Source organism: Gobio gobio, assembly GCF_949357685.1.
Source record: "Gobio gobio genome assembly, chromosome: 11".
In the NCBI taxonomy this organism is placed as follows: domain Eukaryota; kingdom Metazoa; phylum Chordata; class Actinopteri; order Cypriniformes; family Gobionidae; genus Gobio; species Gobio gobio.
The window spans coordinates 45,920,705-45,992,793 of NC_137104.1; the positions used below are offsets into that span (position 1 = coordinate 45,920,705).

General features: G+C 41.2%; 1 protein-coding gene across 1 annotated transcript; it reads left to right on the forward strand.

Moving 5' to 3' along the window:
* Positions 1-16,568: 16,568 nt before the first annotated feature.
* Positions 16,569-44,493, forward strand: LOC307133491 (CMP-N-acetylneuraminate-beta-galactosamide-alpha-2,3-sialyltransferase 1-like; the record flags this gene model as incomplete). Its single annotated transcript, XM_079828573.1, has 7 exons — positions 16,569-16,677; positions 41,343-41,650; positions 42,249-42,442; positions 42,746-42,925; positions 43,019-43,064; positions 43,150-43,269; positions 44,329-44,493. 7 exons carry the CDS (start codon positions 16,569-16,571, stop codon positions 44,491-44,493), a joined length of 1,122 nt encoding a protein of 373 aa, XP_079684699.1.
* Between the last annotated feature and the right edge of the window lie 27,596 nt (positions 44,494-72,089).

Genomic DNA, 72,089 nt, shown 5'->3' on the forward strand with positions numbered 1-72,089 from the left:
AGGTGAATAGTTAAGTTAACATTTAGTGAACTACTAATTGTGACCTGACTTATTTCCTAAGTTGACTTAATGTTGTTATGTTGAAATGAAAGCGGTGTAGTTTGAATAAGGAGGGAGGAGATGTAATGTATTTGAGTTAATGTTATAATACCTGATGGCCGCTAGAGGGCACTCCCGTGCTGTAGTATGTTGATCATGCAAGCATGCCGAGTAAAAACAGTTCATACCAGTGCAGCCATGTCTCCGGTTCTTTTTATGCATGCTCTGGAACAAAACAGAATGTTATGTGTTAGTATAGCATATTGATGCAGACATAACAACTAAAACCTATTCTCGCATTTTGCGTTATTTTTTCTGGCCTGGCATTAAATCTGATGTTGCGCGGTATTGTCGCTCGTGCCACTTGTGTCAGGTCGTAGGAAAACCTAACCAGATTATACCTCCTGCACCACTTAAACCTATCCCTGTCATGGGAGAGCCTTTTGCACGAGTAATCTTGGACTGTGTTGGACCGTTACCGCGAACAAGATCTGGACATGTTTATCTGCTTACGCTTATGTGCGCGACAACTCGCTATCCGGAGGCAGTCCCGTTGCGTTCATTAAAAGCAAAGGCTGTGGTGAAAGCCCTAATCACGTTCTTCTCTACCTTTGGCTTTCCACAGGTGATCCAAACGGATCAGGGGACTAATTTTATGTCACGATTATTTAAACAGGTACTGTCCCAATTGAAAATTAAGCACATTACATCTAGTGCCTACCATCCAGAGTCTCAAGGTGCTCTCGAAAGGTTCCACCAAACCTTGAAGTCCATGCTGGGTAAATATTGTGCCGAGTCAGAGAAAGACTGGGACGAGGGGTTGCCTTTTCTTATGTTTGCTGTTCGCGAGAGTGTTCAGGAGTCATTAGGATTTAGTCCTGCAGAATTAGTTTTTGGACACACGGTAAGGGGCCCACTCAAAATGTTGAGAGAGAACTGGCTGACTGAGCAACAATCGGATTGTAATGTACTGGACTATGTCAGTTCTTTTAGAGAGCGATTGCATAATGCTTGTACAATGGCTCAGGCTACATTGGAAAGTACCCAAGTGAAAATGAAAAAGCGTTTTGACAAGAATGCTGTTTCTCGTTCGTTCTCTGAGGGGGACAAGGTCTTGGTTTTATTGCCAATCCAGGGTGCTGCATTACAGGCTAGATTCTCCGGTCCGTATGCCATTGATAAGAAGCTGAGTGAGACGAATTATGTTGTTCGGACTCCCGATCGGCAAAGAAAAACTCGCGTGTGTCATGTAAACATGCTGAAGCTGTATGTGAGTCGTGGGGAAGATATGGAGTTAAAAACCTCTGTTATCACTCCAGTTGCCTCGATCGTGATTGCTTCTGACCGTGATGTTGATGAAGATGGACTGAATCTACAGAGTACCCTGATGTTGGGTGGCAGATTGGATAATTCCATGATTTTGGAGAATTTAAACTCTCATCTGGCGCATTTATCTAACTCTCAGCGCACTGATATAGTAAAGTTGATTAATTCATCTTTGGGGTTATTTTCAGACATCCCTACCCGCACTCAAGTACTGAAGCATGATATTGACGTAGGTGATCATTCACCGATTAAGCAACGTGCTTACAAAGTGAATCCAGTTAAACGCAAAGTTATGGAGGCCGAGGTAAAATATTTAGTTGCAAACGGATTTGCAGTCCCAAGTTTTAGCGCCTGGAGTTCACCCTGTTTATTAGTCCCGAAATCGGACGGAACACAGCGGTTCTGCACGGATTATAGAAGAGTAAATGCCGTGACAAAACCAGATTCGTTTCCCCTCCCGCTTATGGAGGATTGTATTGATAACGTAGGGTCTGCGCGCTTCGTCACGAAACTCGACATGCTAAAGGGGTACTGGCAAGTTCCCTTGACGGAGCGCGCGGCCGAAATATCTGCGTTTGTGACTCCGGATGATTTCCTGAATTATAGGGTGATGGCGTTCGGACTGCGCAACGCTCCGGCTACGTTTCAGCGCTTGATGAGTCAAGTGCTGGGCGGGGTTTCAAGCTGTAAAGCTTACCTCGATGATATCGTTGTTTATTCGAATACATGGGATGAGCACTTGACAACGTTGAGTACTGTTTTTAATCGTTTACGGGATGCATCTCTCACTCTTAATTTGTCTAAGTGTGAGTTTGGCAAAGCGACAATTACCTACCTGGGGAAACAGGTGGGGCAAGGGCAGGTTCGACCTGTTGCTTTGAAAGTGCAAGCTATAACAGAATTTGCAGTGCCTCGTACTAAACGTGAACTCAGGAGATTCCTAGGAATGTCTGGCTATTATCGGGGATTTTGTAAAAATTTCTCAGATGTTGTGTTGCCTCTAACAAATCTCCTTCGCATAACACAAGTTTTTGAGTGGACTGAGGAATGCCAGACTGCATTTGATTCTGTTAAAAACCTTCTGAGTAGTGGTCCTGTCTTAACGGCTCCAAATTATTCATGTGCATTTCAGTTGGATGTTGATGCAAGTGCTACTGGTGGTGGTGCTGTCCTTCTGCAGGATGATGGAAATGGGATTGAGCATCCTGTTGGGTACTTCTCAAAGAAATTCCTGAAACATCAGTTAAATTACAGCACCATTGAGAAGGAGGCGTTAGCCTTTTTAATGGCTTTACAACACTTTGAGGTGTACATTGGCTCTAGTTCTCTTCCAGTAGTTGTATACACAGACCACAACCCATTAGTTTTTTTGTCTCGGATGAAAAATTCAAATCAACGCATTATGCGCTGGTCTCTCTTTGTCCAGGATTTTAACCTGGAAATTCGTTTCAAGAAAGGCAAGGATAACGTGTTGGCTGATGCATTATCACGGTCGTTTAATTCTGAGTAAATCTACTGTACTTTATTGTATGTAGATTCTTTGTGTGTGAGGGTGTTACGACCTGTGTTAGTTTTCTATTGCTTTGTGTTCCTTTTCTCTTTTTTCAGTTTTCTCTAACTCAAAACAGGTGCACCAATCATGAGGATGTAAGCAGCCATTGGTTGCTTAGTCGGGGCGGGGTCTTTAAAAGGACGCTGCTGACACTCATCGGGGAGCTCATTCTTGGTTCGGTCGCACGTGGGTTGAGAGCTCCGGAATCCCTCCTCCGGCCGATGATCAAATTGTGTTTAGATCATTTTGTTTTGCTCAAGCAAACGTACATTTTGTGTAACCCTCTGAATCGTTCTCTTATGAGTGAACGTGTAGGCCTATCTTGTGAAAACCACTGAACCGTTCTCCTATGTCTGAACCATAACAGTGTGGAGCGTAGGGGTGTCCTGCCTTGTTTATTTTGACCTTGTTTGATCTCTGTTTTTGGGCAGGGAGATAGGTAAGGTAAATGTATTTTTCTTTTGGTATTTGATTAGGTTATTTAGTTTCCCCTCTTTCCTTTTTATACTCGTTTTGTTTGTTATTTTGGCCTTTTGGACACCCTGAAGATTTGCTCTTTATTTCAATTGTTATCTTTAATAAATTTATTACTTTTTGCTTCAAATTTGTGCTTTTTTTTCTTTTTGATTATCGACCGGAGGGATGCGTGCTGGGATTCCATTTCCACAACCCAACTTATTATTTATTACGCCTCTTTAGTGTTGTCTTTATATTCACCTAGAGGCGGGGCGTAATAGGTGGGCAGTGTACAACTCGCTCAGGGCGGAGGCAGGGCATGAGCAATGTGACCTCACATTGCTCAGAAAATGAAAATGGATTGGAGTGGGTGTATTTTTATTATAGGGTGGTTCTGTACATTGACATTTATGTTCAAACACCATGTAAAAGTGAATTTTGCACAATAGGTCCCCTTTAAAGGCCGTTTTCTCAAAATAATTTTTTTCTACACCGAGTCAAAAATGTCCACTCCAGCAGCACTTACACCAAACTTTTGTTTTATTCCTATCTATATTCTGAAGGTTTTTACTGAGGGGTTTGTTCATTCTGTAGGTAGGCTATATAAATTGCCTGATTTTATACAACATTGATTTTGTTACTTAAAAAATTGTGGCTGTTGACAGTATTTTTATTTATTTATGGAGTGATAAAAAGAGATGGCCTATCCAAAATCCCCAAAACCATTGACTCAAATATGTCAAAAACAAAACTGTAACAAGAATTTTGAACTTGACCTAGCCAATGTTCATGTTTTTGTTCTAGAAAAGTATGCCAATTAGTGATCGATCAATTAGTGTTTCAACTGCGGAAATAATTAAATAAAACGGCTATAATAGTTAATAGTTCCCCATAAAACGAATAGGAGCTGGCTTCCACTTTCCCTGTCACTTCAAGAAAGTAAGAAAAACTACATTCTCTCAATGTATCACTAAGCTCACACTGCCCTCTAGTGGTCACAGACACACACTGTTCATTGTCAACTCAGTTCTCAGTCTTATCTTCTCAAGTTGGTTTTTCTCTTTACTTTACTGACCTCAGCGCTAGAGGTAAAAAACACTGAAGATCATGCTCCTGGAATATTTTCAGAATGATCCAAAGAGCATCTTGAGCTTCAATGCAAGAAAGAATCACTGACTGCCTGAACAGTAGTCACTTGATCATTGTATTAGTTGCTTTTGTGACCTAGATTTAATGCACAATATGAAATGTTACTTAATTTTACATAAAAATGTTTCTTTGTTTATCAGTGTTTTTGTGTGTGTGGAAAAGCAATGGCTGCATCCAAAATCGCATAGGCGATTCCTTACTATGGGGGCGAAAAACAGTAGCCTATGTGACAAAAGAAGTAGCCTATAGCCTATACGTCAGAATTCACAGTAGGCTACTCATAAAAAAGTAGGCAAAAACTATCCGCTTCCAGTGTGCATACAACGGACACTTTACTATCCCATGAGGCAACAAGAGAGGATTTATGAATGGCAGAGAACATGTCGGATGTACGTCCGGATTACATTCATACTACACACATTCATACTATATAGAACATACTTTTTAGCGGTCGTGAAGTAATTAGCCTACTAAAAAAAGGTACTCAAGAGAGTAGGCCCTATGCGATTTTGGATGCCACTCAACTTCCACATCAACAGCTGCCAGCAATCATTACTAAATTAATGTGATTGGTATAAAGGGAGAAGTGAGTCATGACCAAACATCTAGAGGTTGATCAGATGTCTAGCCACGCAAACGCTCATACTGATCCAGAATCAGGTCAGCACACATTCACAAACTCTTCTATAGGCTAAAGCACAGAAAAAGAGTAAATTAAGAGTAAATCCCCTGCATGTCAGCTGCCAGACAATAGGCCTTATAGCTAGTATAAGCTACTACATGGTCAGTCTATGGTGGATTATTTCTACCATGCTAAAGCTAATTCCATAAAATGTCATATTTTGTGCTGACATTCACATTTATCCAAATAACGCTTGCTCAGCTGGTTCAGTTTCATGCCATTTATGGCTTTTAAGGACCCTTGAAAAACAAATTGGGCACTTATAAAACATCCACAATATTATAACGAAATATGTTGCTTACAAAAACATTTAGCCTGAATACCATCTGACTTTATTCAGAGTCCTGCTAACCACCCTGTTGAAAAACCCCCAGCATGTGCTGGTTAGGTATGTTTTGAAGTATGGCAGCTGGTTCAAGCTGGTTTATGCTGGTCCTGAGCTGGAGCTGGTTGCTTGGGACCAGCACTTGACCAGCTCATGACCAGCTTGAACCAGCTGCCATGCTTCAAAACAAACCCAACCAGAATGCTGTTTTTTTCTTCTTCCAACAGGCAGCTAAACCTTGACCACTTGATTAGCCCCCAAAAAAAGGTTTAGGTGGTCAGGTACTCTTTTACTCTGTTAAGTGTAAGCAAATAACTTGTACTTTTTGTCATGATGTGACATTTAATGGAAGATGAACGGTTGTTTTTGTCTTGTTTTAACTCTTCCAACAAGATTAGTTTTACACTACAGTAGCCAATGAATCAAGTGTGAGAGTCAACTCATAATGAAGAATGATTGTTTTAAATCACAAGTTAAATGTAATGAGGTACAACAGAGGAAAACTATCAAAGATACATTTCAGTCCAAATATTTCAACATGAGTTCATAACATCAGCCAAAGAGCTTCAAAATGAAGGAACATGTGCTACTGTAAGACATTCTGTGTGTTCTGTAAAGTAATCCATGATGTTTTATTGAATGCAAACTCCAATAGCTTTTTATTATTTTTGATGAAAACTTCAATAATATGACACTTGCAGGGACAAACTTCCTCAGTTTAAGGAAGAACTCTTTGGAGAAAAACGTGATTATAATAAGAAGATCCTTCCGGTTATGTAATTTAATTTGTGAGGTGACGGTGTGTCTGAATATGTCTGAATAATTCTAAAATGTCAACAGAAACAAAACAATACCACCACAAATACTTCCCCCTTTTGTATAAAGCCAAGGTCAGAGGTGTAGACAATAGATAATTTGTGAGGATTTTGAGAAGTATTATGTCGGTACCTGTGCATCCATCATATGACGTCAGTCTTGGATAGGACAATAAGAACGGATTGTCAAAGAGCTGAAGTGAAGTGCTCGGATGTCAGGAGAAGAAATTTATATTTCTAGGTTCCTGTGTGTCCTTGAAGCAGTTGTGGTTCATCACAGTCTCTCTGTAGTTAGCTTTGAAGGCAGGGCTCAGCTGAGATTGTGACCGTAAGCAGTGGTTGTTGTTATCATTGTCCTTGTAAGTCCTGTGGTCATTCAGACACACTCCAGGTGTGTGTGTGTGTGTGTGTGTCATTTTTGGATGAGTGCAGTGGATGATGGAGGTAGAAGAAATCGTTCTTTGCACTCTTGCAAGTTTGTTTAGGTGGAGGCCATCTGATGTAAGCAGTTGTTTTTGACTCCAGAAAAGTTGTCAATAAAGTTCAGTCCTCTCATGTTGCATGTTTTCTGCAGCCATGTATTAAGCCCAAGAAACCATAAATGTGTGAAGTAGATATGTGAAAACATATTAGATCCTCTTGTTGGGAGTTGATAAACGACTGAATTTTGTGTTTCAAAAAGTTTTGAAAGGAGTAGTCACCTTGGAATTAGTTTTAGTCCAGGTGCACACTGTACGATTTCTAATAGTCCTTTGCAATTGCTGTTTGTTAAACTGTATGAACATGATCCTCACTGTAAGCCAGCTATCTCACACTGTAAGATTTCAGTTGTCTTTAATGTCAGACTGTACAATAGTCAAGACGCTTTAAAAACAGACACACACATGAAAAGTCGTCCTGAGTTTTACATCATCAATTAATGACACTTTCGTTGACAGTGAGCTGCATTTCACACAGGATTGAAATTAATGTCTACAAAGAAATCGCTAATATTAATTTTGGTCATGGCTTGTCTTGAAAAACAGAAAATTTGACTGTTTGGAAGAAGCAGCAGTTCCCTTTCGAGAGTACTCTCGTATTGCGTTTTTCTAAACGCTATGGGGGAATTTCCTTTCCTCGAGATTTTGAAGCAAATTTTTATCCTAAAAATACCATGTAAAACGCAGTGCAGCTGCACAGCTCTCAGCTGGAAGCAGCTGCGTGCTGATTGGCTGTGCCGCTACTACTGCAGGAACCTATGGCGAGACCACTGGGCGGGACTGACCAATCAGGTCCCTCTAATATTCCCGCCACAAGGGGCAGCAGAATTTACATAGCCAAGGGGATATAAGACCCTGTCTTGCACGGTCGTCAGATTATTTCTTCTTCAGCGACTCACATCGCTGAGCTCTGGATTGATTGAAGCCCGCCGTCGAAAAGCTACCAGCGGAACTCCCTGCACCCCTGAGGATGCCGGATTCAAACCTGGTCTCCGCCTTCAGCCGCCAGCTGTTCCAGCTGCGCCATCCGGCATTAAAATATCCTTTATACTGTGTATGTGTGTTTATGTGTGTGTGCGTTGCTGGCAACGCCACTTCTTATAGCTTACTAGCTCTCCACCTCTCTTCTCTCGCGTCCACCGCGTGTGTATGCGCCGCGAACAGAGAACATTAGTCTTCCGCCGCTCTAAATAAAGCCGTGGACATACGGAGCTCTGCTCTTCTCTCGCTTCCATCACGCTGAAAAGCGCTGCTGACAGAGAATGTTATAATCCCACCTCGCTAATGGCGCCGCGGACATACGGAGCTCTGCTCTTCTCTCGCTTCCGTCGCCCTGATAGCGCCGCGGACAGAGAATGTTATATCCCCGCCCGCTAATGGCACCGCGGACATACGGAGCTCTGCTCTTCTCTCGCTTCCGTCGCGCTGATAGCGCCGCGGACAGAGAATGTTCTATCCCTGCCGCACTAATGGCGCCGTGGACATACGGGGCTCTTCACTCTTCTTCCTTTCTCGCTTCCGCCGCTCTGAAAATGGCCGCGGACAGAGAATGTTATACTTCCGCCGCGCTGATAAGCGCCGCGGACAGAAGATGTGCACTCCTGCACACGAGTGAACTCAAGCCTAAGCTCTCCTCACTCTTCCTCCTTTCTACTCTTCTTTTTCTCTCGCTTCCGCCGCTCTGATAATGGCCGCGGACAGAGAATGCTAGAGTAGACAAGCGAACTCAGGCTGCTGGATATATCGAGAACGCGCTTGTGTCACAGCCGTTCTTGCTGCCTAGAGCGCGTCCTACGTCATAACACGCGCTTTCCATCTAGAGCATAACGGTGTCGTAAAATGGCTGTCGGCGCCTTTTTTCACAATATCAATTCTCCTAGTCCCCTCTTTTCAGGCGGATGGAGTGGTTCAACACTGTAGGTAATGTGTCCACTACATAGTGTGCACTCCTGCATAAGCACTGTTAAATCAGTGCCACAAAATCCCTCAATAAACCTGATACTCTCCCAGTTCCCTTGGTTCAGGTGACTGGAGATGTAAATATTGTAATCAACTAGCCTGTGGTCAAACATGCTCGGTTGCACACTAATACTGTTATGAATTTACCTCTGTGAACTCGCTCGCCGCCGCACGCCGCGAGTACTCTAATGTAAGTGGCGGCCACTATACAGTGCGCGCCACCACACATTATTTACAATGAATCAGAGCTTTCTTGTGGCTAGGCGGACCCACGCCTGCGAAGCACGCGCTATCCATGACTGCCAGAGCCCTGCCGCTAGTGTGCACGTGGACTAATCTTACAAGAATGCGTCCACTTTACAGTAACACTATCCTAACAACAGTGTTACGAGTTCATCTGTAGGCAGTGTGCCAACATCAAAGTTGTACCCCTACACTCAAGCACTTCCCTATGTTCCCCAGCTCCCTGCACCCAGGCGGCTGGAAACATTAGTCCCACAATCGACGAGCCCGTAAACAAACACGCTCGCCTGTACACAAGCACCATTTCCCCGGCGACCCAAATAAAGCATTCACCCGCTATTCTGCGTTCCCCGGCCCCCTGGACTCAGGCGGCTGGGAACATTATTCCCACAGTCTACGAGCCCGTGAGCAAACGTGCTCTCCTGTACACAAACACAATCTCCCTGGTAAGCGCCACTTCCACGGCGACCCAAATGAAGCAAGCACCGCCATTCAGTGCACGCCGCCTCTCACAGTGCCACTAGCACAATGCAACCGGGCTAACAGGTCCCTGTTACTCAGTGACCCGCCCCACAAATTAATTCAACCCCTAGCTTCGCAAGCCGAGGCCTGGCAGGCTATTTACGGCATTTCGACATGGGTGTTGAACATGATAACAAGGTTACTCGCTACAGTTCGCTCGCAGACCACCGTGCTTTCGCACTGTGGTAGAGACAGCGGTTCGAAGCGACATGAGTCACGTGCTTCGAACCGAAATATCAAAACTGTTAATAAAGGGAGCGGTGGAAACCATGCACCCCTCACAGAGCGAGTCAGACTTTTACAGTCGCTACTTCCTTGTACCAAAAGAAGGGCGGTGGTCTCAGGCCATTCTAGATCTCAGACATCTGAACAAGGCCCTTATGAAGCGCCCGTTCAAAATGTTGAAAATGAAACAAATCCTCGTGCACATTCGCCCGGGAGATTGGTTCTTCACTGTAGATCTAGAGCAGGGGTCTCCACACTCGGTCCTGGAGGGCCGCTGTCCTGCAGAGTTTAGCTCCAACCTCAAATAAACACACCTGAACCTGCTAATCAGTGTCTTACAAGGCCTTAGTTAGACATTGATAAGCTGGTTCAGGTGTGTTTAATTGGGGTTGGAGCTAAACTCTGCAGGACAGCGGCCCTCCAGGACCGAGTGTGGAGACCCCTGATCTAGAGGATGCCTATTTCCACACACAAATAGCCCCCCATCACAGGCCATTCTTGAGATTCGCCTTCGAGGGGAAAGTTCACCAATACAGGGTGCTACACTTTGGTCTATCTCTGGCTCCCTGCACGTTTACGAAGTGCATGGAAGCGGCGTTAACCCCGCTGAGGCTTCAGGGAATGAGAATTCTCAACTATCTCGACGACTGGCTCATAATAGCTCAGTCATAGATACAGTTATTGAACCACAACCATCTTGGCTTCTCAACCATTTGAAATGCTTGGGCCTCAGTATCAATGTGGCAAAGAGCTCATTGTCTCCCACACAGAACGTTTCGTTTCTGGGAACGGTGTTAGACTCACTACAGATGAACGCGCGACTGACGTCACAGCGCGCGCTCTCTGTTCAGGACCGAGCGGTTTCCCTCAGGTCCGGTGCATACTAGGGATGCCACAATTCTCAATATAATATTGAACCGTTCGGTACGGCCTTCACGGTTCAATACGCGCCTGTGAATTGCGGTTTTTCGGTTTTGCATTTAATTAAGTATTTTTCTACAAATTCTATCATTTGCCTCCATCCCAATACTGAACAACGCGACATACATTCACATCACACGTTAGTGGTAGAGTTATACTCACGGAACACTATAGTAATTCACAATCACGAAAGTTCATTATTTGCATGCGTTTTAAAGCCTTGCCGGCGTGTGCGCGGTTTTAACATGCGCTTTTCCGAGCGCGCGCACTAAACTTGTCAAACATGTGATTTTCTGGACTAAGTAGTCTTACTGCTATACTGTCAAATACACACAAGGTTTACATAAACACAGTCGGTTATGTCTAAAGTGAAAGTAAAAGCGTGTCTGTTTTAGATGCACGCAGGTCTTACATTGACAGCAGGCAGCCTAGTGAACATGCAATCCTTAAAGGGAACGTTCACCTCTAAAATTGTCATTATTTACTCACTCTAATATTGTTCCAAACCTGTATTCATTTCTCATTTTTGAGTGAACTATCCATTTAATGTTAATACAACAACAAAAGACAAAGAGAAAATCACTCACTGCTCTTGACTGAAAAACTTTAATACAGTAACTTTAATAAGAATCAATGTATATTTTATAGTCTATTTTTCTACTCTACTTCTACTCTTATAGTCTATTCTACTCTATTTTTAAATTTATTTATTCAATTTCATACTTAAATGCTGCTGTAAAGCTCTGAGCTGCCAGTGTAAATCTTTATATATATATATATATATATATATATATATATATATATATATATATATATATATATATATATATATATATTATATTATACAATACACTAGGAATGTGTACAAGGGTTTTTTTAAGTAAAGTTTTAAGTTTAAGTAAGGTTTTTCAATTCTTTTAAGTAAAATAAAGAAAGAGTATTGCAATTAAAAAATAGTCTTTTTTTCTCCTTAACCTCTTGCTGTTCCTGTTGCTTAAGAATAGAATAACAAAAACTGATGTGACCGAATCAGAACCGAAAACCGTGGGTAAAAACCGAGGTATGTATTGAACCGTGGACTAACTGTATTGTTGCATCCCTAGTGCATACACTCCTCTCAAATACTTTCAGAGGATGTTGGGTCTCATGGCCTCGGCGGCACCAGTCCTCAGACTAGGTCTGTTACACATGCGCCCCCTACAGCGCTGGCTTAATCGCTGCGTTCCAGCTCACGCATGGCTCTCGGGCCGATTACAAATCAAGGTTGACCACAGCTGTGTGTTGGCTCTGGCTCCTTGGAAAAATCCTGTCTGGTATCAGACGGGCGTGAGTTTGGGCACTGTTACGAAGTGGAAAGTTATCTCGACAGATGCATCCAACCTAGGTTGGGGAACCCTTTACGAGGGCAGGCCAGTCTCCGGTCTCTGGTCAGACTCGGAAAAGAGCCTTCACACAAACTGTCTAGAGATAAAAACGGTCACGCTTTCGCTAAGAGCTTTCTTTCCGTACATAAGCACCACCATGTCCTAATCCGTACGGACAGCAGGGTGGTGGTAGCCTATATAAATCGCCAGGGCGGTCTAAGATCTATTGGTCTACACACAATGGCGGAAAAAGTCCTAATATGGGCGGAGCGCAACCTGAGTTCGCTGAGAGCGACTCATGTGCCAGGCATTCTGAATCTGGGTCCTGACATGCTGCTCAGGGGTAAGTGTCCCCAGCAGAGTGGTCTCTTCACCCACAAACGATTCAGACAATTTGTGGTTTGTTTGGGGAGGCAAAAGTGGATCTTTTCATATATATGGATCTATTCAATACTCAATGCCTAATATATTTCTCCAAACACAAGCATGGCCCAACCTTCCTCTTTATGCTTTTCCCTCAATCTCAATGTTACCTCAGGTCACAGAGAGGATCAGGGAGAGCAAATGCGCTGTGCTTTTAATAGCCCCGCTTCGGAGAAATCAACCATGGTTCTCACTGCTAAGTCGGATGTAGGATACAGCCCCATGGCCAATACCGCTGAGGAGAGACATCCTCATGCAGGCGAAACGGCAGATCTGGCATCCCCGTCCCGATCTATGGGCACTTCATGTCTGGCCCATCAACGGGTACTTGAGAACCTCTCTGAAAGTGTATTAAACACTATTTCTGAAGTTAGAGCCCCCGCGACCAGGCGGCTCTATTCAGGCAAATGGTCAGTCTTTCTGGACTTGTGTAAAGCACAAAGCTTGACCCCACATAATTGTGAAGTGTCAGAAGTGCTCATTTTTTTTTATAAGAGCTACTGGACGCGGGTCGTTCCCCCTCCACGCTCAAGTTTATGTGGCTGCTATAGCAGCGTACCACACTCAAGTGAATGGACTGTCACTGGATAGAACGATCTTATCGTGCACTTCCTCAAAGGGGCTAGAAGGCTTCACCCACCTCGCCCCCCTTCAGTCCCTATACGGCACTGGTCCACGGTCCTGGATGCTATGAAAGGCTCAACATTCGAGCCTCTGCATTTGGTGAGTTTAAATCACTCAAGACCGCTTTTCTGCTAGCGATCGCATCAGTTAAGCGAGTGGGTGATCTGCACGCGCTCTCAGTGAGCGCCTCTTGTCTGGAATTTGGGCCAAACGACTTTAAGTCGTCCTCAAACCAAGACATGGATATGTACCTAAAGTGCTTTCAACTCCGTTCAGAGCACAGGTAATTTCACTTTCAGCACTCTCATCATCGTTAGATGAGGAAGATGCTAATTTGCTCTGTACTGTCAGAGCGCTGAGAATATACATAGAGCGTTCCGCTGCTTACAGGCAAACTGAACAGCTCTTTGTGTGCTTTAGCGGCCGCACCCGCGGGTGCGTGGTTACAAAGCAGACCTTGTCACTATGGATAGTGGATGCTATCTTGCTGGCTTGTGAGTCCAAATATCTCAGCAGCCCTATAGGCTTCAAAGTCCATTCTACTAGAGGCATGGCCTCATTGTGGGCTTGGTCTACTGGCATTTCACTGAATGATATCTTTGCGGCGGCAGGCTGGTCCTCCCCGTCCACTTTTATCAGATTGATAATTTGGATTTCCCTGCCTAACAGGCTGGGCTTCTTGCCGTATAATACATATTAACCCTTTATGACCTGATAGTCCGGTCTGGGTTAAGTATTTGTATAAGTCATAAGCACATTCCTTATTGGACTCGACTCTGTCTGGTCTACATATATACAGGTCCTTCTCAAAAAATTAGCATATTGTGAAAAAAGTTCATTATTTTCCATAATGTAATGATAAAAATTAAACTTTCATATATTTTAGATTCATTGCACACCAACTGAAATATTTCAGGTCTTTTATTGTTTTAATACTGATGATTTTGGCATACAGCTCATGAAAACCCAAAATTCCTACTAAAAATTAGCATATCATGAAAATTGAAAATAATGAACTTTTATCACAATATGCAAATTTTTTGAGAAGGACCTGTGTGTGTGTGTGTGTGTATATATATATATATATATATATATATATATATATATATATATATATATATATATATATATATATATATATATATATATTATATCAGGTCTGGCTCATATTGGGGACTTCTATGAATATCATATTACGGGCCCACTTAGGTCTGGCTGGGTATGGTTTCTCAAGGCTATCAGAGCCGTTAAGCGAGCACGGCGTTTTGCATTGGTCCCCCATAGCGTTTAGTAAAACGTATAGTTTTAGCAAAACGCAATACGAGAGTACTCTCGAAAGGGAACGCTTTGGTTACTTACGTAACCTCGGTTCCCTGAGAAGAGGGAACGAGTATTGCGTTTGCTTGCCGTGCTTCGCTTGCTCAGGGAGTCGCTTCAGTCGATTTAACCTGACGAACCTGGCAAGACAGGGTCTTATATACTCTTGGCTATGCGCATGGTATTTTTAGGATAAAAATTTGCTTCAAAATTTCGAGGAAAGGAAATTCCCCCATAGCGTTTAATAAAACGCATCGTTTTAGCAAAACGCAATACTCGTTCCCTCTTCTCAGGGAACATAAGTAACCGAAGCGTTCTGAGTAGCTCCTGTCACGCCTATTCGTTTTTCTTTTATACTTCCCAAATAAGGCACGCAAGCTCTGATTTTAGGTTATAAATCTTGTGTAGTATGTCGCTAGAGACTTCTGGCCGCAATATCTGCCGAAAATGCCAAGACCTGCAAAGAAAACGGCGACAAAAGATTTGACCGCAGATGGATCGGCCGACGAGCCGAAACAGAGCCTGGCAGATGTGGGCGGCGAGGTATGAAGGTAAATTGATGCCTTAACGAATTGCAAGCGCAAAAGTGTAGCCTACATAAGATTGCAAGCGTAGATTATATTTGCATGCGCAAGATAAGTTTTGTAAAGGTGTAAATTGCCTTTCAAGTGTAAGAAAAAAATATTTGCAGCATTTTACTGTTATTCGTAAGTGTAATTCATGTATTGTGAAACTGCAGCTTCATGTTAATGCAAAATAAATATAGTATTCTTCTGACTTCCATTTTTCCGTGCTAAGACTTTTGACATGTTTTTTTCACCAAGATACGGCAAAAAAAATAAACCGTTGCAAATGTCTAAATGTACGGAGCCCCTAAAGTCTGGGTCTTTATTGAACCAATCAGATAAGGGTAAATCGAGAGTCAGCGAGCAGCTCATTTGATTGGCTACAGAAAAAGGTGGATCCGCCTTCCTCATCGCGATTGCAAAACTCAGCGAGTGAGAGAATCGTGCCAAAACTTTAAGCGGAGCTAAAAGAAAGACGGAACTGTACAAATCGGTTTCTTTCGGGAACTTTTTTGCCCTACGTTCACAACAAGTCATTTAGACATTTGCAACGGTTTATTTTTTTTTACACAAAGGTTGGTTTTACACGGTCAATCTTATTTGCAGTTCCTGACTCTGATGTTTTCGCTTGCAAATCGATGTTCACAGTCGTGCAATGATTTTGGCCGTATCTTGGCGAAAAAAACATGTCAAAAGTCTTAGCACGGAAAAATGGAAGTCAGAAGAAAACAGATCATATTTATTTTGCGTTAACATGAAGCTGCAGTTTCACAATACATGAATTACACTTACAAATAACAGTAAAATGCTGCAAATATTTTTTTCTTACACTTGAAAAGAAATTTACACCTTAACAACTTTTCTTGCGCATGCAAATTTAATTTACGCTTGCAATCTTATGTACACTTTCACAAATCGTACCCTGCGCTTGCGATTCTTTAAGGCATCAATTTACCTTCATACGAGGCTAAACTTAGCCCAGCGCTTGCAAAGGCACTCTAAATTATGAACGCAAAAATTTATAACGTAATCGATGAGAGACTCGGCCCGCTGGCAGAAACGGTGCATATACCCAGCAGCAGGAGAGTGTTAATGGTCGCCTGGACGAGAATCATGGCTGCGGAGGCATTCTCGGAAGACGCACAATCTTGTGCTTTCACTCTTGAAAAACATGTCGCCATGCTTACCGAACATATTGATGACTTGGAAAATAGAGACCGCCGTAAGAACATCCGAATCCTGGGCCTTCGCGAAGAAGTAGAGGGTGCTAATGCGGTCACTTTTCTTGAATCATGGATCCCCGAGTTTCTCGGTCTGCATACTAAGAGTGGTCGCATTAAGATTGAAAGGGTACATCATACGCTGGCACCAAAACCGGATGCCAAGGATGGGCCACGGCCGCTGATTGTCCGGTTCCATAATTATGGTGACAAGCAGAGGATTCTCGATGCCAGCAGGAGATGATCGGCAGATAGAGATTTGCGGTATGAGGACAACGTGGTATCATTCTACCAGGATTTTTTGGCTTCAGTGGTACGGAAGCGTAAAGAATTCAACGTGGTCAAGCAGCGACTTCGCGATATGGATGCTCGCTACGCGATGCTATATCCAGCCAAGCTACGAGTCAATATTGGAAATACCGTTAAAGTCATTGAGACGGCGGCTGCAGTCTCGCAGTACCTGGATAAGAGCAACTAAAACTCCAGCAACTGATGTTTACCAAGCTCTCTGACAGGCGGGTAGTTCCGATTTGGCTTCATGTGCTGCAATTTACACAGCGACGTGAGTGCTAGTGTGCGTGCTTTATTTTCTATTCTCTCTTTTCTGAGTGACAGGGGCGGTCTTAATAACTTCCGTTTACATTCTGGTTGAGCTCTACTTTTCTGGATAGTTGCTACTGGAGACATCGATAGACTGACCTGTTTTTAAGATGAAGATCTTACCCCTTGACCTGGGGAAACAGCCCCTTTTTTCTATTTTTCTATTTTCTTGTTGTGTACTTTTTGTGTACTTTTCCTTTTCTTTCCTCGTTGCCAGTTTGGCTTGTTTTAATATGTGTTATTGTCTACTGTAATGCCTCGACACATGCCTATTTGTTTACTGGACCTAACTACAGGGTAATGTTTGTGGACATTTTCGATAGGGGGAGAGCACCACCTGATCCTTTTTTTTATTTACATTTTTTCCTTATTTTAAGTAATGGCTAGTAACTTAAGGCTTTGCACGTGGAATGTAAAGGGTTTACACGGGCAAATAAAAATGCGTAAAGTGCTCACACGACTACATAAGGAGAATATAGATATAGCTCTCTTACAAGAAACCCATTTGAGTGATAGCGAACATTTGAGTCTTACACATATTACACAAATGGGTGGGTCAGATTAAATTTTCATCCTTTACGAAAAGCAGTAGAGGAGTAGCCATTTTGATCAGTAAAAGTATACCTTTTATGGTCACGAACAGTATTAAGGACAAGTATGGTAGATATATCATTATTAAGGGGACTTTGAATGCGGAGGAAATCTCACTTTTAAATATATATTGACCCCCTAACTAATCCTCAGAATTTCTTATAAAAACTTCCTTGAGTTTAAGGAGCATGCATCTGGTCTGTGTATTATTGGAGGAGACTTTAATTGCTTATTGAATTCTATACTGTTTTCCCCCCAGGGACTCTCTACACCAAACAATCTAAAGCTCTTGCTGCACTGTGTGAGGACTTAAAATATTTGGATGTTTGGCGTACTCTTAACCTGTATCAGAAGAAATTCACCTTTTTCTCGCACCCACATGAGTCACTCTAGGATACTAAGACTATAATACATGCAATCTCACATTGCAACATAGGAGACATTGTTGTCTCTGATCATGCTGCAGTGCTAGATATTTGTGAGGGTTTTTTTTTTTTTTTTGACCTGTGAGAAGTTGGAGGTTCAATAACTTATTACTCAAAGATGACAAATTCCTCTCATACTTTAATTCAGAGTTTAAGATATTTTTATCTATTAACTCAGAGTCTACAAATAATCCCTCACTTCTCCGGGAGACGGCTAAAGCATATATTAGAGGCCTTGCATTTCATACTTTACAACTAAAAAAAAAAAACAGTCAGAGAAGCAGAAACACTTTGCGTCAGAGTTAAATATTGTCACTTGCAGCTATTTGAACGATCCCTCTCCAGTTTCATTAGAAAAAAATATGGGCTTCATTAAATTAGTTATCAACTCATCAGTCTCATTCAAATATATTATACTCAAAGCAAAAGCTGTATGACTGGGGCAATAAACCTAGTAAATGTTTAGCTAATCTGACGAAGTGTAATTCTGACTCACAATTTATTACTTCTATAGTAGACCGCAAGGGAATGTCATTTTGACTCTCTAATCATTAACAGTACTTTTAAACAATTCTGCTCTGCTCTCTATCAGTCTCATTATTCTTCTCAAAAGTATGAGTATATGGTGTCATTCTTTGATTGCATAACTCTCCCTGCTGTCTCAGAAGGACAGAGAGAACTTCTTAATGCATACATTTCTAGAGAGGATGCTATAGTCGCACTCCATAGTTTGAAGTCCAGTAAGTCTCCTGGGCGGGATGGCCTGAATTCTATAAAGAATTAGAGCGTGTGCTTCTAGACCCTCTCTTAGCTATGCTTATTCATTCATTTTTTTACTAACAGGTTGCCCCCCTTTGCTTCGTGAGGCAAATATTTCTCTTATTTTAAAAAAGGGCAAGGACCCAGAAAATTGTGGCTCTCCTATAGACCTATTGCTTTGCTTAATTCAGATTTAAAACTGTTATCTAAAATTCTAGCGCTAAGACTGGAAAAGGTTCTACCGTCTATTAGTTATGAGGACCAGACGGGGTTTATTAAAGGTAGAAGCTCCACCCATAACATTATTGAGCTTTCCCATAACTTCAGTACTAGCTCTTTAATTTTGTCCCTAGATGCGGAACAAGCTTTTGATTCCATCGAGTGGCCGTATCTGTTCTACATACTGGAAAAATTTGGCCTTGGGGAATATTTTATTATTTGGGTGCAAATACTTTATACGGATCCCCTCTCCGCGGTCATTACCAATGGTCACAGATCTGATCATTTCTCTTTATACCGGGGTACTAGGCAAGGATGTCCCCTCTCTTTTGCAATAGCAATAGAGCAGTTTGCTCAGAGGATAAGAGTGCAGCTGTGTTGGGGTTTCTCTGGGGGGTAGGCGGCACAAAATCTCCTTATACGCAGACGATGTGTTACTATTTCTCTCTGACCCTAAAAGCTCTGTGCCAGCGGTTGTTGACCTCATTCAGGAATTTGGGCAATTCTCCGGGTACAAAATTAATTTCTCTAAATCAGTCGCCCTATTTATAGGGAATAAAAGGTTCATAAATCAACCTTTCTCCTCTCCTTTTAAGTACTCAGAGGATGGTTTTATTTATTTAGGCATTAATATACTCCTTACTTTTAGGAAATTGTACAAAGCCAATTTTACTCCGGTGCTTGGAAAAATCTGTGAATTGACCAGGTGGATGACTCCCCCTCTGTCTTGGCTGGGACGGGTTGCCTTGATAAAGATGAATGTCCTACCTCGTTTACTGTATCCAATGCAGATGATTCCTATTTTACTGTCTAATAAGGTTATCATAGAGCTGAATGGCTGGTTAAGTTCATTTATCTAGAGTAAAAGAAAACCCTGGCTGAAATTATCAAAACTTCAGCTCCCTAGCGCGAAGGGCAGTTTGGATCTCCCAAATTTTAAACTGTATCAGCTGGCTTGCCAGCTTCGATTCATTGTTGAATGGTTTAATAAAGACCCTAAATCAGTTTGCTCGATCTTGAATCTTCACAGTCCAAATGCCCTTTACAAAACATATTATTTATCCGTAATTCTAAGCTGAGGAGAGATAGGTGTGATAGTCCTTTAGTACGTAATACTCTCAAGGCATGGCATATTGTTCAAAGATTGGAGGATAGGACCGATACAACCTCTCCTCTCTTGCCAATCCTGAACAATCCAGAGTTCTTGCCAAGTTCTTTGGACATTGGTTTCAACCTGTGGCCTGCTTATGGTATATGCAGAATAGCTGACCTATTTGATGATGGGTCACTATTTTCCTTTGATATTATAGCCTCAAAATATAATCTACCTTGGCAACACTTTTTTAGATTTTTGCAGATTAGAGATCATATATTCAGAAAAACTACAGTTACTTCTAAATATTCATTTTCGGTAATTGAGAAGATACTCTTAAGTCCTCCTACGCAAAAGTTGATTTCCTTTTTCTACAAAGCACTGTGCTCTTATGACACAGTTAATGCCTCGCTCCTCAGATTAACTTGGGAAAGAGAGATTGGGGTAGATATCTCGGAGGATGAATGGTAGAGGGTTTGGTCTTTAGCCAAAAGGCTCTCAGCTTGTAATAGAGCAAGAGCCATTCAGCTTAGGATCCTCCACAGAATACATATTACGCCTCACTTAAGACACAAATACAATCCATCTCACTCACCACTCTGCCCCAAATGTAAATCTAACATGGGTGATTATATTCACTGTGTATGGGATTGTCATTTTATCCAGACCTACTGGTTCAGAATCACAGCCTATTTGAACAACATTTTAGGATTGGCCTTGGATCCTGACCCTTTGTTGCTCCCTTTGGGAACAAAAAGAAAGAAAATGTACTGGTAATTTTCTGTCAGGACATTATCTATTATACAGACATTTCCATTAACCCTAAAACACAATGCAATTCTATCCAAAATTCAAAATACAGGTAAACATACCTGTAAAACATAAATTGGCCTTAATTCCTTAATATTAAGCCTACAGTATACATTGTGGCCTATTTTTGTATTCTTTAATAGTGTAATAATAAATTGAACATTAATATATATATTTTTCTCTTTTCAGCTGAAGGATTTTAAACCCTCTTCAACCAGCTGAAAATATGGTTCCCTTCACTACACAGAGATCTCTGTACATCACAGCACTCTTCACTTTTAGCATCTTTGTTCTTTTTATTTATTACCAAAACGCGGTGATCTATACTTTCCTCAAGACATCAGATGATTCCACCAAACGAGGTCTGTGCGCTTGTGATAAATGTGTCACGGATCTGAACGATGCTGACTGGTTCTTCATTTGGTTCAACCCCACAGTCCCACCTCTGCTGAACAGGAGAAACAGTGAGTTACAGACAGACGTCTACAGATGGTGTGGAGGTCTGAAAATAAAGGGACTGGGGTTGGTTTAATCACAGTTAATAAAGGTCATAATTGGGTCACATTCTTTTGCCAAAAAAATGTAAATAAATTCCCTGTTGAAGGTATTCTAAAATTAAATTTTTTCTAAATAAAATGAAATTTGTTCCAAAGTTTGTTTATTCTGTTGAACACAAAAGAAGATATTTTGAAGAATTTGTGTAACCAAATTCAAAACCCCCAAAAAGTCCCAATTGACTCTCATAGTATTTTTTTCTCCATACTATGGAATGCAATGGGGGCCATCAATGGGGATGCGTCATTGATTTTCCAGTTATAGAGCGGTTTATATAAAGGTGTCTTGTATTGGCTTTAAATCATCCTGCAATCTTTATAGCTTAAAGCAAGCTCCGAAAATGGCACGTTTGGACGTGGGATTTGTGATGTCACATGGGCAAATACATTTGCATCTGCCTGCCTCCAGATCAAGACATCGACAAATAGTTATACATCATTGCACCATAGACCCCGCCCACTGGCTTTAAGTCACTCAACAGCCGACATTTGCCTACATCAAATATGAATTGCTTCAAAAATAAATTAAACTTAACTTGTGCGTAAAATTTAAATAATGCATACAACATTTGTGAATAAAGCAGCGTTTCCATCCAGTGAGCTGAAAAAAACTAAATCGTCACTTCCTGATAAACTGTTGGTAAATATCAGAAAGATATATAAAATTGAAGTTGCTGTAGTAGGAGAAGCCACTTTATATAAAACATTTTGTATATAATAAATTACTTGCACCTCAGAGCGTGCAGAAGAAATGCAATAAACACAATCATTATCTTGCTTTCGGATGCTTATCTTGCTTACGACTCAATTGCATAAGTGCTTTATGCACTAGACACATCTCACGGTACGTTTTTTCCTCAATACACATTCACGGAATTATTAAAAAGCCTTCAGACATGCATCTTTCACATTTCATGGCAGTTATCTTAATGTAATGAATCTTTGTTTTCCTCAGCATTAGAGTGAGACCTACAGTAAATGCAGACAGAGACAAGGTGAGAGTCATATCTATCAATCGGTGTAGAACTTTTGACTTTCACATATTGATTTGAATAGTTTTTCTGAACAAATGTTATCTAAAAATGTAAAAAATAAATGTAACTGTAATCTGTTACAGTTACTGAGAAAAGGCTATTCAGGAGCTCAACCCTCGTTAATCACGCCGAGAGCAGCCTTACCTCGGCTAGTCCTTCTGATGTTTGCTGCTGGCTCTGATGTCTCTGTAGTGGTTTAACATGATATATAATTCAACTTGTGTAGATCTAACTGGCGATCTTTGGTCTCATGAATCTATCAGTTGTTCCCTGGCAAATTGTATTGGCTGAGGAATTCATAACTGAGAAATTTGGCTGAGAAATTTTCATAACTTTATATTGTTAGGCTTTTTAACTAAGCCTACTAGCGCTGACTTTGTTTGACTGAATTGTTTGCTTTATTTCTTATTCAATAGCTTTGTATACCTTATACATTTGATCACTAAAACTCAAAGGGACAGGGTTGTGTTTTATGTCCTATTTATTTTTATTACAGTGAAGATAATCATATACACTATATTGCCAAAGGTTTTGGGATGCCTGCACATGAACTTTAGTGACATCCCATTCTAAATCCATAGGGTTTAATATGGAGTTAGCCGACCCTTTGCAGCTATAACAGCTTTAACTCTTCTGGGAAGACTTTCCACAAGGTTTAGGAGTGTGTTTATGGGAATTTTGTTGGACGAGAAGGCCTGGCTCGCAGTCTCCGCTCTAATTCATCCCAAAGGTATTATCGGGTTGAGATCAGGACTCTGTGCAGAACAGTCAAGTTCCTCCTCACCAAGCTCGCTCATCCATGTCTTTATGGACCTTGCTTAGTGCACTGGTGCAGTCATGTTGGAGCAGGAAAGGGCCATCCCCAAACTGTTCCCACAAAGTTGGGAGCATGAAATTTTCCAAAATGTCTTAGTATGCTGAAGCCTTAAGAGTTCTTTCACTGGAACTGAGGGGCCAAGCCCAACTCCTGAAAAACAAACCCACACCATATTCTTATGCTTCTTATTCTTATTCTATATTCTATGCCACTATTCTTGCTTCTGTTAGTGAGAAATCCATATTAGGCCTTATGGTATATTGTTTTCCCTTCACACACACATAGTGTTAACAAGAATAGTATGTAGATTTTAACTCTTTTTTTTTTTTTATATCAGTAAGAAAAACATGATCTGGAATTGTGTTTTCTCTAAATATAACCATCTCTGTTTTTAGAGGTTAACCCTCCCTGGATTAACAGTTGAAAACATTTGTTAGAAATTTAGAAAAGTAATAAAAAAGTAATTCAATGTAATCAGTTACATTACTTGAATAAAGTAATTGAAATGGTTACATTACTTATTACATAGGGTAACTTGTAATCCGTAACCTATTGCATTTCCAAAGTAACCTTCCCAACACTGATGATTATTTTTATTGTTCTTTAAAGTGATGATCATCCATCCTGCATTCATAAAATACATCCATGAGAGCTGGCTGCAGAAACATGGCAGATATCCTTCTACTGGCTTCATTACATTGATAATCGCCCTGCACATCTGTGATCAGGTAAGAGTTTTGTCTATTATTTAAATTCCTCCAATGTTTTTCTCTGATTTGATTGACACATAAAAGGACAAACCACAGTTCACAGTACAGATGCGGACAAATCTAAAATCCACCATGCCATGTCACATGCGCATATAAATAAAAATAAGAAGATTTTTTTGAAACATTAGAAATATCTTTACTTTCACTTGATCAATTGAATGCATCCTTACTGAATAAAAGTATTCATATCTTACTGACTCCAAACTTTTGAATGGTAGTGTATATATTCTGATGCAGACTTAAGTGTGCCCTGATTGTTATCATGTTGCGGTTATTGTTTGGTTGCTTATCAGCCCTATATTACTTCACAAGAAAGCACTTGCACAACCTCATTTAATTTTTAACCTTTGGTTTGATAAAGTGCTTTGCAAACACTGTCCCATTTTTTTCAATCTCTCACACAGGTCAATGTTTTCGGGTTTGGAGCTAAAAGTGACGGGCACTGGCATCACTATTTTGACAGAAGCTTGACTCACTTCAGCAGAGGCCGTCACGGTGGAGACTTTGAAAATAAAACCATAAATGAGCTGCTGCTGATGAACAAGATTTCTATGCATAAAGGGTGGTAATGATGACCTTTTTCTCAGTATTACATCTTTGGTAAATGAAACCTTTTAAAAAAGCCTGCATTCCAAAACAGAATTATTTATGTGAATATTTATTTATTATTAAATTACCTGTATGCATTTAACCAGGCAAGGCAAGTTTATTTATATAGCACATTTCATGCACAGTAGTAATTCAAAGTGCTTTACACAGAACAATAATTAATGTTCATAAGAAATAAAAATATAACCTGAATCACCTCTATCTGGAGTGGAAGAAACTGGAGAGTCAGGTTCACGATTTTACTAATATTAAAATATTTAAAATATTGATAACTGTGCGTTTAAACAGTACCCTTGCAGACAAATCGTCCTGGAATCTATATGGATCTATCCGTCTGGCATATCAATTAAGAACAAGTTTCTTATTTCCAATGGCCTGGCAAGAGCATATTGTCCTCGATTAGAGACAAATAAAAATAAATACACACAAAACCATTGTGTTTGGTAAAAACATTCATTACTGGATATTTATACATGTATTTACCTTCTGATGTAATATATTGTATGTCCTTTTTTACATTGTTGATGCTGATTTTTATTTCAAATGAAACATCCAAATGTAATATTAGCTACTGTTTTTACACTCGCAATCTTCCTTTTTTACTTCTGACGGTACATGCATTTCATTGGGCTGTTTTGCCTCCGTTTATAGGACAATGGACAGACTGGATAGGTTTTTTTTTTTCGAAAGTTAAAAAACTCTTTTTAGGCTAAACACATTCTTTAATGTACTAAGTAAATAAATGCATGTAAGGTCTGCAGTCGTTAATAAAGCAAATGTAAAATACTTTGCATACATAGGCTAAAAATAAATAAAGGTGCCTCTATGGGTTTTAGTTTTAGCATAACCTGCTTCTTAAAGGGATAGTTCACCCAAAAATACACAAAAGAAGATATTTTGAAGAATGTCGGTAACTAAACAGTTGAACTGTTTTCCCCTCCCACACATTGAAAGTCAATGGGGTCCAATCACAATTTTAAAACTCCATTATAAATGCAGGTTTTAAGGTTTTACATGACTCTGAAAACCCAGTATGAATCAAAAAGCTTTAGGTTGCATAGAAATGTCAAATACTCAAATAGTTTTTAATATTAATCTCCAATGATGCCCAGACTGGATCCACCCAAATTCTTCGGGGGGAACTACATGACTGCATTTGTCTCTGGATGTGAAATGTCAGAGAGAAGTGAATGCGTAATGATCAGGAGGTGTGTAGAAGAGAAAACCACCCTCCTTAAATTCCTCTCTAATATTTAATCTGATCATCTACCACTAGATTCACACATCTGAGACCCGTTCTTCAGGTTTACTGCTATTGTTCCAGATTTTTTTCCCCCTTCAGATATCAGGTAGGTTAACATTGTCTTTTTAATTAATATTAGTAGCTGTCTTTGTTATGCACTGCAAAATGACTAAGTTATAATGCAGTTTTCCCATGTAATACAATGAGTCCTCAGTTATCTCTCTCTCTCTGTGTGTGTTTGTTTTTGTAATTTATGAGGACATATTTGGATAATGACACAGGTTTTACACTGGTATTTCGACATAAACATGACATGTGGACATTTCATATGTCCTCATTTAAAATAGCTTTAAAAACATACTAAACAATGTTTAATTAAAAATGTAAAAATGCAGAATGTTTCCTGAGATGGGTTTAGGGGTAGGGGTAGTGTAGGGGGATAGAATGTACAATTTGTACAGTATAAAAACCATTACGCAAATGGCATGTCCTCACTTAGATAGCAAAACAAACGTGTGTGTTCATGACTTCAACCTTGTACACAGACACATGGGGACTTGTGTCACCGTGGGGAACCAAATTGAGGGCCCCATGAAGAAACAAGCTTATAAATCACACAGAATTAGTTTTTTTTTTTTTGTGGAAAATGTAAAAATGCAGAAAGTTTTGTGTGTTTAGTGTAAGGGGATAGAATATAGTAAAAGTACAGTAGTACAGTATAGTTTACAGCATAAAAAACAGTACTTCAATGGAGAGCATCTTGAATGAATGAATGCATCTTAAATGCATTACAAATATCCTTCAACCTTTTAAATGTTCTTCCGTGTTTCTCCCTCGTTTTGTCAGTTTGTTGTTATAGGGTTAGATTTTTTAAATGCTTAAGGTGCCCTCAACACTTTTTTCCCCTTCTATCTCCATGGTCCACTATCAGTTGCAGGTCTGATTTTTTTTTGGTTGTTGTCTCCCCACAGCATCATTTTGTGGGGCTTTGTAAACCTGTATTAATTCTAGTGTGGATTTTTTCTACAATATTCACTCATCATGACAGTAAAATAGGGCATTTTAGTCAATCTACTGCAGTACAGGTGCTGCTCATATAATTAGAATATCATCAAAAAGTTGATTTATTTCACTAATTCCATTCAAAAAGTGAAACTTGTATATTATATTCATTCATTACACACAGACTGAAATGTTTCAAACATTTATTTATTTTAATTTTGATTATTATAACTGACAACTAAGGAAAATCCCAAATTCAGTACATCAGAAAATTAGAATATTGTGAAAAGGTTCAATATTGAAGACACCTGGTGCCACACTCTAATCAGCTAATGAACTCAACACCTGCAAATGCTTTAAATGGTCTCTCAGTCTAGTTCTGGAGGCTACACAATCATGGGGAAGACTGCTGACTTGACAGTTGTCCAAAAGACGACAATTGACACCTTGCACAAGGAGGGCAAGACACAAAAGGTCATTGCAAAAAATGCTGGCTGCTCACAGAGCTCTGTGTCCAAGCACATTTATAGAGAGGCGAAGGGAAGGAAAAGATGTGGTAGAAAAAAGTGTACAAGCAATAGGGATAACCGCACCCTGGAGAGGATTGTGAAATAAAACCCATTCAAAAATGTGGGTGAGATTCACAAATAGTGGACTGGAGCTGGAGTCAGTGCTTCAAGAACCACTTCACACAGACGTATGCAAGACATGGGTTCCAGCTGTTGCATTCCTTGTGTCAAGCCACTCTTGAACAACAGACAGCGTCAGAAGCGTCTCGCCTGTGCTAAAGACAAAAAGGAAAAAAAAGTGGTCCAAAGATATGTTCTCTGATGAAAGAAAATTTTGCATTTCCTTTGGAAATCAGGGTCCCAGAGTCTGGAGGAAGAGAGGAGAGGCACACCATCCAGGTTGCTTGAGGTCCAGTGTAAAGTTTCCACAGTCAGTGATGGTTTGGGGTGCCATGTCATCTGCTGGTGTTGGTCCAGCCGTATACCAGGACATTTTAGAGCAGTTCACGCTTCCTACTGCTGACCAACTTAATGGAGATGCAGATTTTATTTTCCAACAGGACTTGGCACCTGCACACAGTGCCAAAGCAACCAGTACCTGGTTTAAGGACCATGGTATCCCTATCCTTAATTGGCCAGCAACCTGGGCTCTCATAACACATGAGCAGTGCCACAGACTGATCGACTCCATGCCACGCCGCATTGCTGCAGTAATTCAGGCAAAAGGAGCCCCAACTAAGTATTGAGTACTGTACATGCTCATACTTTTCATGTTCATACTTTTCAGTTGGCCAAGATTTCTAAAAATCCTTTCTTTGTTTTGGTCTTAAGTAATATTCTTATTTTATGAGATACTGAATTTGGGATTTTCCTTAGTTGTCTGTTATAATCATCAAAATTAAAAGAAATAAACATTTGAAATATATCAGTCTGTGTGTAATGAATTAATATAATATACAAGTTTCACTTTTTGAATGGAATTAGTGAAATAAATCAACTTTTTGATGATATTCTATTTATATGACCAGCACCTGTATATCCTCTCTCAATTAGTAGAAAATGTGGTTAACACCCGGTCATGCATAGGGGAAAAAATACCGTCATATACCGCAAAACCGATATAATTTCAAAAAATACCGTGATATAAATTTTTGGTCATACTGCCCAGGACTACATAAAGGTCCTAAATACTGGACCAACAGCGCTCCTAATGGATAAACACCCTGCGCAGTGTTCACTGCTCCATACTCCCTGAGCACGGTATACACTCTTAAAAAAAAGGTTCTATATGGCACCAAAACTGGTTCTTGGCACGTAATCATAGGGGAACCTTTTTAAGTGCTATATAGCACCAATTTTGGTGCTTCAGTAGTTCTTCACCGGTTCTTTAACTAAGGTGCTATATAGCACCGCTAACTAAGGTGCTATATAACACCGCTACCATATACAGAATTTTATACCAAAATTTATACAATTTTTGGTGCCATATAGAACCCCCTTTTTTTTTTAGAGTGTATCAGGCTCATTTGGAATGCCCTGCAATGCCATATATATATATATATATACACTTACCTAAAGGATTATTAGGAACACCATACTAATACTGTGTTTGACCCCCTTTAGCCATCAGAACTGCCTTAATTCTACGTGGTATTGATTCAACAAGGTGCTGAAAGCATTCTTTAGAAATGTTGGCCCATATTGATAGGATAGCATCTTGCAGTTGATGGAGATTTATGACTCTACCATCTGAATGTCTCAACAGAAATCGAGACTCATCAGACCAGGCAACATTTTTCCTGTCTTCAACTGTCCAATTTGGGTGAGCTTGTGCAAATTGTAGCCTCTTTTTCCTATTTGTAGTGGAGATGAGTGGTACCCGGTGGGGTCTTCTGCTGTTGTAGCCCATCCACCTCAAGGTTGTGCGTCTTGTGGCTTCACAAATGCTTTGTTGCATACCTCGGTTGTAACGAGTGGTTATTTCAGTCGAAGTTACTTCTTATTCAGTCAAAGTTACTATCAGCTTGAATCAGTCGGCCCATTCTCCTCTGACCTCTAGCATCAACAAGGCATTTTCGCCCACAGGACTGCCGCATACTGGATGCTTTTCCCTTTTCACACCATTCTTTGTTAACCCTAGAAATGGTTGTGCATGAAAATCCCAGTAACTGAGCAGATTGTAAAATACTCAGACCGGCCCGTCTGGCACCAACAACCATGCCACGCTCAAAATTGCTTAAATCACCTTTCTTTCCCATTCTGACATTCAGTTTGGAGTTCAGGAGATTGTCTTGACCAGGACCACACCCCTAAATACATTGAAGCAACTACCATGTGATTGGTTGATCAGGTAATTGCATTACATATATATACATACATACATACATACATACATACATACATACATACATACATACATACATACATACACACATACATACATACACACATACATACATACACACATACATACACACATACATACATACATACATACATACATACATACATACATACATACATACACACATACATACACACATACATACATACACACATACATACACACATACATACACACACACACACATCCTTGTTTTTGTTACTTTGTGAGACCCCATGACTGGTACATCACTTGTGGGATCCACCCTTTCTAGAAGAGGTACGCTTCTTAAAAAAAATCTGGGAAGATCAGAACACATTCATAAACACATCTCACTTGATAATCTGAAAATTAAGAACTTTTGCACAAGACCTGACTGGGCTGTCACATGTGGGGTCCCAAACTGGTTTTCCTTCCTTGTGGGTCCACCTAAACACACACATACATACATACACACATACATACACACATACATACATACATACATACATACATACATACATACATACATACATACATACATACATACACACATACATACATACACACATACATACACACATACATACACACACACACACATCCTTGTTTTTGTTACTTTGTGAGACCCCATGACTGGTACATCACTTGTGGGATCCACCCTTTCTAGAAGAGGTACGCTTCTTAAAAAAAATCTGGGAAGATCAGAACACATTCATAAACACATCTCACTTGATAATCTGAAAATTAAGAACTTTTGCACAAGACCTGACTGGGCTGTCACATGTGGGGTCCCAAACTGGTTTTCCTTCCTTGTGGGTCCACCTAAACACACTTCAAATTTTACGGACTTTGTGAGGCCATGCCTTTACTATTCAGTAGTTGTGGGGCCCTTTGCACATTGTCTTTCAGTTGAATAAAAATCTATATCCTTTACTTCACAATAAAAAAACAAGTCAGACAAAAACAAGTCAGTTGACAACTATTTTAGACACAGTCTTCATTCTGCCTGCTGTTTGTGGAACAATCCCTATTGATTGGTTTGTCTTTTACCAACCAACACCAATAAACCACAATTGTCTCCAGTTACATACTAACTTTGACCTGTGAAATATTGCCATGTGGGCAGTCTATCTATTTTATGGCACAGCACATCACAATAAAATGAATCATCAGTAATTTAAAAGCACTACTTATCTTGTTTTTAGTACTTTGCAGGACCCGATGACTGTGAAATCACAAGCAAGATCAGTATGTGTAGTTAACAACAATTTATTCAATTTCCATGTTAAGAGATAATACATTAGACAAAAAAATGTTGATGTAACCTTTCGTACCATCACTCTAGTCTCTTTCTCAATTTCAAAATCTTTTTTTTGCCATAACCTTGTCTTGGAACTGAAGGAATTGAAAATAATCAAAGATATTTGATATTTGAAATCCAACAATGAAATTTGCTTTACTGTTGTCAATACATTTGCTTATCAGAAGGGCCAGGAAGACAAAAGACAGGCCTGTAGGCCACATGGAGTCCCACCTTTACAGTGGGGGAAGTTTGGTCTGATTGGTCAGTTTGAAGGTTATGTTTGGGTTTGGTCTGATTGGTCAGTTTAAAAGAATACATTTGGTTTCAGTTACATGGTCAAGGAATAGATAAAAGAAGATTAGAACTGTGGCTTTCTCTCTTTCCCTCTGGCTCTTGAAGTCATCGGGGCTTCTCTTCTTTGCTCTCTTCTTCTCTCTCTCTGCTAACTAGTTTTGATTTAGTATTGACTTTGACGTGCTCCCTATTGCAATACAATATAGTCACCTTATAGCAGCGCTCTCACACACATTTTGCTATTGTAACTGCGCTTATCTCCGTTGTTGGCAGCGGGCACGTGTGGCTATCAGGTAGTAGGCCTCACCAGGCCTCCCTGAGGGAACAAGTTCCCTGTTTCCGACAGTTAGCTTCAACTGCTATCAGGTAGTAGGCCCCTCCAGGCCTCCCTGAGGGAATGAGTTCACGAGTCGGGAACTAATAACTGGCATTACGCTGACAGCTAGTGGGTACCTGCTATCAGTGATCTGGCCTTAGCTGGCAGCACATGAAGGTGGTCTCACACCCTAGCACGACGAAGTGTCGCTTCTGCTACTCGGTCCCTACAGAAGGGGACCTACTCGTATTCAGCCTACAGCTTGGTTTAACTACAAAGTAGGCTTGGAGCTCCCCTCATGGAGGGTCGTCTATGAGCTTGCAGCCGCCTGAGTCTGATCAGACGGTCGCAGGCCCCTCGCGAGGCCTCCCAATTAGATCAGCCCGTAGGCCTGTCCGTCCTCCTGAGCGCTTTTGTGAGTGTTGGCTTGGTAGATCCTAGGATCGAGCAGATAAACTCCCCTCGCTAGCAATGGTTAGAAAGTGCTACGCTGAGTGCTGCTCTCCCGGATACCCGTCTCTGAGATCTGGTCTGAGGTGGACACTGCCATGTCACAGTCCCTCCGTCTGGATGCCTCGCCGGGAGGCAAGTGTCCAGAGGCTGTTTTCAAACAGACAGGGCTGGCCAAACCGAAGTGTCCCACATAATTGACGCCAAGTCAGGCCTCCCTGGTGGCATTCGGTGAAGTTTCCCGAATAGTGACTGGCTGGGGCTCCCTCGGGTCCCCTAGCCACACTCTCTTAAAGGAACCCCTTCTGTCGAATTGGTTGGTTCCAGGCCTTTGAGCGGCCTAGGTAGAACTTCATGTAGTGTATGAAGGTTCCTACTGAGGCTTATAGCTTGGGCTATGACCGTAGGGAATGCTGTCACTGACAGCCTAGTGTGACCAGAGGGGGAGGGGTTCAGGCATTTCAGTTGAATTTGCTTGTCCTGACAGTTGTCACTGCCACTGGGCATGTACTCCACTCAGCATGGCGGCGTGGGTATATCGTTCCCCATATGCATTCTAGGACGCAGTGCGAGTTCCCTTTTGAAAGGAAACGTCTCAGGTTATGTATGTAACCTCTCTTCCCTGAGAACAGGGAATGACACTGTGTCTCTTTGCCATGCCTCAGGCCTGCCTGACAAACAGTCCCTTCAGACGATAAGATGGTGTCATGTAATAATTCCTGGTCGCACATTGATGACATCATGGGCTGTCGATAAAATGTACTGACAGTTAGGAATATCGTTTAAAATTTAATTATCATTAAAAACTCGCGGTAAATCTTGTCCAGTCAGCATCAGTCTGGTGCAGGTGCACTTCAAATCTGCGAATGCAAGGCAAGAGGACTTTGACCTCAATAACAAAACTACGTCTGGGAAATAATAAAGTGAAGCTTGAGCCAAAGACGAATGAAAAAGTTCAGACAAGACTAGGGTGACATTTAAGGGATAATAATCAGGGCTTGACATTAACAACCGCCATTTGCGGGTGTACTTCGTCTGTGGCAAGGCAAGCTTATTTGTATAGCACATTTCATTCAAAGTGGCAATTCAAAGTGCTTTATACAGAAATTGAATTAAAATATTCTTAAGTGAATAAAAAAATATATATAATAAGAATAAAATAAAAATAAAAACGATACAGGTATAAAAAAATTAAGAGTAAAAGGATGCAAAGATGAAACAGGGTTAAATTGAAACAAAATAAAGTGCAAGCAGTTCGGACAAAGCACAGTGCTCATTCAGTAAATGCATAGCTAAACAGATGTGTTTTGAGTCTGGATTTGTAAGTGGCTACTGTTGGAGCACATCTGATCTGTTTAGGAAGCTGGTTCCAGCTAAGGCTGGCTAAATAGCTAAACGCAGACTCTCTTGCTTTGAGTGAACCCTCGGTATTTGTAACAGGCTTGATCCTGATGATCTGAGTGATCGGTTGGGTTTGTATTCTACCAGCATATCTGCAATGTATTGAGGTCCTAGGCCATTAAGTGATTTATATACCAGTAATAATACTTTAAAATCTATCATTTTAAATCTATGTATTCTAAATGTAACTGGAAGGCAGTGTAAAGACCTGAGGAATGGTATGATATGGTCATATTTTCTGGTTCTGCTCAGAATCCTTGCAGCAGCGTTCTGTATGAACTGTAGCTGTCTAATGGTCTTTTTGGGGAGGCCGGTGAGAAGACCATTACAATAGTCCACCCTACTGGTGATAAAAGCATGAACGAGTAGGTCTTGTCTGGAAACAAAGCATATAATTCTTGATATATTTTTCAGATGATAGTAAGCTGATTTAATTATTGATTTGACATGACTACTGAAACTCAGGTCTGACTCCAAAATCACACCCAGATTCCTGACTTGATCTTTAGTTGTTTGACCCCTAGCTTCAAGGTATGCGTTCACCTTGAGAATTTCATCTTTGTTTCCCAATGCAATGACTTCAGTTTTGTCTTTGTTTAACTGAAGAAAGTTTTGGCACATCTAGTTGTTAACTTCATCATTGCATTCGCACCGGGAGTCAATTGGGCTGTGGTCATTAGGTGATAGTGCTAAGTAGATCTGGGTGTCATCAGCATAGCTCTGGTAAGCAATTTTTTGTTAATTTTCATTATTTGGCTCAGTGGCAGCATGTACAGGTTAAATAGGAGTGGTGCAAGAATTGACCCTTGTGGGACTCCGCATGTCATGGATGTCAACTCAGACTTATGGTCACCTATAATAACCTCTCCCTTCTAAGTATGACCTGAACCATTTAAGGACCATCCCAGAAAACCTGATCCAGTTTTCCAGCCTGTCAAGAAGTATGTTGTGATCGACAGCGTGTTTTGTAAAAGTACAAAAGGTCGTACTGAGGTTGAGTAGTACCAGCACTGATCATTTACCTGTATCAGTATTTAAGGGAATATCATTTATTATCTTTATGAGCGCTGTCTCTTTGCTGTGATGCGATCGGAAACCAGATTGAAAATTGTCAAAGTATCCATTTGAGCTTAAGAATTTGTTCAGCTGATTGAAAACAACTTTTTCAATGATCTTGCCTATGAAAGGAAGATTTGAGATTGCTCTGTAGTTGCTCAATATAGTCTTATCTAGATTGCTCTTTTTCAGGAGAGGCTTAACTACTGCGGTTTTAAGGGAGTTTGGAAAAGGAGAGAGGCCTACTCTCTCACTTCTAGGAGATCTGTTTCTAAACAGTTAAACACACTTTTGAAAAACGAAGTGGGGAGTGTGTCAAGGGCACAGGTTGATGTTTTAAGGTGCTGTACCGTTTCTTCTAAAATTTGACCGTCGATTGCTTCGAAATCAGACATGGTGACCAATTTCTGAAATTGTGGACGAGTCTGTCTGACCCCAGCATAGCATGAGGATATACTGATATTATGATATTATTGATCTTCTCTAAAAAAAGGAGGCAAACTCATTGCATTTGCTTTCAGAGAGCAATTCACTGGGAATATGATTTGGGGGGTTTGTTAGTCTCGACAGTAGCAAAAAGAGTGCGGGTGTTATTTATGTTTCTGTTTATAATATTTGAGAAGGTCTGTCTAGCTTTGCCTAGCTCCACATTGAAATCATGAAGGCTGTCTTTATAAATGCTATAATGGACTACAAGTTTTGTCTTCCACCACATGCGTTCAGCTTTCCTGCATTTTCTTTTCATACTTTGGACTGCTGTTGTGTTTCTCTAAGGTGCTTTAGGTCTACCATACTTTTTCCTGACTTTCTCAGGAGCAATATCATCAATTACATTTTTTACTTTTGAGTTAAAGGAGTCAAGGAGAAAATCAACAGAGTCTGCGGATATGCTTGGTGTCAGAGATATGCCCTTCATAAATAGTACACTAGTGTTCTCATTTAAGCATCTCTTTTTGACAGAGACAGATCTAGCTTCAATGGCAGGAGAGATTGATATATCAAAGAAAATACAGAAATGATCAGACAGTGCCACATCCTTAATAATTATCGATGAAATGTTTAGACCCTTACTGATAAGTAAATCTAGATTGTGTCCACGATCATGTGTGGGTCCGTGTCCATGCGGAGTCAAATCAAATGTGTTAAGAACAGTCATGAGATCTTTTATTGTACTGGATTCAGCATTGTCAATGTGAATGTTAAAATCCCCAGCAATAGCAAAACAGTCAAACTCAGAGGAGATTGCTGATAACAGCTCTGTAAAGTCCTCAACAAAGGCTGGAGAGTATTTTGGAGGCCTGTAAATAATGATAAGTAGAATGGGTGGAGCACCTTTTAACTCAATGCCCAGATATTCGAAAGACGGGTAATCACCAAATGACACTTGTTTACACTGATAGACATCTTTAAAAAGAGCAGTAACACCTCCACCTCTCCTAACCGCTCTGAAGACACTCATAAAAGTAAAGTTAGGAGGGGCTGTTTCTTTGAGGACTGTTGCACTGCAGCTGTCTTCTAGCCACGTTTCAATTAGAAGCAAAAAATCTATGTTGTTTGTAGTTATTAAAGCAGCACTAGGTAGGTTTTGCTCTCGGAGTCCCCCTACAGTTGGGAAACAGTATTGTCCTCTACTACTGTTGTAAACTCTGTCATTCTACATCAGGGGATGCATCGCACATGCATTTGTTGACATGACAACCATGATAGCCCTGAACACTGCAGGAGGAGTTCACATGCAGGTGTTCTGCTTGCGTTGCGTGTGAAATGTCTTCCTCCCAGGTACAGTGGCATATGTTTCAGCATGTCATATGAATATCATTTCATGGGTTTTATTTTTTTTCAAACGCCAAATGATCGCGATGCTCACATTTACAAGCCAGCGTCATTATAGTAGCCTAGTCTATTGGTTCCCGTTTTACAGAATCTATGATACTTCAATTCAATGTTTGAGTGGTAGGTAATAACCACATATCGTCAATATTATAATATCAAGCTACCATAGATGAATCTGCAAATTTAAAAAATCAATTTGCATTATAGCTTGAGGCAAGACAAATAAACAAATATCACAGACATGTTAGGTATCCTAAAATATGATTTTGTACATCTTATGTATTTACTTGCAAGAATGTAGCCCCTCCTCCTTCAGCTAACGCCAACGAGCAAACGCTGGCCCAATGTTGATCCTCGTCCTGCCTTTAATCCGATCACTTTCTCGTTTCCTCTTTTTGCTTTCCTCCGACAAAACCTTTGCTTTCTTATTTTTCTGTGCTGCTTCGGCCATGACTATAACATTCGGCAACAAATGATAGTTGGGTTCGCACGTCCAAATTTAAGGAGCCAAATTTTTGGTGGTGGAAGTGACGTATATGCCGTAAAGCGGTCGAATTTTGTAGTTCTTTTTGTTCTCGGGTTACTACCCGAAACCCAAAGTTTAAAAGTACGATTAAAAAAACGAGACAGACCCAATTAGGTTATGGCAGACGTGTCATTCAAGCTATTGTAAGTCGATGTATCATCACAAGAGTCTTGAAAATATATTATAAAGGTTGAAAAGTTACCTAGTGTGACTTACCTAGGTGAGCTCTGAGGGCGGGGCTCAGCTGGGAGTGTGTCCGTGAGCAGTGGTTGTTGTGGCTGCGTGGTGTTATCATTGCCCTTGTGGGATGTGTCAGCTGCATGTCCATTCAGATGCTGAAATGAAGTCCTGTGGTCATTCATACTCTGTAAAGGTGTGTGTGTGCAACTCGGGTTGAGTGGATTGACACACACTGATGATGGAGGGAGAAGTAGATATTGTCCTTTAGCACTCTTGCACCAAGTTTGTTTGGGTAGAGGCCATCCTGTTTAAATAGTTGTCTCTGACTCCAGAAAAGATTGAAGTTGTCAATGAAGTTCAGTCCCTTCATGTTGCAGTTTTTTTGCAGCCATGTATTAAGCCCAAGCAACCGTGAGAACCTATTTGTTCCTCTTGCTGGAAGTGGTTCACTGATGAATGACTACATTTTCAGTCTTCTAAGTTTTTCAAAAAGTTCATCTGTTTATTTTAGAACGGAGTAGGCTACTAGAAATAAAGCCTACTTTATAGGATAGGATAGATTTTAAAGCCTAGTGTGATTTTCTGCAGTTTCAAAAAAATAAAATAATAAATAATAATAATAATAGACCCGCAAATACAAATGCACGTTCAATATCTGTGCGCAAATCTTAATTTATTTTTTTATTTGACAACACTAGAACAAAACAAAGAAAAGGAAAGAAAAAAAAAATTACAAGACAGGGGTATATAACTAATCAGAATATATCACATCAAAGGAAAATATTAAAATACTTACATATTTGAATTGTCTGTGTGCAAATCATGTTCTACGCCCTTGACAGGTCACTCATCAATCACCCCTCCCTTCCCTCTTTTGTGCAACACTAAATTATGCATACCTAATGCAGAAGTTTGAAAACATGAACATTCCACCTCCCAAAACAGTTTTAAATCCCTCATCAATTCTCGCCAGCACAGTTTCTCTACCATCTCTTTGGGCTACATTTGTCAAATGATTTATACCAAGAACCAGAAGCATGCGTTGGCTTTTTACTTCTGATAAATACGTTGAATACCCTTGGTAAAGGGTCAATTTTGCAGGTATGATCAGGTAAAACCAGTCCCACTAGATGAGAGACAAACATGAAATCCTCTTTGGTGCCGTGAATTTTTGAGCACTCAGATGCTTTGATTCAGGTGACAAGAAATAAAACATATTGGTGAGTATTGCATATATTTCTTGCCCTTAATATATCTATACAGACCTTAATACTTTAGTTGCTTACTATAAGATATACGTGAAACCTATCGGCTTGACTTTATCAATTTGGTAAGTTTAACCTTATTTTATATACCCTGTTGAATTGTCTTATACTAGTCAGTTTGCACTTCAATTCGATCAGATCTGAATTAAATAATTCTGACAAATTATTCTGTTCCATGTCAAACAGTCCTGTATTGACAGTTCTATTTGTGAAACGGTTTTAAATAGTTTTTTTTTTTTCATTTTTTTTTCAATATTGTTTTATGTTTTCAATATTTAACCTAAATGAAATAAGTGATATATCTGAAACTATTTAATTAATTAACCATCAGAAGCTTTAATACGGATAAAAATAATGAAGTAAATCTTATTCACATCGAAACAATGAATATGAGGCGTTTTTTTATTATTATTATTAAGTACAACCAAAGTGGTGTCGAAGTTGCATTTCGGTATTTCTATTACTATTTAATTACTAATCGAAAATCGTGTTTGAAGTGAGAATCCATGAAGAAATGACAGAAATTACGGTGACAACAAATAGGCTAGGGAGAGCAGGGTTGACACACTTTTCACTCTCTGTCATATTTCTTAGTCATGCTATAAAATAGTCCAGTAACAACTGAAAGGTTAAGCCGTCAGCTAATCAACAGATACATGTAATGTTCTCAAATGATTCCTTTAAAAAAATATATATATATATATATTCATCATTAAAGTCATGTTGTGCCCCAAAGTGTGTCGGCCCACCGGAAAAATGCCCGGTATGCCAGATTACCAGTCCAGCCCTGCCTGACACACACTGCCAGACCGCATCCGCATGCAGTGTGAAAGCTCCAACTGGTTAACGGAGTATGTTTGAAACAGGCGTGAAGCTGTTGCACAGCATTGTCAGTAGAAGGGTGAAGCTGTTGCACAGCATTGTCAGTGGCAGGGCGCAGCTCATCAGGGACAGCAACAACATTGGCACAAAACATCCCTGGAAAAACCTCCCTGTTATTGGGGAAAATTCCAGTCACCCTGAATCCTGATCGGATGTTATTTGGGGTTGCAGCCAATGAGTATGCTGTGGCAACAATTCAAGGCACATCATATAGACATGGTTTTGCCATGGGTTGTTCATCATCCATGAGTCACAGGCTGTGTTGACCATACACCGTGCGGACAAGAGACTGTAGCCGATGGGAACAGTGGGGGGAATGATAGCATGACTATACACTGTTTTCTTTGGCATAGTTCAAGCCACTGACAGAGAGATGGGACTGGTTGTCAAGCAAAAGGAGACATGGCTTCTCTTTTGTGCATTTTGTATTCTCCACAAAATGCATCAGAAATTCAACAAAGTGTTATTCCTTCATCCATCCTGACGGGTTTGAACCTCCTTTGCAACCTGTAGGTCCATTCAGAATGAAGTGGTCCCTAGAATTTACCCTGGGGAAGACAAAATACGGAGGAAGGCTATTCCCTGTGTCTGAAACAGCGCAGGCAAGGGTAATAATAAGCAATCCTCGCTCTGCAGAGGTTATTGACCCAATTTGCTTAAAATGACCCTATTTGGTATCTAGGTTGTTGCAGAAGGCTTTAACATTTTCTTTATTGAAACTTGTAGCACGAGCAAGGCTTGTGGCCTCTGGCTTGCTGATGGAAAGGGAAGGGTGCCTCTTCAAAAAAGCAGTAAACCACTGTTTATTATTTTTAAACTGTACGTCACCAAAATTGTGCTCTTCAGAAACAATCGCAGAATACGACAGAGCTCGTGTTTTAAAGCAAAGCACACACTGGAATTAATAATTCACTAAAAACGCAATGTGAGTCTCTATTCTCTCTAATATGTCTGATGTGATCAGCCTGGCATTCTTTACATTAGCGCTGTTTTGGACTGCTTGAATGAATTGGATTACTGGATCACTGAACACTTTCCCAGAGTTTAACGGCTTCAAATGGCCTGATCACAAACAGAGAAGCAGAATCGATTTAAAGAGTTAGAATGGAAATTTCCTCTTACCAGGGTCACAGGTGTTTGTAGATACTCAGTGTTATTGTGATAAACTCACGACTTCTAACATCATCTAACTGCGTGATAAAAATTACGTTAATGACACAGCTTCACTTACTTCTGTAATTTATTTGTGTTAATTGCGTTAAGGAAAGCTTTAAGGTCTTTAAATGAATCGCATGTGTTAACGCGTTAACGTTGACAGCCCTAATTGTATTCATTATGTTTTAACATATGTAAAATGCATAAATGAATACATTTCTAACCAAATGGCTATACTGATATATACCAAATCATTGTGTCAACCAACCCCACCCACATTAGAACACACCTCTTTACTGACATGATGCCAAAAAAGCACAGCTCATCAGAGACTTTAAAATTTTCAATCTCTATCAACTGAAATCCTTACATTTTATATATGTCTATCTATCATAGTTCTAAAATGTATTTAGTGGGGGAAAACTTTTTTTTTGTTTAGACACTAAAATAGAAAAGTTGTCCTCACCTCAATAGTTCTACCCGAAAGACTCAGGAGGCAAGAATAACATTTGGATAAGATTTATTTACAGTTTGTATACAATGAGTATCGAATAGATGAAATGATAAAATTCTTTGGCGTCCATAGCCCGAATCCGGAGGGCATGGGCGGAGCCTACCCCCTGATCTCTGGATAGGGACCGACCTGGTGGTGGTGGGGACGATGGGGGTGAATGCTGGCGTCAGTATCTGTGAACGTATTAATTGTTGGGAACAGAACTTATATACTACAGATGATGAATAATGATTGGCCAGATAGATAATTAATGAATGACGTGACATTTGAGTCTTCCAGGTAGAACTACGCTAGAGCTCCCATTTAGTGACAGTTGGATGATTTTAGTAAATGGGTGTGTTCAGGTCAAGAGGGCAGTCATTTTAATGTAAGATTTTTGTGGTGTAGTGTACTGGAATTTAACTGCGTGCCAACCAACCCTTGACCCAACCAGCCCCACTCTCCCCTACATGATTATGATGATGATGATATTTTACCAGTGCTGGGGTTTGAATGTACTCTGTCATGTAAAGCTATGCCACTATAATGTAAATCATGTATAATTTTTTCTGTCTTTTTAGTAACAAAACGTTTCGTCCAGGGACACTGCACGCAAAAGATGAACATCTTCAACAGACTGACGCATGGCTACATCACCTTGCCTTTAAGCTTTATGACCATCTTTCTACTGTACAATCGAAACGCCCCAATGGACGATACCATAGACTCCTTTGATGATTATATCTTCGAACCGTCATGCTCCTGTAAAACTTGCATCATGGGATTTATGGATGATGACTGGTTTGCTTATCATTACAACCCCACCATTCCAGCTCTGCTCAACAGAAAAAACAGTGTGTTACATGGAGACGCGTACAAATGGTGGAGGGTAAGACTTCAACATATTAAAGGCGGGGTCCTATCCCTGTGTGTGTGTGTGCGCATGGTATAACTACCAGTCGTGACACAGGTTCCCTCATGAATTTCATACTGTAAAACATGAAAGCCCCATTAAGTTATTTTTTTCCTTGTATTATTCCAACTCTCATGACAATTTTTTTTATATTTTTTCGTTTATAAGTTTTCAATAATTAAACTTAAAGTACTCCATTGCCTTTGCTAGAGTTGAAAAGGTTATATTCAAGTTAAGTTATGGCAGTAGGTTTCTAAGTTCAAACAACTGAAATATTTTATTTTGTATAATATTTTATATAATATTTTACAATGGCAGTTTTCGATTTATTTTTGAGTAGTTCTTGCATTTTACTTAATTATTTTATTCGTTTTATTAAAAAATGTTTCTGATGACAACAAACATCAGGTATTCAGCTTCCTGAAATTAGTCATGCATGCCTGAGGAACACCCTAATGTGAAAATGAAAATCATCATAGCCTATATCTTTATGATCTTTGCATGATAATTTGAACAAGATCGTTGTCTTGATGCTAATTTTGATCTTATTTGTATATTTTGAATATTTGTACAGGGTCTACAACTGTCAAGGTTCAGTGTCAACTACACAGAGGTGGTGGACCAGCTGTTTTCTCTCTTTCCTGATGAAGAACACTACTCAGACGCTGGTCCGGATCGCTGCAGAACCTGTGCGGTGGTGGGAAACTCTGGGAACCTCCTGAGATCCCATTATGGTCAACTAATAGACAGCCATGACCTTGTCATTAGGTATTATATTATTACACAGAATAAATCTGATAAATGTTCTCTACAACAGTGGTTCTGGATCCCTGCATCTTTAGGAATAATCTTTACACTGTAAATAAAATTCAGGTCTCCAATTGAAAATGTTCTAGTGACTGATCACATCTACATTTTTCAGTTGGCCACATTGAATTTCTGTGAATTGATGCAATTTAATTTACAGATTAATTAGATGTGATCAGTCACTAGAAAATGTTCAATTGGAGACCTGATTTTTTTTTACAGTGTAGGTAGCCCCTCAGCACCTGTTACCTGTTTTTCTCTCAGGATAAATAAAGGCCCAACAAAAGGTTACGAGAAGGATGTGGGATCTAAGACAACTCACCGGATTCTGTATCCTGAGAGCGCTGTGGACTTAGACGAAAACACCCATCTAGTGCTTTGTCCTTTTAAGATTCGTGACATGCAGTGGCTCATAAGCACCTTCACCACTAGACACATGACACGGTGAGCACTGTTTAATAAAGCAATTAAATAATTATGAAAGAAAGTAAATGATGAGTTAATGTATATCTTTATCTTTCTCATATTGTTCCTCAGCACTTACACACGAGTCAAATCTTCGATCAAAGCAAACAAGAACAAGGTGAGTGTCCATGTCATTAAATCAATGTAAATGAAACTCATTATTGAGAGACTGATTGTTAACATAAATGTTTTGGTTTTTGTAGGTGATGATCCTCCACCCTGCTTTTTTAAAATACACTTATGAGAAATGGCTGCAGAAAAATGGCAAATATCCTTCTACTGGCTTCATTACAATAGTATTTGCCCTGCACATCTGTGATCAGGTAAATGGCTGCTGCTTTATTGGGACATTATCTCCCCTACACGTTATTTCCACAATTAAATACCCGCTATTCACTTTATTTCCACTTTTCAAATATTTTCTTAATTTGCACTAATTTTTGTTTGCTTGGATTTGAAGTTTTCAGTTTATGTCAAGCTTTTTATCACCCCTAATATTTTTGCATTAAGCTATTTATTTTAGATGTACATGTTTTTTTTTTTTTACGATTTATTTGGGGTTAAAAAATTTTAATGAGAAAGAAAATACTGAATGCACTAACAAGAAATGTATATAGAAATGTAATGTCATGATATTTGAATAGCTTTTAACACGACTTAAAACCCAGTGTCATACACTCTCAGAAAAAAAGGTATTTTGTTGGGAACAAAACTTATAACTGTACCTTTAAAAGGTACACAATTGGTCCTTAGGGTACAATTGTACCATTGTTTTCCTCTACTTAGAGCAGGGGCAGGCAATTAGTGAGGCCTAGTGAGTTGCTGTCCTGCAGAGTTTGGCTCCAACTCTGAAAGACATCTATAGAAGCTCTTACTGAGAATTAACAGAGGTTTAGATGTTTTATTGAAAATATTATTGGAAAAAGTTAGTCACCATTATGGTCTTTGTTTGATTTACCTCATCACTGACTAAAAATATTAATAAATAATATTCACCAACAGTACTTTCTTGCCACAGATCAGACAATCTGAATTCTGATTTTTAAATACATTCTAGGGAGGAAAAAATGTTTAGACGCACAGATATCAAGAATCAGCACATGAATCTCAGCAATGGTGACATACTTAATGCTGCAATGCATGCTGGGAGCGATGAGTGTTATACTATGGTAGCTTAGTACTCTGCAAGACATCAGCTCTTTAGGACCGAACTTGCCTACTCCTGACTTAGAGATACAAAAATGTACCCTTAAGGGTACCACACCAGTGATGGCCACCTCTTTTACTCTTTTTTTTTTAGTTTTTTTTTTTTTAGAGTGTACTGCTGCCAGCTAGAAAACCCTGAAATTGCAAAACTCCTGACAGCTCTGTCTTTTACACAGGTGAATGTCTTTGGCTTTGGAGCTTCAAGTACTGGAATCTGGCATCATTACTTCGACAAAACTCACACTCACTATAAAGGCGGCCCACATAAAGGAGACATTGAAAACATAACAATGCATCAACTTCAGCGCAGAAACAAGATTTCAATATATAAAGGGTATTGATGAAGAAAACAGTTTTTACATTTAATGAAGGATTTTAAATTGGAACAAGTATTAAGATTAATGTAAATATAAAACCAGATAAATGTCAATGTATTTAACATAAATTTTGTCTAACAATGGCAATGTTTTGGGAGCTGTGCAAATGATGTAGAATGTCCTACTCTTTTCTCTATTTATAATGTCTACTGTACACATGTTGTTCATGTACTAAAGTACCAATATATAAGACATCTGGGATGTTAAAGTTTATATGGATCACATTCTTGTGTTTTATAAAATAAAAAATAAATACAAATGTGCCCTAAATTTCTGTTCCAATAAGAAATGTAAACAAAAAAAGGGTAATTCAAACATATCATTGGATCTTTGATATTAACAGTGTAACGAAGTTTGTAAATATGGGAAGAAGGAGGCGGGAACCAGCAAACGTTTAAAAGGCTTTAATCAAAAATAAGCAAACTTAAAGTAATAGCGGCAGCCCCTCACGGACGACCAGGCTCGGATTAAGAACATGTAGGGCCCTGGGGCTGTATCAAACCCAAGGGCCCCCATAGTAGCCAAATTTAAACACTGTAAACCAAATCAAAAACAAATATTCTGTGTTTATGTAATCCGTTTGAAAGCAGAGCAATGTTAGTCGTTCCTGAGCGGCTCATTATACACTAATGCGACCACGCCCACAAAGCATGTGCTCTATTGAAATTCAAATATTGAGGCGACACCCACACACACATCAGCTCAAACCAACACATTGACAAACACATAGTGCACAAGGGCGCACTGAAACTTTCTTTGTTTAAATTAGCTCAAAATTACTGTCAGATGTAAGTAATTACCTTGACAAACTATACATCATTTAAAAGATCTAAGACTCAAGCTTCCATTTTTGACCTCTGTTTTATTCTCAAAGTCATATAGTGACCGTAATTTGTTAATATGTGTCAGGAGCAGAGATGTATAAAGTACTAGAGACACATACTTGAGTAAAAGTACAAGTTCCTTATCAAAAAAGTGACTTGAGTAGAAGTTGAAGTGCTCTTTAAGCACCACACTTAAGTAGAAGTACTAAAGTATTCAACATTTTTTGTATTTAAGTATTGCAAGTAGTTTATTTTAAAATGTACTACTCAAGTACTGAAAGTAAAAGTACAAGTATTGTGTTATGTAGTTATTAAAGAAAGTAGTCAAAAGTTTGAACATCATATTGTTTTTATTATTTCAAATGATTAACCTAAAGGACAATCACAATGTTGGTAGGTAATTTTTCTACATATTGTCATATAAATAACCAGAAAATACTGTAGTTCATTAAGATTAAATCTTACTATAACCACTCTTACTAAAAAAAAAAAATGGGGTAAGCACACTTATATTCTCATTTCAAGAGGTGTTCTGAGTAAATTATTTGTTTGTAACACTTTACAATATGGTTTGATTTGTTAACATTACATTAATTAATGTATTAGACTAATAACTAACATGAACTAACCATGATCAATACATTTGTTACTGTATTTATTAATCTTTGTTAATCTTAGTTAATAAAAATACAGCTGTTCATTGTTTGTATATGTTACTTCACAGTGCACATTAACTATGTAAACAAATAGAGAGCAATTTGAGCGCAAGACGCTCGTTTTGTTTTAAAGACAGTGAATGCACGCTCGCGGGGCTCTCTCTCTCTCGCGCGCTCTCTCTCGCGCGCTCTGTCTCTATCTCGCACTCTCGCGCGCAGTAATGTGGGTTTGGAATGGAATGATTCGTAACATTTTTATAATTGTAACTAGTAACGATGCAGCACATACAAAAAATATCGGAGTAAAAGTATTAAACTCATCGAAAATATGTACTGAAGTAAAAGTGGAAGTAGGAGAAAAAAATAATACTCTAGTAAAGTACAGATACTGCCTTTTAGTACTTAAGTACAGTAGTGAAGTAGTTCTACTTCGTTACTATACATCTCTGGTCAGGAGTTATGAATATGAAAACTTCTAAAGATTGTAATACGAGCGTCAGCTGCTCTCATTCATAAAAAACTCTTCATACTTCATACTGGCAGCCGGAGGGCACTCCGTGCACATGTAGTCCATATATAGCACGCATGAAGAAGATACTATGTGACATTGACATAAACAGCTTCCAGAAATCGCTCTAACATGCAAGTTTGAAGATAATAAACACACAATCGCGACAATATATGGCTTATCTGTGTTATTTATACCATGTTGGGTGTTTTCATAATAGATTATATTTATAATGCAATGCTACTCGAGCTTTTATAATTATGCAGAATATTGTAAAATATATTTTCTGTCTGATTTTTTGATCCAAAGCCAAATGAGATCACATAAGGTTATTTAAAAACATTTGACTTGTGATATAAAGTAAGTTTGGAGTAAAAACATGGTTTTAATCTCATTAACTAATTGTTGTGTTTTAATAAATTGGTGTAATAAATCTTAAATTATAGTTTAATAAATCATAAATGGTTTTGGCAGAGAATATAGACTGTTTTAAGTTATCTGGTCTACCTTTATGAAGCAACTCTGCACTGTGCCTTAGCAGAATTTCAATAAAGTTAACTAACTAAGCAAAAACTCACTTCATTTTGATTTACCCCCCAGAAATTTGTACTTATCTAGTAAATTAATCTTGATTTAAGAATTTTAAATATTTGAACTGGAAACAAGAAAAAATACCAAATAAGAAGAGCATTTTTTGCAGCGTAGTCAAATCTTCTGATCATTTAAAATATAATAGGCCTTTGTTGACTACATTCCAAATAAAATAAACTACAAAAAATATATATTTCCTTTGCTCTGTTGCTCTCTGTCACAGGCCTACCTGAAGCTCATTCATTATGCAGCTCATTAATGCGAGTCCTTTGTTATCTCAGGTGCTATCTCATCATTATTCATTAGATATCACGCCTTCTCGCATATTGGCTTTGAGAAGAGAAACTCCTTTACAAATTTTAAATCAGAGTATTGTTTTATGTGAATGAGTAGGCTCAATGATTCTCACATCAGTTTAAAGAAAAAACTCTATACAAATACAGACAGGAGTCAAAAGTCTTGGGAACAGATATCTATTGTCTGTTTTGAGGCCTTAATTTAATTTTTTTTTTTTTTTTTTTTTCAAAATTCGTGTATAAACATTTTTCTCTCAAAAATACAAGCATGTACATACATGTTGCTCACATATTATGGCAGCCCAGTTTATGCTGAATACAGTGTAATTACACTTTTTACCCATTAATGTGTTTATAAGCAACTGAAAAAAACACAAATGTCAGAGCATGTCAACTTCTAAAGGGCCCCAAAACAGCTCAGACTCCTAGGGGTTAATATTAAGTAGGCCTAAATATATAAATATTCCAGGCTGCAACACATTAACTGCATAAATGTATTAACTCCAGATATGAGGTCTGAGCAAACAAAAGCAACATCTTTTGAGCATGCAAGCCTTAAGGAGTTTTAAAACCTGTGAGGTCCCAAATTTGAGGTATTTTGGGGGGCATGGTCCCCCAAGAAAATTTTGATTTTTCTGATCTATATAGGTGCTGTTTATATAATTAGAATATCATCAAAAAGTTTATTTCACTAATTCCATTCAAAAAGTGAAACTTGTATATTATATTCATTCATTACACACAGACTGATATATTTCAAATGTTTATTATTTTTAAATTTTGATGATTATAACTGACAACTAAGGAAAATCCCAAATTCAGTGTAGGGGAGGGGCGTGGTTTCGCAAGGTCTATAGTGGGAGAGAGAGAATGGAACCGAGCGGTGAGTAAGTAGGTCAAGTGCAGATGATGAACACGAACACCTGTGTCTGATTGCAGTAATTGGCGTGGAGAGACCACATATAAGCCGCTGCGGGGAGAAAGTCGAGAGAGAGAGTTGGACTGGGACTTTGTGCATGTACTGTGAGGAAAGGACGGAACTGAAACCGAGTGATCGCTCTGGAGATCTATTTATAGAGTCATTGAGTTTGAGATTCGGGCCGTCCCCACCCCCACCAAAGACTCGGCCGCCGCCTTGCCTCTCAACAAAATGGGTCCACAAGATGACCCAGAGGCCTTCATCGACCTATTTGAGAGGTCCGCCGAGGTTCGGGCATGGCCCAAGACGGATTGGCCAATACGGCTCCTGCCACTGCTGTCCGGAGAAGCGCAGGTAGCCTCCCACCAACTGCCAGTCCAGAATCTCCTGGTCTATGAGGACCTGAAGCGTGCCATCCTTCAGCGGGTCGGCCGGACCCCGGAACAACATCGCCAGCAGTTCCGGACCCTGGCCCTCGACGAGTCTGGTCGGCCCTTCGCATTTGCGCAGCAGCTCCGGGACTAATGCCGCAAGTGGCTGATGGCCGACGGGAGTGACGTTGAGGGAGTCATTGATCGTGTGGTGCTGGAGCAGTTCGTGGCGCGGCTTCCAAGGAAGACCGCGCAGTGGGTCCAGTGCCACCGCCCGACGTCCCTGAACCAGGCCATCCAGCTGGCGGAGGACCAAATGGTGGCGTGCCACGGGCTCGGCGAACCCCTTCCATCGGCTTCTCTCTCTCTCTCTCTCTCTCTCTCTCTCTCTCTCTCTCTCTCTCTCTCTCTCTCTCTCTCTCTCTCTCTCTCTCTCTCTCTCTCTCTCCTCCTTCCCCTTCTCTCTCCAAACCTGTCCCCCTTCCCAGGTCACACGGTGGGACCAGTGACCCTTTCCCATCCACATCCGCTTAGATGCTCTCTCCACGCCAATTCGTTGACCCACTTCCAGCCACTAGGGCGGCGGAGAAGTCTGGCCCGGCTTGTTGGCGATGCGGGGACCCAGGACACTTTATCGATCGGTGTCCGGTGATGGAGGTGGGGACGCTGATCCGGGTCCCCGACGCGCCACAAGCTGCCCCTGATCAAGCTGGCCTGTACCAGATACCCGTGAGTATCAAGGGGGGTATCTATCAGGCCTTGGTGGATTCAGGTTGTAACCAGACCTCCATCCATCAAAGCCTGATTCAGCCTAAGGCATTGGATAATAGCCGCATGCTTAAGGTACGGTGTGTGCACGGGGAAGTGGTAAACTATCCGTTGTTGCCCATGGATATTCAATTTCGAGGACAAACGCATTGTGTTGAGGTTGCAGTTAACCCGCACCTCCGGCATCCGATAATTCTGGGAACCAAATGGCCAGCGTTTAATAAATTATTGGGGCACTTGTGTGCGGATGCCTCTTGGGGAAAACGAGGAAGACGAAAGGTGAATGTTGCTCAGTTGGGAGAGGTGGATTTCGGGACCTCTGGGAGCTGTTCCGGGGGAACATATCGCTCTGGAGAGTCCCATTCTCACAGACCGTGATGACTTTCCCCTGGAACAGTCCCAGGATGAGACGCTCAAACATGCGTTTAGTCAGGTCCGTTCCATCGACGGTCACCTACTCCACCCTGACCAACCGCTCTCCTATCCTTATTTTGCAATTATAAAAGATAAGTTGTATCGGGTGACCCTAGCTCATGGCTCATTCTAATCCAATGGCCGGGCATTTAGGACAAACGGCTACACTAAACCATCTCATGGCCCGGTTTTTCTGGCCGGGCATTCACGAGAATGTACGCAAGTGGTGTGCGTCTTGTCGTGAATGTCAGTTGGTGAATCCACCGGCCAACCCAAAAGCACCATTTTGCCCACTTCCGGTGATGCAGGTCCCCTTCGAACGAATTGGCATGGACTTCATCGGGCCATTAGAACGGTCAGCACAAGTGCATCGCTTTGCTTTAGTCCTGGTGGATTATGCAACGTGATATCCTGAAGCAGTTCCACTCTGCAATATTTCGGCTAAAAGTGTTGCGAGTGCACTGTTTTTGTTAATCTCCCGGATGGGAATCCCGAAAGAGATTCTCACCGATCAAGGCACGGCGTTTGTCACGGACGATCCACGATCTCTATGAATTATTGGGCATTAAATTGTTTCGCACCAGCGTCTATCACCCACAAACAGACGGACTGGTGGAACGTTTTAATCGCACATTAAAGACAATGATTCGTAAATTCATTCACGAAGACGGCAAAAATTGGGATAAGGGGCTAGAACCTCTCTTGTTCGCTGTCCGCGAGGTCCCCCAAGCCTCCAAAGGGTTTTCCCCCTTCGAGCTTCTCTATGGGCGCCAGCCTCGCGGGGTGTTGGATGTCCTTAGAGAGACTTGGGAGGACGGACCTTCCGCTAGCAAGAACGATATTCAGTATGTCTTAGACCTGAGAAAAAAACTCCACACATTGGGGCGGCTGTCCATGGAGAATTTGTTATAGGCCCAGGACAAACAGAGACAGCTATACAACAGAGGCGCTAGACTTCGTCAATTTGCACCGGGAGATAAAGTGCTTGTATTATTCCCTACCTCTAGTTCTAAATTACTGGCGAAGTGGCAAGAACCCTTTGAGGTCACACAATGAATTGGTGATCTCAAATATGAGTTAATCCGGTCAGATAGGGACGGGGCACATCAAGTTTACCACCTCAACCTTTTAAAAAAATGGTCTGAGGCAGAGTCAGTGATGCTAGCGACGGTAGTGAGCGGAGAGGAGGATCCTCGGCCAGAGGCGATTTAAAAGCCTCAATCTCTCGCTCTGGCCCCTGGTGTAGACCACCTCTCACCCTCGCAGCTCACTGACGTGAAACGATTACAAATAGAGTTTGCTGATGTGTTCTTGCCCCAACCTGGCCGGACCGACCTCATTCAGCATCACATTGAGACAGAGCCGGGAGTAGTTGTACGCAGCCGGTCTTATCGCTTACCTGAACATAAAAAGAAAGTGGTTCAGAGCGGATTAGAGGCAATGCTAGATATGGGGGTAATAGAAGAGTCCAACAGTGACTGGGCGAGCCCGATAGTTTTAGTGCCTAAACCTGACGGCTCGGTCCGGTTCTGTGTGGACTATCGTAAAGTAAACGCGGTGTCGAAGTTTGATGATTATCCAATGCCAAGGGTTGACAAATTGCTTGATCGGCTAGGTACTGCTTTTTTTTACTCGACACTGGACTTAACAAAGGGATATTGGCAGATCCCCTTGTCTCCCATGTCCAAAGGAAAAACAGCTTTCACAACGCCGTTTGGATTACACCAATTTGTCACCCTTCCTTTCGGCTTGTTCGGGGCTCCAACGACCTTTCAGCGTCTGATGGACAGAATTCTCCGGCCGCATGCTGCATATGCCGCTGCCTACCTAGATGATATCATCATCTACAGTGGGGATTGGCAGCGTCATATGCAGCATTTGCGAGCTGTCCTGAAGTCGCTGAGAAGGGCTGGGCTCACGGCCAACCCAAAGAAGTGTGCAATTGGGCGGGTGGAAGTAAGATATCTGGGCTTCCACTTGGGTCATGGTCAGGTGCGTCCCCAAATTGATAAGACGGCAGCTATTGCGACCTGTCCGAGACCCAAGACCAAAAAGGAGGTTAGACGGTTCCTGCCTAACTATTCGGACCTTGCCAGCCCGTTGACTGATCTAACTAAAAAGGAGGTAACAGATACAGTTCAGTGGACGGAGCGGTGCCAGCAGGCTTTTACTCAAATAAAGGCTGCTCTTTGTGGTGGACCGCTCCTACAGGCTCCTGACTTTTCTCTCCCATTTCTTGTACAGACTGACGCCTCGGACAGAGGGCTGGGCGCGGTCCTGTCTCAGGAGATAGAGGGTGAAGATCCTGTACATCAGTCAGAAGCTCTCTAAGAAAGAGACAATGTACAGCACCATAGAGAAGGAGTGTTTGGCCATCAGGTGGGCCATTCTCACCCTTTGCTATTATCTCCTGGGACGGGAGTGCACCCTCTGTTTGGACCACGCCCCCTTGCAGTGGATCCACCGCATGAAGGATACCAACGCGCGGATCACCCGTTGGTATCTAGCTTTACAGCCTTTTAAGTTCAAGGTGGTCCACAGGCCGGGTGCTGAGATGGCTGTGGCTGACTCTCCAGGAGGGGGGGTGGGGGGTGGGCGTGGTTTCGCAAGGTCTGTAGTGGGAGAGAGAGAACGGAACCGAGCGGTGAGTAAGTAGGTCAAGTGCAGATGATGAACACCTGTGTCTGATTGCAGTAATTGGCGTGGAGAGACCGCATATGAGCCGCTGTGGGGAGAGAGTCGAGAGAGAGAGTTGGACTGGGACTTCGTGCACGTACTGTGAGGAAAGGACGGAACTGAAACCGAGTGAACGCTCTGGAGATCTATTTATAGAGTCATTGAGTTTGTGCGCCCACGTGCACTCCTTATGTTTGTATCTGTGAACTTGCACACCTGCAAAGGCCTTTAAATGTAGCCTGGTTTTACCAGACTCTCGTACATTTCATTTGTACATAGAGTCTGGCCACTCTCCATTGACAAGTGTTTACTTCCTTGAAGGCGGGTTCTCTGTTGAAGTTTAAAACTATTGGATCTGCCAAGAGTCACTCTGGATCTGCCTAACCAATTGCTAACGTTTGGTCGTGACGTATGTCACGCGCCGTTCGCCTTTCTCACATTAACTGAGCACATCACCTCAGTATCAGTGATAAAACCTCGTGCATTCGGATTGTGATTTATTCACGGTGGAGAGGAGAGTTTTGTGATCGGAACGCGCTGCTCTCCTGGTGCATATCTCGTGCAATCATAACATGATTGTATGCTGTCAATAAATTGTCATATGCTTAGTATGATAAGAATAAATGCTGCCTTGAATAACAGCCCAATTCAAATGTTTACGTGCTTTTCTTCTTTTATTTTTTGAGTGGTGGTGAAATATTTTGCTCTTGTAAACACTTGCCAGTATTTAAAGAAATACAAGTCTAGAAATGCAAATTACAGCTTTTTACAGCAAATTACGCAACCGCACAGTGCTCTGAAAGGGTCTATAAAGGATATAAACAGTGAGTTTTGAAGTGATATATTCTTGAAAACTCAGAAATGTGGATTCGGACAGCAATTACATTACCACACGACCTTGGTGTTTGTCAAAAGTCGATAATTCAGCCTGGGTTTTTCTTGCGGGTGGTGGGAGACTGACGGCTTCAGCCAACTCCTTCACCACTAACGGAGCGAGCTGGAAAAGACTTTTCCCGGACCACATCATCAGCAGTACAGCAGTGATTGTTCTTGCTCCGTGTAACGGGAGTTTGTTTGTTCAGGGAAGAAGGAGGCGGGAACCGGCGAACGTTTAAAAACTTTTAATCAAATAATAAACACAAAATGAAAGTAAAAGCGGCAGCCCCTCACGGACGACTGCCGCGCACAAACATAACAAAACAACTAAGCATACACCGCAGTCCCAGACGTAGTACTGAAGGAAAATGAAAAATGAGCGGAAGTATGTAGGAGGGCGGAGCCAGGCTACTTTAAATGGTCTCTCAGTCTAGTTCTGTAGGCTACACAATCATGGGGAAGACTGTTAACTTGACAGTTGTCTAAAAGACGACCATTGACACCTTGCACAAAGAGGGCAAGACACAAAAGGTCATTGCAAAAGAGGCTGTCTGTTCACAGAGCTCTGTGTCCAAGCACATTAATAGAGAGGCGAAGGGAAGGAAAATATGTGGTAGAAAAAAGTGTACAAGCAATAGGGATAACCGCACCCTGGAGAGCATTGTGAAACAAAAACCCATTCAAAAATGTGGGGGAGATTCACAAAGAGTGGACTGCAGCTGAAGTCAGTGCTTCAAGAACCACTAACCACAGACGTATGCAAGACAGGGGTTTCAGCTGTCGCATTCCTTGTGTCAAGCCACTCTTGAACAACAGACAGCGTCAGAAGCGTCTCGCCTGGGTTAAAGACAAAAAGGACTGGACTGCTGCTGAGTGGTCCAAAGTTATGTTCTCTGATGAAAGTAAATTTTGCATTTCCTTTGGAAATCAGGGTCCCAGAGTCTGGAGGAAGAGAGGAGAGGCACACAATCCACGTTGCTTGAGGTCCATTGTAAAGTTTCCACAGTCAGTGATGGTTTGGGGTGCCATGTCATCTGCTGGAGTTGGTCCACTGTGTTTTCTGAGGTCCAAGGTCAACGCAGCCATATACCAGGAAGTCAACGCAGCCATATACCAGGAAGTTTTAGAGCACTTCATGCTTCCTGCTGCTGACCAACTTTATGGAGATGCAGATTTCATTTTCCAACAGGACTTGGCACCTGCACACAGTGCCAAAGCAACCAGTACCTGGTTCAAGGACCATGGTTTCCCTGTTCTTAATTGGCCAGCAAACTCGCCTGACCGTAATCCCATAGAAAATCTATGGGGTATTGTGAAGAGGAAGATGCAATATGCCAGACCCAACAATGCAGAAGAGCTGAAGGCCACTATCAGAGCAACCTGGGCTCTCATAACACCTGAGAAGTGCCACAGACTGATCGACTCCATCCCACGCTGCATTGCTTAAGTAATTCAGGCAAAAGGAGCCCCAACTAAGTATTGAGTGCTGTACATGCTCATACTTTTCATGTTCATACTTTTCAGTTGGCCAAGATTTCTAAAAATCCTTTCTTTGTATTGGTCTTAAGTAATATTCTATTTTTCTGAGATACTGAATTTGGGATTTTCCTTAGTTGTCAGTTATAATCATCAGAATTAAAAGAAATAAACATTTGAAATATATCAGTCTGTGTGTAATGAAAGAATATAATATACAAGTTTCACTTTTTGAATGGAATTAGTGAAATAAATTAACTTTTTGATGATATTCTAATTATATGACCAGCATCTGTATGTGCATTTTAAGATGTTTGAAGGCTAAAAAAATAAAATAATACATAGCTTTCAAAACCATGTTAGTGAGCAGTAGATTTTCTGTCACATCTGCTCTCTCCTCATTTCATCCCTCTCTCATTCTTTTTCTCTCAGTCTCCTTCTCTTGCCCTGTCTCTTCCCCTCCTAAAGTTGAGCTCTGGCTGATAGTCTTTTCATTGTTTAACATTTCTATCCTAGAACAGCTGTCAAATATGAAATGTTTAGTTTAGCAGTTTCTGTGTACATAAAGCACTCTATTGGTCAATTATTTCACAACCTTTATTATGTACACCTCGGAGACCTCATAGCTGGCTATGGCCATCATGTAGGCAGCCTATAGTTTACATCAACACTTCAGTTTATGTTATGCCGCTTAAGGAAAAAAGTATTTTTATTTTGTTTCAGCAGTACAGCGCGATCTGTTTATCTTTGTAACTATAGTAACGTAATACCAGCGCATGTTAGGAATCAGGAAATAGATCCCTGTGCGGTAGTCAGCTGGAGCTGTGTGTGAGCTCTTCCAGTCATCCATTTCTCAGGCGATCGCTTTTTCCTTTTCCCTTTTGCTAAAGCAACGTCTGTGAGTATTTCTTGTCGTGTAATATTAGGATAGTGCATATTTTCATCTTTTGTAAGATTATTGAGATGGCTAAATTAGCTTCATGTTTATTACTGCCTATTGTTTACTAGCACGATTGCGTTTATCATATAGATCATCGCTGTGAAGATAATTCGTGCGGTTTTCTCTGTTTTTCTCTGTCTTTGCATTTGGATTTAATATTAACCCTTTCATGCATGCATTATGGAAAACATTATCTAGATTTTTTTTAATTCTTTTTATTACTGTAATATGATGCTAAAATTGAAATCCATTTTAATTTTTACAAAATTCAGTTTTATTTAAAAATGATTTAACTGTCCACGTATGTGGACACCATGCAACAAAGGCGTAAAATGGGACAAAAAGCCACAGATGACAATATGGAATATTGTGCTTTTATTATGTCATTTTATGCTATGCATAACAGCTCAGATATTTAAAACATTAATATTACAATATAACAACGATAAAACACAGAGTGTAGGAACTATAATGCTAGTTACATATATGTGGAAACCTAATAGCTATATGGGCTGGGCTTTGCTGGCACACACTCCTCATCAGTGCGGTCACTGTCACACACACTGTCCTCTGGGATATTCTCTATTATTCTGAACTGAGTGCTTGACCTGTGCTGTCCGTGTTTGGAAGGCAAAATGCTAATTTGTCTCGGTATGTATGTGTAAAGTTGCCATTTAATGCCATAATATGTCTCTTTTAATGGTTATTTATGTTGATATATTTGTTAAATGTCTGTTTTATTACAATATAAGACAATTCAAAACATATTTGCAAAAACAGAACACATATACTAGCAGGTTACAGAAATCAGACTTTATGCAATCTGACTCCACTGTTGCATGACGTCCACATACGTGGACAGTTAGTTTTTGGTGTATAAAAACGTCATTTTACTCTAAATTTTAGTTGTTAAAATACTAACATATTCATCATACTTTACTGTACATACTAATATTTTTTTTTAGCTCAATTGACCTCCTTATGTAAAAGTTTTTCACAGATATGCCTGGGGCATTTGGCACATGGCTATCGCTGGCATGATGTCATCAAGCAATGAATATTTGGGTTACAAGACAGTAGCCATTGTTAAAATATTGCTGTCAATCTACTGACACTGCCCTCAAGTGGTTTGGAGAGAATTACCAAGATAAATGAACCCTAAATGGAGTTAAATTAACTGTCCCCAAATGTGGACACCATGCATGAAAGGGTTAATACTTCTCATTTGTATTGTATTACAGTTTCACACTAATCCCAGTAAACTGTTTGGAAATGAAGCATCTGTGTCCTGGAGTTTCTTGGGAGTGTTTAAGCTGAATGGAGCATAGTCCATGACAGTTTACATGGTCAGAGCTTTTCAGTCTGGTTCAGCTAGTTTCTCCACAGAGCCTTTACTGTACACATGATGTTGCGCTTGTATCAAATTAAAATGGACAAAGCGACTGCCTGGTGGTCGTTATCACTTAAAGAGCGGCAAAAGAGCTGAATGAGTTTGTCAGCGTTGTGCGTGAGACGATCCAGCTGCTCTTGCGCTGCGAGTCTGTAGGACGAGCGCGCGGTTTAATCAGGTAGCGCCGTTTCTTCACCTGGCTTTTGATTTTCCCATGCACTAGCAGCACTCCAGTAGCCTAAATAACAGCACTTAATATGTGGGGGTGTGGTGTGGTTTGGCGAGTGGCCCAACAGGAAAACTTTATGTGCTTCCGATCGATTGTCAATCATTCCCTCGGCCAATAACAGGCCCCCTCCATGCTCGGCCCCACCTAGCCCCACCTAGCCCTTATGTTAATCCGGCCCAACTGCCGCGCGCACACACATAAGAAAGCAGGTTATGTGACATACCCAGGTATGTTTAAGAGTAAGTAAGCGGATAATCTAAATTTTCGGTTCCAAAAAAGGAGGTAACTTTCAGGGTATGTAAGTAGTCATAGCAACCTGCTCCAGAGCAGCTCATGTTCCAGGGTTAGGTATTCAGATGTTATATAATTAATACAGTTATTAATATAACCTAATTTGTTTCAGTTATATAATATACAATATTATATATTAATTCTAAAGAATTAGAATTAAAAAAAGAAAACGTTTTAAATGTTAATTCAATTAAAAAATATGTATTATTTATTTTACCGAGGTGTGCAGATCCTGGAGAAAGCCCTATTCTTCGCGTGTTTCCAATCCTCCAGTGTTGGATTATTCCAAGATTCTGGGGGCACGCGAGGCGGGCTATGGGGCGATGCCTCGGGTGGATGAGGCTCTCGCGAGCTATCTTTCACCCGACTCTGCATCGTCCCTTAAGGCTCCGGTTTTGCCCACCAAACCTTGTCGGGACACCTCATCTTTGGTGGGCAAAGCTTATACTGTATGGCGGCTGGTCGGGCTGGCGGTTCCCTGCACACTCTCTCGGTGTTGCAGGCCTACCAGGCCGATCTCCTCAAAGAGTTGGACGAGGGAGATGGTCCCTCTCCGGAGGACATTCTGGAACTGAGGAAGGCTGCAGATTTGTCTCTCCGCGTCACCAAGGAGATGGCCCGTGCTATCGGCCGCTCCATGGCTTCCATGGTGACTGTGGAGAGACATCTCTGGCTGAATCTGTCGGGGATAAAGGAGAAGGATAGAGCTTTTCTCCTGGACTCCCCGATCTCGCCTTCTGGGTTGTTTGGAGACGCGGTTAACGCCGTCGTTTCCAGACACCAGGAGGCGAAGAGACAGTCGGCAGCCTTCCACCAGTACCTCCCTCGCCGCTCTAAGCCGGGGAAGGCAGGCCCTAGCGGGCAGCCTCAGCCGTCATCCAGCTCCTCGCACCGGAAGGTGCAAAAAGAGAGCAGCAGTCTTCAGCTCCTAAGGGCGATCTACGGAACGTCCTTCAGGCGCGGAAGGCTGCTGGGAAGAAGTCCTAGCTGCGGCAGGACTTCAAAGAGCGGTCCCTCCGGTGGAGAAACAACCGAGGTTGTTTCCTCCACGGCGCTCTGGGGAAATCGATGTGGTAATCCCGCCGTCTATGACGCTTAGGGCCACATCGATTTCCCGCGAACGCATGCTGCACCAGCCGCATCTGGAAAGACCTGCGGCTGGGCAGCTCGCGCGTCCGCACACGGAGAACGTGCAACACCCGACGCCAGCCTCGAGAGGCTGGTTCCCTTAGTAGATTATCTCGGCGCATGGAAATGCCTTCCGAATTTTTCTACATGGGTCCTGCGTACTGTAGAAAAGGGTTACAAACTGCAGTTCGGTTCTCCTCCTCCACAATTCAGGGGGTTATACTGGACAGCAGTGGTACCCGAGCAGGTTCGGGTAATGGAGCTAGAAATAAAAACTCTTTTAGCGAAGGAAGCCATAGAGCGAGTTCCTCCGCTGGAAAGGGAGTCCGGGTTCTACAGCCGGTACTTTATAGTTCCCAAAAAGGATGGAGGGTTGCGTCTGATTATAGATCTGAGGTTTTTGAATCTGTCTCTGAGGAGCTTCAGATTCAAAATGCTCACCATTCCCATGATCGTGAGTCAGATCCAGTCCGAGGACTGGTTCGTCACGATAGATCTGAAGGATGCATACTTTCATATCTCCATCCTCCCATGTCAGAGGAAGTATCTGAGGTTCGCTTTCGGGGGCGAAGCGTACCAATATCGAGTGCTTCCCTTTGGCCTAGCCCTCTCCCCACGCACATTGGTGCATGGATGCAGCCCTGGCTCCATTGAGACTTCAGGGCATCCGTGTGCTGAATTATATCGACGACTGGCTCATACTGGCCCAGTCGTACGAAGTGGCGGTCCGGCATCGAGATGTCGTTCTGAACCACATAAAGTGCCTGGGGCTGAGACTCAACACGAAAAAGAGCGTGTTGACGCCGTCCCAGAGGACAACGTTCCTCGGGGTCATGTGGGATTCGACGACGATGCGGGCACAATTGTCTCCCGTGCGAGTCGAGACCATGCTGGCGATGGTCTCAGAAATAAGGCTAGGCCACAACATCACTGTGAAGCACTTTCAGAGAGTGCTGGGGCACATGGCAGCAGCGTCCAGCGTAATACCTTCTGGCCTGCTGAACATGAGACCCCTCCAGTGGTGGCTGAAAACCAAGGGGTTTTCCCCCAGAGGGAATCCTTTCCGTATGATCAGGGTAACGCGCAAATGCCTTCGTTCCCTAGTCATATGGAAGAAACCTTGGTTTCTGTCCCAGGGGCCAGTGTTGGGAGCGTCCTGTTGCCGGAAATCCGTTTCAACAGACGCCTCCCTCACTGGTTGGGGCGCGGTCATGGACGGCCGCTTTGCGAGGGGCCCATGGGAGGGCCGTCATTCCTCCTGGTACATAAATTGCCTGGAGATGATGGCGGTCTACAAAGCTCTCAGGAGCTTTTTCCCGGACCTCCGCGGCCAACATGTCCTGGTACGGACAGACAATACGTCTGTCGTAGCGTACATCAACCGCCAGGGGGGATTGAGGTCGCGCTCTCTTTACAGACTGGCGCGTCAAGTCCTCCTGTGGTCCCAGGGGAAACTATTGTCCATCAGGGCAATGTATGTCCCAGGGGTCCAAAATCAGGGAGCAGACATCCTGTCGAGGCAGGGGCTGAGGCCCGGGGAGTGGCGACTCCACCCAGAGGGGGTGGAGGCCATATGCAAGAGGTTCGGCCCCGTGGAAGTGGATCTGTTTGCGTCTCGAGAGACATCCCACTGTCCACTGTGGTTTTCCCTCCGCTGGGGCTGGATGCCATGGTTCAGACATGGCCGAGGCTGCGTCTGTACGCATTTCCCCCGATTGCTCTGCTCCCGGGAGTCCTGGAAAGGGTCCGGCAACAGGGGGTCAGTCTACTTCTGGTAGCACCCCGTTGGCCGACTCGAGTTTGGTTCTCGGATATCATAGCTCTGCTAGCAGGTCAGCCGTGGGAGATTCCTCTGAGGAGGAATCTTCTGTCTCAGGCGGCGGGTACGATATTTTACCCCCGCCCAGAGATTTGATGGAGGTGATAGAGACCTTACTCAGTTCCAGGGCTCTGTCTACGAGGAGACTGTACAGCCTCAAGTGGAATGTATTTTCCACTTGGTGCAGGGAGCGTGAGGTGGACCCAGTTAACTGCCCTGTGGCTTCAGTGTTGGAGTTCCTCCAAGATCGCTTCTCTGCAGGGCTTACCCCGTCCACACTCAAGGTGTACGTGGCTGCCATTGCGGCTTTCCACGCTCCTATGGGTGATGGGCCTCTGGGTAGGCACCATCTGGTTGTACAATTCCTCCGTGGGGCTCGGAGGATGAGGCCTGCGGCACATTCCAGAGTTTCAACCTGGGACCTGGCAGTGGTTCTTGAAGGATTGGCTGAGGCCCCCTTCGAACCATTGGAGTCGGCTGGACCAAAGGACCTGACCCTTAAGGTGGCTTTTCTCCTTGCCATTACCTCTCTTAGGAGAGTGGGAGATCTCCAGGCTTGGCGGTAACGCCGACCTGCCTGGAGTTTGCCCAGGGAGGAGTAAAAGCCATCTTACACCCTAGGCCGGGCTACGTGCCTAAGGTGCCTTCAAGGGTGGTCAGGTCATTGGTCCTGCAGGCATTCCATCCTCCGCCTCACGTGACGGCGGAAGAGGGGAGGCTTCACCTACTCTGCCCGGTTAGGGCCCTTAGAGTTTATCTGGCGAAGTCTGCACAGTGGAGGAGATCGCAACAACCTCGAAAGGGTGTGTTTTGGCTCACCTAAGAAGGGATTGCCTGCGTCTACTCAGACAATCAGTAATTGGATTGTCCAGGCGATTACCATGGCCTACCAGGTGCGCAGTTTGTCTTCACCTGTGGCCGTGAGGGCTCATTCCACCAGAGGCATGGCCTCTTCGGTGGCCCTTCTTTCTGGGGTCCCCTTGCAGGATATCTGCGAGGCGGCCGGGTGGGCTACCCACACACTTTTATCAGGTTCTATAGCCTGGATCTCCCTACTACGCCTGGTGCTAGGGTGCTCCAGTCCTAGCTGTGCCCGGTCTCCGGCTTCACACTAGGGCAGGTGCTACCCTTCGGTGTGGCCTAGTGGGTACTCGTTCCCCAAAGCGTCGTTCCGATGCAGTGCGAGTTCCCTCGAAAGGGAACTGCTCGGGTTATGTATATAACCCTTGTTCCCTGAGAAGGGGAACGAGCACTGCATCCCGACGCCACACCTCGGCGCGCCTGGAGCGCATGCTTCAGAGCAATTACTACCGCCATTACGTTCCAGCTCCCCTTTTATACTTCCGGGTATGCCGTCAAAATGACGTCATCACGCACGCCAATCGGATTGGCCTAGTTGGCATTCTGGTTTCAGATTCGCTGATGCTAAGGGAGCATCCCCAAAGCGTCGTTCCGATGCAGTGCTCGTTCCCCTTCTCAGGGAACAAGGGTTATATACATAACCCGAGCAGTTTTAGCATCGATGTCAAGCTTTATCGTTTGAACACTGTGTTAAAATTAGGAGATAAAATATAAAAAGCGATAGAGCAAAGCTTGGAGCAGTAAGCAGGAACGTCCGAACAATAGCTAAGCAGGAAGCAGGAATCGTGGCGTGTAACACAGTCACTCACACTAGCTACTTTGGCGGTTGAACTTATTACAGTCTTCTCAAAAGCCATCTGTTATAATCGCATTGCGCATTATAACCAATCACCCGTGTTTCTATTGAGTTTATGAATGCAATGTCTAATAATCAGAGGTGTTCAGATTAGCCAGGGTTTTGTTCAGAGCGGCTCTCTCACTCTGAAATCTGTACTCAAAGCAGAGATGAACGTTCGATGTACGCAGGAGATGAATTCGTCATATAGTGGTTGACTGTTGTTCCATTTCAGCAGCGATAATAGTTTCAAACAAACACAGCAGAATCACAGCGCATCTGATATGAATTCAATTCAAATTCAATTCAAATTTATTTGTATAGCGCTTTTCACAATACACATTGTTTCAAAGCAGCTTTACAGAAAGTGCATTTCATAGATGTACAGTAAAAATGTTAGAAAGACAATGTTAAAGAATAATGTTCGAAAAGGTTAATCAATCGTGTATTAATTTAGGCCATAACAACGCTGGCGTCGAGTCGTCTCTTCACAGGCGTGGAGTCGTCTCACAGGTGTTGGGGCATCTGAAGTCTCCATGAGAGGCTGGATACAAACTGGAGCTGATGAACTATTTACCTCGGGACTAGTGTCCCGAGATAACAACAGAAAAGCAGATGGGAAATGATTAGCGTAGCTGCTGTTCAGAATATTGTATTAATGCTTTTGATCCGATTTAACTGTAGTATAAAAAGATAATTATAATGTGAATGCTTGGCTAAAGAGATGCGTCTTTAATCTAGTTTTAAACTGGGACAGCGAGTCTGAACCTCGAACAATATCAGGAAGACTATTCCAGAGTTTAGGAGCTAAATGTGAAAAAGCCCTCCCTCCTTTAGTGGACTTAGATATCCCAGGAATGACCAGAAGCCTAGAGTTTAGTGATCTTAAAGAGCGCGATGGATTGTAGGGCGATAGAAGATCCGTTAGATACACTGGAGCTAAACCATTTAGGGCTTTATAGGTTAGTAGCAATAGTTTGTAATTGATACGGAACTTCACAGGTAACCAGTGTAGAGATGATAGAATTGGTGTTATATGATCATATTTTCTTGACCTAGTAAGAACTCTAGCATCCACGTTTTCGACTAACTGTAGTTTGTTTATTGAGGATGCAGGACAACCAGCTAATAAAGCATTACAGTAATCTAATCTCGAGGTCATGAATGCATGAACTAACTTTTCTGCATCAGAAATAGATAGCATGTTACGTAGCTTAGCAATGTTTCTAAGATGGAAAAATGCCGTTCTTGTAACATATGAAATATGATTTTCGAATGTCAGGTTGCGGTCTAATATAACACCCAGGTCTTTTACTGTAGTGGATAAAGTGACAGGACATCCTTCCAAGGTAAAATTGTATTGCGAGAGGTTTTGTGGGCAGTTTTTTGGACCAATAAGTAACACCTCCGTTTTATCTGAATTTAATAGCAGAAAATTACACGTCATCCAGTATTTAATATCTTCAACACACGCTGTCAGTTTAGATAATTTAGCGTTTTCATCCGGTCGTGATGAAATATATAATTGAGTGTCATCAGCATAACAGTGGAAATTAATTCCATGTTTTCTTATAATATTACCAAGTGGCAGCATATATATAGAGAATAGCAGAGGGCCTAACACGGATCCTTGCGGCACCCCATAGTCTACTGACGTCATCTTTGATTTTTCCCCATTTAGACAGACAAAATGGTAGCGGTCTGATAAGTACGATCTAAACCAGTTTAATGCCTGTCCCTGAACACCAGTATAATTTTGAAGTCGATCTAAGAGTAGTTTATGATCTATAGTATCAAACGCAGCACTAAGATCGAGTAGAACTAGTATTGAGATACAGCCTTGGTCAGAAGCTAGCAGTAAATCATTTGTGATTTTAACGAGCGCGGTTTCTGTGCTGTGATGCGGCCTGAATCATGATTGAAATTTTTCATAGATATCATTTTCTTGCAAGAAAGCGCACAATTGAGCGGACACAACTTTTTCTAGTATTTTAGACATAAATGGAAGATTTGAAATTGGTCTGTAATTTGCTAGGTTATTATGATCTAATTGTGGCTTCTTAATGAGAGGTTTTATGACTGCCAACTTGAATATTCTTGGAACATGACCTAAAGATAAAGATGAGTTAATAATATTGAGAAGAGGCTCTTCCACTACAGGTAACAATTCTTTCAGTAGTTTAGTGGGTATTGGATCTAATAAACATGTTATTGGTTTAGATGCAATGATAAGTTTATTTAGCTCTTCCTGTCCTATAGTTGTAAAGCGGTGTAGTAGTTCTTGAGGGGCGATAATCGCGGTTGAATCATAAGACATCATTAAAGATTGTACATTTACAATTTTGTTTCTGATGCTTTCTATTTTCTCAGTGAAGAAATTCATAAAATCATTACTACTAAACTGTAACGGAATATTTTGCTCAGGCGATGTTTGTTTATTTGTTAGTCTAGCCACGGTGTTAAATAAAAACCTTGGGTTATTTTGATTATTTTCTATTATTTTGCGGAGATGCTCAGCCCTGGCTGCTTTTAGGGCCTTTTTATAACGTGACATACTATCTTTCCACGCGATTCTAAAGACCTCTAAATTTGTTTGTTTCCATTTACGCTCTAAGTTACGAGTTTCTCTCTTGATAACATGTGTAGCACTGTTGTACCATGGTGCTTTAGTTTTCTCTCTAACCTTTTTTAATCTAATTGGTGCAACAATTTCTAATGTACTAGAGAAAATGGTGCTCATACTGCTAGCCCTTTCCTCTAGATCATCTGTTTGTTTGGGTTCACTGAGCAGCTGAGCCAGATCAGGTAAGCTATTTGAGAATCTATCTATAGAGGTTGGAAGGATTGTTCTGCCTGGTCCATAACGTGGCGCAACATGACAGATTTCAGCAGTACGCAGTATGCAAGTTACCATGTAATGGTCAGTGACATCATCACTTTGCGGTATAATATCTATGTCGGTTGGGTTGGTTCCATGTGATATAATTAAATCTAGTGTGTGATTAAGACGATGAGTGGGACCAGTGACGTTTTGCTTAACCCCAAAGGAGTTTAATAGATCTGTAAATGCAGCCCCTAATGCATCATTTGTGTTATCTACGTGTATGTTAAAATCTCCAACAATTAATGCTTTATCGACGTTGACCAATAGATCTGAGAGAAAGTCTGCAAACTCTTTTAAGAAATCAGCATAGGGCCCTGGAGGTCTATATACAGTAGCCAAGGCTAGAGATAATACGGATTTCTTTCTTACATTTAAGAGCGTAACATTTAGCACTAGTACTTCAAACGAATTAAACCTGTGACCTGTTTTATGAGTAACATTAAGAATATCTCTATAGATTGTTGCAACACCCCCGCCACGACCAATCAGACGGGGCTCATGCTTATAACAGTATCCTGGTGGAGTAGACTCATTTAGACCGAAATAATCATTTGGCTTAAGCCAGGTTTCAGTAAGGCAAAGTACATCGAAACTATTATCTGTGACCATTTCATTTACAATAACCGCCTTAGGTGTGAGCGATCTAATGTTTAGAAGACCTAGTTTTAGAAATTGTTTTTGTTCACTAATATTGAGATTTTCTGGTTTAATCACAATTAGATTTTTCCTAGATCCTACAGTAGATTTAATGTTTGACCTCACTAAACGAGGAATAGACACAGTTTCTATATAATGTTCTACACAGTTATGTTCAGACACAGTTTCTATATAATGTTCTACACAGTTATGTTCAGACACAGTTTCTATATAATGTTCTACATTGGTACTTATGTCAATTAAGTTTGGACAGCATTGTTTTTGTTCACTAATATTGAGATTTTCTGGTTTAATCACAATTAGATTTTTCCTAGATCTTACAGTAGATTTAATGTTTGACCTCACTAAACGAGGAATAGACACAGTTTCTATATAATGTTCTACACAGTTATGTTCAGACACAGTTTCTGTATAATGTTCTACATTGGTACTTATGTCAGTTAAGTTAGGACAGCAAAGACTGTGATCTGGACTTTGACTTACTAGTCATATGGTGGTGTGCAGCGCTCTGGAGATGTTGTCCGACAGAAGAGCCGCTCCGATTCTGCTGGGGTGAAGGCCATCAGGACGGAAGAGCCTAGGTCGCTCCCAAAACAGATTCCAATTATTTACAAAGAGCAGCTTCTGTTCATTACACCATGACATTAACCATTCATTTAGAGCAAATAATCTACTGAACTTTTCATGTCCTAGTCGGTACGTGGGAAGAGGTCCAGACACGATGATCGTTGCTTCAGGCGATGTTCTGCGCACCGTCTCGACCAGGCTCTTGTAGTCCTTCTTCAGAACCTCCGTCTGCCGCAGCCTGGTGTCGTTCGTTCCCGCGTGCAGCACGACAGCTCCGATGCGCTCGTCACCGTTCAGGATCTCGGGAACCTGCGCAGCGACATCGAGAACACGAGCACCAGGAAAGCAGTGAGTGATTACCTTGCCTTTACCTGAGGTAGCGTGGACATGTCGGACGATGGAAGTACCGATGACCACAGCGTCGCGTTCCGTCTCGCGAAGAGGGGAGAAGCGGTTCCGGGTGGAGATCTCGAAGACCGGGAGGGGCGGAGAGGTCCTAGCTCTGGTCCTGGCTCGCGTCTTCCGCTGTGGAAGCACCCAGGGTCGTGTCGGCGCCGGAGTGAACGAAACCAGGGATGATGATCGCGTCCTGGGTGCTTTGGTCCTGTGCAGAGAAACACACGGAGTAGACGAGGTCGGAGTCAAGAGGTTACTAACCGCATCGGCGCGTGATGTTTCAAGCGCTGATCGTCGCTCTCTCAGCACGGCTCGTCTCTCTAGTAGATCGCGAATCTGCTTCTCCAACGACTCCAACTCCAACTGCACCGAATGCAGCTCGAATGTGTCCTCGCCTGCACTCAAAGGTAACATTAGACACACATCCGAGTTATTCGTCATTGTAGCAGATGTGCTGCGATGACGAATTGTCGGTTTCAGTGGTGACCGGTGTAAATAAGTTACCACGCGTGCAATGCTAGCGGGCTACCGGTGTAAATAAGTTACCACGCGTGCAATGCTAGCGGGCTACCGGTGTAAATAAGTTCCACGCGTGCGCTACCGGTGTAAATAAGCTACCACGCGTGCAATGCTAGCGGGCTACCGGTGTAAATAAGCTACCACGCGTGCAATGCTAGCGGGCTACGGTTAGTAGCGGAAGTTCGGATATAAGTAGTGATATCAAAGCAATCCGATTGTTTTTTATAGAGAATCGTATCGGAGATATATTCACACGCTGTAAATAATAGAAAATAATCGTTTGTAAGCGAGTGATAAGGAGAAAATCAAGGATTATGAATCAATTCGACGGAGCTCTAACATCAACAACGCGCTCACCAATATGACTGGCATAAAGTTGTCTTGATGTTCGAGATTAGCGAATTTAGGGACCATCTCTAAAGTTACATACAACATTGATATACACGTTTCTAACTTCAATAGCATTTGAAGAGAATTTTTGATATTTAATAAAATAAACTGTCAAATCATATGAAAATATGGATATGCATTATTTCATAGGATACTGTTTGGTCTCTTGCACACAATATGCTAGATTTAATGCATCATAGCTGATAGAACTGATGAGAATATAATATTTACACCAAATTATTATTTATGCGTTGCTATTGACGACGGCCATTATAAGGAAGGAAATCTCACAGAATAGAATATATCTTAAAAGGTGCATAGAGCTGCTTGATTTATTTGTTATTTGTTGATTTTCAAATATAAAACTTGTTGAAATGTTTTAAGTGTGTGCATCTGTTCTTTTTGAACACTTTCATCTCATTTGAAGAAAACCGTGATAATATTGATAACCGTGATAATTTGGGTCACTATAATCGTGATGTGAAATTTCCATACCGTTTCATCCCTAAAACCTACATGGCACCAACATACGTGGCATAATTTTTGGAATGACTTTTCACAAGAGGAAAAAAATAAGTTTTAGTCACATTACATTGGTTAATGGAAACGGCGTCATTTCGCAATAGTTTATCGACGTTTATCAAGTTTTGCGCAAATCTGTAGGCTAATGGAAACGTGGCTACTGTCGAACCTACGCGTCGTCAGAAAATGCAAACAATTTGTTTGTTAGAGGAACAACTAACCTTAAATTAGAGGCAATAAAAGACCACGAGTCATCCAAGTCTCATATCAAGTGCACTGCCAGTAACTAAGCTACTGAAAAATGTAGTTAAGCTAGTGTCGCAACTTGTATCTCACCAACACTTGGCTGAAGTGTTGGCGAGAAACAAGTTGCGACACTAGCTTAACTACATCTTTCAGTAGCTTAGTTACTTTTAAAACAGTGAAGCTTTTCCAGCAGCTAACTACTTTATCCAGAAAGAAGCTGTAGCCTATAGAGTGACCAAAAGCTACATTCCGTTTTGGTTCTGACCAGAGGTGTAGTGGTAAAAAAAGAGGTGGGTAAACTATAAATTCTGGGTGACCGCATCGCCATCCTGATGATAGCTATTGTTCTCAGAGAGAACAAAAATATTTAACCCTTAATCGGTTTGGAAAAAGTGAACTTGTTATTGAAGGATGCATGTATGCTATTGAAAAAGTAACCTGTTTGAATGCTGACTAGATTCCAGGGAAGGAACAATTACTAGTTTCACGATAAACCACGATAAAATTTACTGACGGTTAGTAATATCGTTCAAAAATTAATTATCATTAAAACCGCTTGTGATTATCACGATTTTGAAAACTCGCGGTTAATCCTGTCCAGCCAGCGTCAGTCTGGTGCAGGCAACGCTGTTTTTAAATAAGAAGAAATGGCAGATGGCAGTGACAGCGCCGGGAGATTCAGCCTTCTAAAAGGACCAAATCTGAGTTGGGGTCATATTTTGGCTTTTACAAAAGTCCTGAGGGAAACTTAATCGAAGATGGTCACCCTGTTTGCAGAACATGCCAGAAGAAAGTCTGTAATAGGGGAAACGCGTCAAATCTGCAAACGCAAGGCAAGTGGACTTTGACCTCGATACCAAAACTACGTCTGGTATTACTAACACTCACACTAGCCACTTGGCGGTTGAACTTATTATAGTCTTCTCAAAAGCCATCTGTTATAATCGCGTTGCGCATTATAACCAACCACATGTGTTTCTAATAACCAGAGGCGTTCAGATTAGCCGGAGTTTTGCTCAGAGCGCGCTCTCACACGCTGAAATCTGCACTCAAAATGTGCGATGTATGCAGGAGATTCATCCATCATACAGTGGTTGACTGTTTTTGTTCTATTTCAGCAGTGATAGTTTCAAACAAACACAGCAGAACCACAGCGCATCTGATATGACTGCATAAAGTTGGCTTGACGTTCGAATCGAGATTCGCGAATTTAGGGACGTCTCTAAAGTTACATACAAGATTGGTATACATGTTTCTAACTTCAATAGCATTTGAAGAGAATGACGTATAGTCATAAAACCAGCTGTAAAGTGTTCATTTAGGTGTCAGGTATGATGCACACCTTTTGGATTTTTGATATTTAATCAAATAAACTGTCAAATCATATGAAAATATGATTATGCATTATTTCACTAGGATACTGTTTGGGCTCGTACACAAAATATGCTAGATTTTAATGTATCATAGCTGATAGAACACTGATGAGAATATTGCATGAGAATATAATTACAGAGATAATATTAGAGATTATACAGTATTTACACCAAATTATTATTATTTATGCGTTGCTATTGACGACGGCCATTATAAGGAAGGAGATCCCACCGAATAGAATCTAGCTTAAAAAAGGGCATAGAGCTGCTTGATTTATTTGTTGTTTGTTGATTTTCAAATATAAAACTTGTTGAAATGTTTTAAGTGTGTGCATCTGTTCTTTTTGAACACTTTCATCTCATTTGAAGAAAACCGTGATCATATTGATAACCGTGATAATTTGGGTCACTATAATCGTGATGTGAAATTTCCATACTGTTTCATCCCTACTAGATTCTTACCACCATTGTTTGCCATGCCAGTAGAAGTCAAACATGAAAACTGCCTGTGATGGATGATACTTCTTCCTCCTAGCTTGAGATTCAGCAGAGTCTATCATTTCTCCACTGTACTCCACAACAAAATCCCCTTTTTTGAAATGGGGACAGGGCAAACACACCACGACCTATCAACATAAAGTGCGTAAAGACATCACATCTGATGTGGCAAGAATGCAAGTGCACTGTGTAACCACTGTTATTGACAGTAAAGGCAATCTAAATTCATTGTACAAAAATATACATAAATAATCCAGAATTGTGGTTAATCAAATATTTTGTAAAATATTTCATGTTAAACTTGCCTTTTATTGGATTTATGTCATGTTGTCGTCTGTGGCACTACGCACATGTTGCAGTGCTACCCTTTCCGGTTTTAGTCGCAACCTCTTCATAGTGACTTCCTACTGTGCCAAATAATTTAATTGCACTATTTGGGCTATAACGAATTGTTAACACAATTACATGTGATACACCAAAAAACAAAATTTGTGAACAATTTATTATACAGTATAAGACAAGTCAAGTCAACTTTATTTATACAGCGCTTTTAACAATGCAGATTGTTTCAAAGCAGCTTCACAGTGTTAAACAGGAAAATAATGCAACAGAATTTTATTCAGCCGTATAGCCGTTCCGGAGAAAACGGTGATGCCATCAGCTCATTTCAATTATCATACAGTGACAATGTGGGATTTAGAACAGTAATTAGATCAGTAATTTAGTTTATATGGTTAATTTAGTTTAATAATTAGATTTATTTGGATATTTAGTTGAAAATTTATTAGGAACACATGTCCAACATTAACTCTGTCAGACCAAATCAGAAATAATTCAGTAACTTTATGCAACTCCATTGTGTATACAAAAATGTTTGAGATTGATTCTCACTGAGTTGCCCATTTTACAAGAATAAAAATACTTTTTCAGCAAAGTAAAGTTTCTCAAAAGAATACAAAAAGACAGTATACCGTATTTTGTCATTCAACTACTCAATATGGCTACTACTTGAACTGTACTAGAATGAGCATCCTCAAATCACCCAAATGTTTTTTTTTTCTTTTTTTTTCTGTACCATTGTTTAAAGACCTCTGCAATAATCTGAATCATCAGGGATTGACATTAATTGACAGCTTGTCCACTTGTCGGGAACAAGTAAAAAAAAATTTTTTTATTTGTTGTACCCGAGCAATTTTATATTGGTTACTCTAAGGGGCTGATCACTTATCCAAACCAGGTATTTTTTACTAATTAAATTGAAATAATTGTTCTGAATTTTTGTAAATGCTATTTGATTTTGATGTGTAGATTTTAACCCTGTGGTATTCATACTGTTGTTATTCAGCCAGTGTTCGTGGGTCTGGTGGACCCGCTACATTTTTGGGACAATAGATAGTTTGTGAGAATTTTGAGAAGTATTATGTACTTGTGCATCCATCATATGACGTCAGTCTTGGTGACTAGTGGAAACGGACTGTCAAAGAGCTGAAGTGATGTGTTTGAATGTCAGGAGAAGAAATTTGTACTTCTAGTTTCCTAGTTTTTTTGTGACGGCACCACTAGCCAATTCTACTTCAACAGATTAAAACTTCAAACAAACAGATGCAAAGACTACACCCACGGTCCACGGAAATGATTAA